Raw genomic sequence first — 72,089 nt, 5'->3', positions numbered from 1 at the left:
AAATTAAAAGGGATGGAAAGAAGCAAACTCCAAAATTAAAATTCAATAATAAAACAAATGACTCTAGCTATATTGCATTGATAAAATAACAACATAGAGAAAAGAATTGATTCCATTAACTTTTTAAAAGTATTTTTTATTGATTATGCTATTACAGTTTTCCCAATTTTCCCCCATTATCCCCCCTCCACCCTGCTCCCCTAACCCTCCAGCATTCCCCCCACCTTAGCTCATGTCCATGGGTTGTACATAGAAGTTCTTTGAGTCCTCTGTTTCCTATACCATTTTTATCTCTCCCTATCAATTTTATGCCTACTAATTATGCTTCTTTTTCCTGTACATTTTCTCCCCCTGTTCTTCCCTTCTCCCTCCCCACTGAACTCCCTGTGTGATGTCCATTTCTCTGATTCTGTTACTGTTCTGGCTGTTTGCTTAGTTTTTGTTTTTGTTGATTTTTCTTTTCTTTTAGGTTCATTTGTTAATAGTTATGAGTTTATTGTCATTTTATTGTTCACATTTTTTACATTCTTTTTTCTTAGATAAGTGCCTTTAATATTCCATATAGTAAGAGCTTGGTGATGATGAACTCCTTTAACTTGACCTTATCTGAGAAGCACTTTATCTGCCCTTCCATTCTAAATGAAAGCTTTGCTGGATAGAGTAATCTTGGATTAGGTCCTTGCCTTTCATGATTTGGAATACTTCTTTCCAGCCCCTTCTTGCCTGTAAGGTTTCTTTTGAGAAATCAGCTGACAGTCTGATGGGAACTCCTTTGTAGGTAACTGTCTCCTTTTCTCTTGCTGCTTTTAAGATTTTCTCTTTGTCTTTAATCTTGGGTAACTTAATGATGATGTGCCTTGGTGTGTTCCTCTTTGGGTCCAAATTCTTTGGCACTCTCTGAACTTCCTGGACTTCCTGGAAGTCGATTTCCTTCAGCAGACTGGGGAAGTTTTCCCTCATTATTTGTTCAAATAAGTTTTCAATTTCTTGCTGTTGCTCTTGTCCTCTAGCACCCCTATAATTCGGATACTGAAATGTTTCAGGTTGTCCCAGAGAGTCCTTAACCTCTCTTCATATTTTTGGATTCTTGATTCTTCATTCTGATCTGGTTGGATGTTTATTTCTTCCTTTTGTTCCAAATTGTTGCTTTGAATCCTGGTTTCCTTCTTGTCACTGTTGGTTCCCTGGATATTTTGCTTTATTTCATTTTGGGTATCTTTCATTTGTTCTTTCATTTTCCCACCACCCTCAATCAGTTCTGTGAGCATTTTGATTACCAGGGCTTTAAATTCTCCATCAGTTAGGTTGGCAATCCCTTCATCGCTTACTTTTGAGGTTTTGCTGTGTTCTTTCATTTGGGCCATATTTCTTTGTCTTGGCACAGCTGATAAATTGTAAGGGGGCAGGGCCTTAGGAATTCACCTGGGCAGGGCAACCCTCCTTGCTGCACTTCCTGTGGGGGAGAGGCCAGAGAGGGAACAGTGCAGCTCACCTGCTTGTGTCTAGTGCACTTTCCAACAGACTCTGTGTCAGACTGGAAGTATCTCTCACTGTGGCAACCCCAGCCACAGTCAGCTCTGAGTCTCTCTCAGTTTTCCCTTTAAGTCAGTCCCTCCTGTGCAGCTGCGGAGCTGAGCAGTCAGCCTGACCCCTCAGCCGCCTCCCTGGGGAGGGTTTTTCTGAGTCGCCCAGTGGGGTCCTCCTTACCAGTCTAGTTGTTCTAGTTGATTTTTTCTGTAATTCCTTGGTTGTTGGAGTTCCATGCAGTTTGATTTTCTGGTGCTTCTGGTTGTTTACTGATTTTAGATTGCTTGTTATCCTCCATTTGGTTGTGTGAGGAAGTGAAGGGTTTCTACCTACGTCTCCATCTTGGCTGGAATTCTGATTCCATTAACTTTTGATACCAGGACTCTGGCTGACCATGCCTTAGTGGGATCTATCTTAAGAACAAAAAGACTAATGGCATATAAAGTTTTATTATATTAATTGGTTATTAGTAATGTTAGCATTATAATTTTGAAATGATACATAAGTTTTGTAGGACAAAGCAAATAAGTGGATATAGAAATATAAGGGAAAAGACATAAAAGTAGAAAATAAAAGAAGTTTAGATAAACATTTTACATTGAATTTGAATATGTGAAGCCTTAAATATATCTATTTCCTGGCTTTACTCACTTGAAAGGACTCGCAGGTAATGACACGCAGGTGTGACGAGTGCCCTCGCTGCCCAGGTCTTGATGTGAACATCATTTTCCACCAAAAAGGGACAAGACTCCTTGGAGAATGGCTGAATCTAGGCTTGGGGAAGCAAAACTATGAAACAAACCAGAAAAACCTTATTTCCTTTCTAGACAGCAAGGAAAAACTAAAAAAAAAACCCCAGCACTTCTTATAGTAAGGATATAGGATCCACCTTAATTGGACTTTCTCTAGCCAAATTTGGGACCATTTGGATATCAAAAAGAATAAAGTAAGTGATTACAGCACATTACATAAAAGAGAAACTCATGAGGCCGTAGTAATAAGAGGGAGAAGGAGAAGGAAAGGAAGAAGAGAGGGGGTGGGGGAAAGAGAACTGGAGAGACAAGAAAGAGAGAATAGAATGAGAGAGAGGGAGAAAGATTAAGAGATGGAGAGGAGAGGGAGAGAGACAGAGACAGAGAGAAGAAAACGAGTGAAAGGAAAGCTCATCTTCACAGACGAATGCTAGCTAACAAATACAGAAGGAAGCATAGAATTAGACAATGCCTGTAACCCAGCATAGTGATGGAGACAGGTAGGGATCTTCAAACGGTTGCTAAAGTAGTTGGGGGAGAGGTTTGAGGGAACAGTTTATTCATATAATGTCCCATTACTACTCCACAGATTAGTAAGGATAAAGGAGGAGAAAACAGACCTTCACTCTGGGGAGATCTGGCCATCACCACCTTAGCCATCTCAAACTTACCATCACAAATACTGGGACAGTCTGAAACTATGTGGCTCCTTGTGCAATGCAATATAAAGAACACAACATTGCCTATGAAGTGTTCTTGCCAAAGGTGCTTAACCTGAATCAGATCAAGTTGTCAGACCTAGTTTTCAGTGTAAAGGAAATAATGGGGAGGTGATAAATTTCACCACGATGAAACAGCCTTATCCAGAACATGTAAAATGCTCTACAAAATAACTGGATGCCTCAAAAAATTAATGTAAAAATTTTAAAAAGAAAACACAGTAAGATGAACACTACTCAATACTTTAAAATTTTAAAGGCTAAAAAGCATAAAAAATATAAGAATTGGTACAATTGTAGACATATGAATATGAACTAGATATTAGATTATACGGAACTGTGGTCATTTTCTTAAATGTGATTATAATATTGTGGTTATGTATACAACATAAGAATGTCCTTATTCTAACATGCATAGTGAAGCATTCAGTGATAGAATGTAACAAATGTCTGCCACTTAAGTGATTTCACAACAATATATATATATATATTTATATACCTTCTGCATTTCCTCTGTAGATGGACAGACATAGATAGATAGATAGATAACAATGGAGTCAGAAAGATAAAGCAAATGTGGCTTACTGCCAACAACTGGTGAATCTGGATGTTAATTCAATTCTTTGATCTCTTCTATAGACTTGATCTTTTTTTTTTCCAAATACAAACTTAAGAGAAAAATGCCTGACTATAAAACTTAGGATCTGGAAGGGTCTTTGGATTTTTACCTTCTAAATATTTCATTTGTAAACTGTAAAATTAAAACCCAAAGAGATTAAGTAGCTTGCTTAGGTCACAGAGTTATTTATCAAGCAAGAGAGCTTGGCCTCTTATTTCTGTTAGTCTTTGCTGTCTCTTGTGAAAGTTAACCTCACTTTGTTGGCATGTAAACATTGGAATCTCTCTAGTAATCCATTGCCTTTTCCATACCAAAGCGACTGGGGGAGGCAGGGTACACACGAGGCCTTGATGTTGGTCCCTGTTTCTCTTCAGGGCTGTGGTTTCTCTTGCTCATTAGTCCTTTGCACCTGGACTACAGGATGCCTTGACACTCTCCATAACCCCTCACACTCGGTTCCCATCGCAGCAACCAGGGTTTTACCATTTCCTCCTTTTGTGATCTTGGTCCCACTTTCACTGACCTGGTCGAAGCAAGTTTTCTTGCTGTTCTAGGGCACTTTTTAAAAAGATTTTATTTATATATTTAATAAATAAATTAGAGAGAGAGGGGAAGGGAGGAGAAAGAGAAGGAGAGAAACATCAACACTTGGTTGCCTCTTGCACATCCCCAACTGGGGACCTGGCCTGCAACCCAGGCATGTGCCCTGACTGGGAATTGAACCAGTGACCCCTGGGTTTGCAGGCTAGCACTTAATCCACTGAGTGACACCAGCCAGGGTTCAGGCTGATTTTTTTTTAAAAAGCTTCTTTGCATTATTGAAACAAACCCTAACACAGCCGAGATAGCATACTCATACCTTGACCACGCTAACTGTAAACCTGAGTTTGAAACAAAAGTCTACACTCAAAGCCGTAACATCCCCTGGTCTCCAAAGGGATAGCTTGAAATACTCCAACCTATAAATTAAATCACCATGCTGAGTTTGCCCAAGAATATTTTACAAGTAGTGAAACAATAAGAAAGAAATACGTTGCCCAATCAGCCCTCTTCCCACAAAGGAAATGATGGCGGTGCCCAGTGGAAATCAAGCATAAACCACGGGGCTTAAGCCTGCTGGGTGGACACGTGAGAACAACTCAAAGATCTTTAAGGCAGGTTGAACTTTTCTCCTATTTCCCTCCCATTCCCGTGGCTTGCCTTTTTTTTTCCATTTTAACATTTTTTTTCCTTTTTCCTATTCTGATGTGCTTGCAATTTATTTTTTTCTTTGACTGGAACAAAAATGGTTTTCATTCTTAATGTGTGTTGGCAGTTTGGTATAAAGACTTCTAGACACTTAACCTCCCCCCACCCAAGTTGTTACTTACCATGAACCTCTTTTCAATGAGTATCTAATGAAGGTAGCTGTTCAATAAAAATGAATGTTGTATAGAAAGTTGAGAAATGTTATTGTCTACCTTGTAAAAAAAATATATCCGTGTGGAATGTACAAGTATAATGTATAGCCGAGCCGGAAGACTGTGACATCAGACGTAGAGTGGGCAGGAAAATCTGCAGTCATCAGGGAACTCTGGAGCATGTTCTAGATACTGCAAGACAATGCCCAGAGCTTCAGCGTGTTTGCTGAGTAAGGCCCTTGGAAAAACCATCCTGTGGGTTTACATTATTGGCACATTCCCTCCAGAGGAGAGATAATTTCTTCTCTGGAATTTTTTGGGCTGAGTTTCTCAGTTCTAGAATGTTGTATGGCTGCATATGGAGCTCTAAAATTAGCTTTAAAAGCAGGCACAACAAGCTGCTGGCCTGGATTTTATTTGGTCTGTGCAGTATCTTTAAAAATCAGAAATGTGCACATAAAAACCCTGATTTCCAACTTCTCTTGACATATTGGAGAATCTGGCAGCACTGGGCTTGCATCTCCTCTTGGTAACGGGCGGTTGTCTCCTGTGGCGGCTGTGAACTCGCAGTTGGCTGCAGTCCTGGACGTCCTTGTTATCAGGCATCAGGCAGCTTTCCTTAAATGGCTGGCTCTGGCAAGCATCTGAGTTTGAGACCCATGCTTCAATCCATTTATATAAAACAATTTCTTTTTGACAAATGTAGGCATTTACATCTATTAAGGTATTTTGCACCACATCATTTTATTTAATCCTCCCAACAACCCTTTGAAGTAAGTGTAATTATTTATAACCACTTTGAAGATATGATTCTGAACCTTGGCGACACTGTGTGACTTGCCCATGGTCACATAGTTAGTACGGAGCAGAGTCAGGATATAAGTCCAGCGCCTACACTGTCAGAGAACTGAGGAGAAGTGAATGTTGAGGTCACAATTATCTGCAGCTAATTTTCTTGCAGAGCAGAAAAGCAACATGGCAGCATCAAGAGGACCACGGGTTACAGGCCCAAGAATTAAGGTTGTAAATGTAGGCTTTTTCCTCCCTCCCACACTCCTGAGGATCTTACCACTTAGCATTAGTTGGGAACTTTGGGAAATCCCCTTTCCTCTCTTGACCTCAGTTTCGAAATCTATAAAATGAGGGTGGGGGTGGGTGGCGGGGTGGGAGCAATGAATGAGGAGACCTGTAAAAGTCTGGACCTTCAGTTTTCCTGTTTGGTACCTAATCTGAACAACTTGTTCCTTTTCTTTGGCTCCCTCTGCTGGACATGGAGTAAGAGAACACATTTGTGGCCCACTCTATTCCATAGTTAATTCAATCATTTGTGGAGGACTTGCTCTATACAAGGTCATGGTGGGCTCCTCGCTACAAGTCACTTTCTGATTGACACTGAGAAGAGCAACAGAAGTGAAGGTCTAAAGGAACTCAAGATTTTATTGTATACATGGAAATCACAGACTCAAAAATCACTATAGTAATGATCATGAAAAGCTAATGTTACGTACAATAGGCCAGGAAATAAAAGATCTAAAGTACTTTATCTATTTTCCTGTCCATCGTATCCTTGACATAACCATAACAAAGTTGGTGTTTATTACCCTGACTTTGCACTGGGAAGGAGGTTAGAATCCAATCTCCTCCTTTTCTAGATAAAGACATTGAGGCCCAGGGACATTAAGTGACCCACGGTCACAGCAGCTGACTGATGGCAGAGCAAAGACTAGACACGACTCCAGAAATCTTTTTATTCCTTCACCTAGTTTCTCCAGTTTAAAATCTGGCTGGGGAGATAGGACTCATACCAAGAAATAACTAACAGAAAGGAGGCTCGTAATTAGAGGCTAAGATTTCAAGAGTTGAAAGGGGCCTTAGAGGCTATCTAGCAAAGCTTCCTGCTGGGACAGAAACTTCTCTGCACGCCCCCAGATGAGCGGGCACTCAGCAGTTGTGTCGAAATCTGATCTACTCCGAACTTCGTTCCTGGAGATACATAGGATATAGCTAAGTCCTCTTCTCTACCTAGTCCTCCAAGATTTTGAAAACAACTCTTGTGAACCTATAAAGCATCACATCTGTACTAAAACCCCCAAGTTTATTTAAGTCTTTCACATTCTACAAGAATTTTAGAATATAATTCGTTACAATCCTGGTTGTCTTCCTCCAAAGGCCTCCAATGAGTGACACGCCTGGCACTCCTGTCCTGGTGTCGTCTGCCCCACACCGAAATTTGGCTCTTCCTTGACCTACGTAGACTAGGCAGAGGTGGCTGTGCCAGTTTTGGTCCAGAGCCTTAAAAAAGTCTAACAGATTCTATCTTTGTGCTCTCGGAAGCTAGCCACCATGTAGGGTCAGCTACCCTGCGGGAGAGGAAAGCCTTGGAGGGCGAGATGCCACGTGGAGAACCGAGGTGCTGGCTCTGTTGAGTGGAGCGGCCGTCTGGATGTCCCACCTGTGGCTGCCGCTGCAGCAGAGGTTCCCAGCAAAGCCAACGAACACCCAGCAGAGCCCAACCAACACACAGAATCATGAGAATAAAAAATTTTAAGCCACTAAACCTGGGTTGTTTATTATATAGCAATAGATAACTTGAAACAACCCACTCAAACATATATTCCCAGAACCAAAATCGACCAGTCTCTTGCTGAGGATGGAAGGAATAGTGCCTCTGTTTATATCCTGACACCATGAGCACTGTCCTGCTTTTAACTTATGTCTAGCAATCCTATCATTAAATTGAATGCGTAGCCAACTATAAATCCCTGGCATTTGTCATAGAATCACTGTTTGGTTACTTCTTTCCAGTGGTTTCCTAAATGGCATTATGAACCTAAATAAAGAATTGTTACATATTTTTTTCTTCATAATTTCATCTTGTCTGCTGTGACATCATTCCAGCTTGATGACATTTTTAGAAATATTTGAGTTCTGCCATAGAATATTATAATTATCCCTCATGTTCTCTGCAAGTGGGCAAACATGTCATACATCTTTCATTCACATCACTGAGAGAATTGCTGAGTAGGACCAGACAAAGTCAGCCTTTTAGCCGCAGGGCACTAAAGATCTCCTGAGTAGGTTCAGAGACATTGAGAACCATTTTTAGAAAATGGCCATTCTAGCTAAACAATCTATTCAAATCTGTCATCCAATATAATTATTATCCCTTGTGTCCCCTGCAATTTGACGAACATACCATACATATTTTATTCAAATCATTGATAAAATTGTTGAATTGGTACCAGGCAAATTCAGAATGCTAGGCAGGTTTGCTCTATTGATTGAATAATACTTTTAGAAAACGATCATTCCAGCTGCAGATCTGTTGAATCTGTTGTCCGCCACCTTACCTTACTTGTTTTGATTCCCAGTGACATTGCAGAGAATCTGCCTTGCTGATGTCAAGGAATATTTAGTCTCTAGCTTTTCTGGGTGAAATGCTCCAATAAAGTGGTTTAAATTTCATCTCACACAACCGGCTGCCCCGCACAGTCAGTGAACTCAGGGGGTCCAGTGAACGCCACTTCGCTTCCTGCACAGTCAGGGCTGGTCTGCTTCAGAACTGGATGAGCACAGGCTCGGCAGTCCAGCACACCTCTCTGAGCTTCAATTTCTTCTCCTGGAAAATCAGAATAGTAATGCTTTCTTCATGGGTTTGATGTGACAGCTCAGAGGCAATGCTATATGCAAAGCACCCAGCATGTAATAACTCAGCACATGTTGGGCTTCATTCTTGATATTGTCTTCTGCTATAACGATGAGCTGTTACTCAGTCTGTAGTTTCTATATTTGACCTCTTTCTTTTCACTTTTCTGAACATTTGAACAACACATGCCTCTTCCTAATCTTACGGCACTGTGTCAAAGACTATAGCAAAAATAAAGCAGCGCTGCTTTCTATCTGCCCTCTGTTAGCATTAACTATCTTCCCAAAGCTGTGGGCATATCCCTTTTTTTTGCTCTTCACGCTCAAAACATTGATTAAAATGTGTCCCCTACCCCATGCCCAACTTACAGCTTTTGTGACCCTGGCAAATTTCACATGGCTCAACCCTGGGGGACTCCAGCTGCCATCACACAGACCCCTGGGGTGACTATGTTCCTGCTGTATTTTGCATTGGTCTGTCATCACCGGGAGTGAGGTGGGTGAGATCTAGACATTATTTAGCTCTGTCAGAAGCTAAGGGGGTAGGAGACCATTCAACATTAAGAAGTCGTGGGAACAAGACTTGGAGAGGCGGGAGAGCACTAGGCAGGTGGCCGTCATGGAGAACTAGGCCACCGGGAAAAGAAATGGCACAAAAAAATTATAGTGGCAGGGACCTGGGTACCAAGTCGTAGAACCATGCACAAACCTAACATATTAAGATACCAGGAGTTCTTACATCCCTCTTCAAAAGAGGTGGTACCAGATCTTGGGGCCGAGTTGAGTCTGTTAAGTAGTAATAGGTGGTCCCAGCAATGGGGATACTGTGCTGTTTCAGCACAGAGCCAGGCAAGGTACTAGGATACAAGAGAATTTCCAAGGTTCCTGACCCTTGCTCTTCCCATCTGCTTCTTCCAGCTGGTCCTGAATTAAATCCTGGAGAACCTTTCTCTTACTGACTTCCGGGTTTTCTGAGAGATGATGACCTATTATAAGGCCAGTCAGAAACTACTCGATGCCTTTCTTCCTGTGGGATGACAATATTTGATGATAACTGAGTGGGATCAAGGTCACCGGTGACTCTGAGTACTCGAAATGTCAATTTAAGGCTAGAACAGATCCTACAAGAATGGAGAGAGGTGGTGTTAGGTTATATTTCATAACACAGTCATTTTTAATCTGCTTTAATGCCCTGAGGGAATGACACTGGTTATAATTTTCTGGCTGTCTGTAGCATCAAGATGGACTTAAATGTCACTTAAAAGCCATCTAAGACTTTTGCCATTTTTAATCTTTCAAAATTAAAAAATATATTTAAAAGATTTTGTTTTGAAGGAGATGGAGAACTAAACCTCACCACAATTCTGCCTCCTGGAGACAATCTGTTAAAATTTTGGAGTGCATCTGAGCTACCTTCTTCCTGCCCTCCTCTCCTCCCTTCCCCACTTCCTTTCCGCCCTCCCCCTTCTCTTTCTCTCTTGGACCTCAAGGTCGGAGAGTTATTTCTACTTCTCCATCACAGCACATTATCAACATTTGCATGTCCTTGCCTTTGCTTCTATTTTATTTTATTATTTTCCTTATTCATCCTGGGTTTTTACTCCCTGCCCCTGCTCCTACCACTGGTAGCTATTCTAAGATGCTATATTTTTGCATTTTCATGCATTATTGAAGAATATATTGTATTTATGTATTTTCAATTTACATAAATGGCACTTGGTCTGGGTCTTGTTCTGTTTCTCACTTTCCATTTTTAAATCGACACTGTTTCTATACTGTTTATAAGATCTATTTATAGTGTGGGATGCTTATCTCGCTCATTGCTACTAACTGCTGCATGGTGTTTGATGGTACGTATCCACCACATTTCAATGATCAGTTTCCCTAGCGATGGACATTTGGGTTGTTTTTAACATCCTGCTGTCAAAACAGCAATGAATGTCCCCATGCGTATGCCTCTAAGGCTCTGATGATCGGAAGCACACAGTCAGGAGTGAGGTTCTGAGTCAGAGGGATACACATATTTAGTGTCAGTCACTAAGTGCTTCCATATTGCTCTTAAAGTGGTCATAGTGTTCTTTTTTATTGAGAAATGATTCATGTACGGTAAAATTTGCTCTTTTAAAGGTATATAATTCAGTGATTTTTAGATCATTCACAGAGCTGTACATGTAATTCCAGAACAGTTTCAGCACCTCCAAAAGAAACCTGGGAACTATTAGTAGCCATCCCCCATTTCCTCTCCCCCTGCCCCGTCAGCCAGGGCCTGAAAGTCTGCTTTCTGTCTTTACAGATTTGTCTATTTTGGACATTTCACATAAACGGAATTATACTCCGTGTGGCCTTTTGTATCTGGTTTCTTGCACCTAGAAAATTGTTTTCAAGAAATATACCTCATTCCTTTTGGCTGCTGAATAATATTCCATTGTATGGAGATACCACACTCATTTATCCATTCATCAGATGATGGACATCTGGGCTGTTGTTTTGGTTATTGTGAATAAAGCTGCTATGAGCATTCATGTGCAGGTTTTTGCTTGGGCACGTGTTTTCAATTCTTTTGAACACACACCTAAGCATGAAATTGCTACCTCATACGGTAACTGTTTAATTACTAGGAGTTTTCCCAAGTAGCTGCACCATTTTATATTCCCAGCAGCAATATATAAAGGATCTAATTTCTGTATATCCTTATCAATGTTTGTTAATGTCTTTTTTAATTTTAGCCATCCAAGTAGGTGGAAAGTAGCATTTTGTTTTGGTTTTGATTTGCATCTCCTAAAGACTAATTATTTTGAGTATATTTCTATGTGCTTATGGTCATTTACACATCTTCTTTGGGGAAATGTCTATTTAAGGCCTTTGCTCATTTTAAAATGGGGTTATTCGTACTTTTATTGTTGAGTTGTGATAGTTCTTTTTATATTATGGATACAAACTCCTTATCAGATAAATAATTGCAAATATTTTCACCCATTCTGTAGACTCTTTTCACTTTCTTGACTGTGTCTTCCAAACACAAAATTTAGTTTTCAGGAAGTTCAATTTAGTTTTTCTTTTGTTGATTATGCTTTTGATTAAACCATTGTCTAATCCTAAAGTTCATAAAGACTTGTGCCTATGTTTTCTTTGAAGACTTTTATAGCTTTAGCTCTTACATTTAAATCTTTGATATATTATGAATTAATTTTTGTATATGTTTTAGGGTATGGATCCAAATTCAATCTTATGCAAGTGGATATCCAGTTGTTCCAGTGCAATTCATTGAAAGGCAATCGAATTATCTTGACCCCCTTGTTAAAAATCAGTCAACTGCACATATGAGGGCTCATTTCAGGGCTCTCAGTTCTATTCCACTGTTACATGTCTACCCTATGCACACTGTCTTCATTACTGCCACTTCTTACTGAGTTCTAAAACTGGGAGGTGAAAGTCCTCTAACCTTGTTCTTTTTCAAGATTGTTCCAGGAGTGTTTGGGAGGGTTATCATCTCTATTAGTTTGCTATGGCTTCTGCAACAAATTATCATCAGTCTGGTGGCTTCAAACAACAAAGTTTTTATTAACTTACAGTTCTGTGGGTCAGAAATTCCACACGGATTCACCAAAACCAAGGCACTGTGATCCACGAACTAAGCATGGCCCTATGCAGGTTCTTTGCACCTGAGTATATTAAGAGAATTGTCATTCACTACGTTGTTGTCTTTAGGGGCAGGAGGGGGAGGTAGAGATGGAAGAGGTCATAGGTGAGATAAATGGTGATGGAAAAAATAGAATAAAATTAAAAAATTTTAAATTCATGACCAGGCCACCAAAAGGCCACATGAATGCCAACCTCATTAGAGTTTTGCCTTTGGAAATAACATCATCGTCGTCAACAACAACAATAACAAATGATGGTGTTGATGATGATGATGATGATGAAGATAAAGAGAAAAGAAAAAATAAAGAGAAAAGGCAAAAAAAGAGATAATTGTCAAATCTAAGTGAGTCACATACTGGATTGTCAGCAAATGCACATCCCCAGAGAATTTTCATCAGTGTTTTTTTTAATGTTAGCAAAGCAGATATATATAGCTGAGTACGTAATGTGAGATAATGATAGAATGAGCTGACACTTATGAAGAGGGAAGTCAATTCCCGGCACCATATTCAATGTTCCATGGACATTTTCTTCATAGTTTCAACAACCAACAGAAAGCACGTGCCAGTACTGTTCCCATTTCATGGATGAGGAGACTGAGGATTAGAGGGTCTCAGCTATCCAGCAGTGAATCAGGGTTCAGTGTGGCTGTCTCCAGCCCTGACCTCTTGAGCACTAGCCACACAGCCTCCAGCCTGTGATCGCAGACTCCCCTCATGGTCTTGTTCAGTGGGTCAGGAACAGAACACCTATTCCTACCCTTGGCCCCGGCTAAGATTAGGCTGCCATATGGACAGTGTGAGGTCTGCCCTTTCCTTGTTCTATGAAGACCTTTTTTGCTCTGTCATCTACTAGATGAGAATCTTATTCTGAGAATATCACCAGAGATTGGCCTGCTGAGGGCCATTGAAACCCCCTTTCAGTAGAGGCGATTTCCTTTAGACAAAGGTTGAGACTTATTGTGCCACTTTTTATTTGCTTTTATTTCCAAAAGTCTGAAGTCCTTGGGTAAAGACGTGTAATAGGAAGTAGCAAACAAACACCAGTACTAAAGCTTATAGTAGCTTAGACATTTTCAGGTTGTCACTTACTTCAGTGAGCCATAGTGTCTCACACGGCAATGCATGGCTGTTAAAAATGTGGAGTTCTATTCACAGTGCATTTTAGCTTTTAAAATGTATTTTGTGTAGTATGCATTTTTGATATAACAATAGATACTAACAATCTTTTCCACAATTTCAAGTAAATTCAAGAATTCCTCCCCACCTAAACATAATTTCACTCCTGCCAGATGGCTACTTTTAGTTACAGTAGGCAAATGCATTTTCCTTTTTGTGTAAAAATGAAAATATTTTGCAAAAACCTTGTAGAGTACTCTGACACAAAAGTGCAGAACACAGGTAAACAAGTGCTACTAAACCCTGATGTCCCCCTGAGGGATCGGATTTCAGCATGAACCACCCGTCTGCCATGGTCACAGAGTCCACGCTGTTATCTGCCAGAGTGAAAGGGCAGTCTCACCGGAAACATACACTGTGACTGCATATAATGTGCATGACACCAAGAAATTATTGATCATTATTTTTGTGTGATATTAATATTTTTAAAGAATTCTTATCTTTTAGATACACATATTAAATTTCCCTGAATACAATGATATCACGTCTGGGATTTGCTTCACAAGATACTCCCAGGGAAGTAGTGAGACAGAGGTGGGGGTAGAGAGGAAACAGTACTGGCCATGCATTGGCGACTGTTGCGGCTGGGTGAAGAGAACATTATATTATTGAACTCCCATTCTACTCTTCTCTACTTCGTGGATTTATGGGCACAGTGGTGGGAAGTGTGTAGGTCTTAACTCAGGCGGTAGGGTGACTGACTTTTCCCAGCTTCAGCACGGACTTCAAACATCTCAGAAAATCCTTGAGTCCGGGGCAAACTAGGACCATTGTCCACTCCACTTAGGAATGTGATTTACCTTCTACCTCTGCCACTGTTCACTCTGGAACTTGGTGCAGATCATTCAGGCCTCTAAGCCTCAGTTTTCTCATGTCTAAATGGGGATAATAATCTACTTGCTGGGCTCCTCTGAGCATGTTATCAGATACTAGATGTGAAAGTGCTTTGTACACTGTGACACACTCCACAAGAATTATGTGTTAGTAATGTAGCACAGGGTCTCTGTTGTTTATGGTGTCCAGGGCCCAGGACCCCCTTGCTTTCTTCTCAGGAGGCCAGGAAATCCCCTTTCCTACTAGGTACTTCACAAGGAGGGAGGGGCCAAGATATGGAGGATCCCCAAGGCCTTGAGCCGGGCCTCTGGAATATTCCCCACAACCTCCAGGACTCCCAGAGCTCTTTTCTGTCTTCACTCCCACCTCCGGTTTCAGTCTTCCCTGGGCCTTATCGGCTGAGACCCTACAGGCACGGGGAGTTGAGGGCCTTGAAGAAACTGGCCACTGTATGGCTGGGCTCCAGACACCAGGGGGCGTGCTAGAGGGAAGAAGCAGGAGGGCCAACTTTTTCATTCTGCACAAAGCTTACAGCTCATTATATTTTCAGTAGCCCACAAAAATGTTTTAATCTTTTCTAAGATGATATGAAAAAATAATATAACAGAACTTATCACCAGTACAGTCATAAAATATAGTTTATAATTTGTGTGTGTGGGGGTGGGTGCTGGGGAAGGTCCCCCCCAAAACAAAAGTGCCTAAAGCCCCCAAAAGACATAATGTAGCCCTGGAAGGAGATAGAATCAAATTGTGCTGGATAGAGTCTACACATTGTTCCATGGATCCTGTGAGCTAATTCAGCTCATTTATTCATATTCAGTTTATAAGGGGGTTCTCCCTTCCTTAGTCCAGAGACAGCTTCCCTTGGGTAAGAGCTACTCCCTTTCCTTGGATAAGGCTTGGTGGATTGCTTGATCATCTGTCTGTTGATCGAGCAATCCCAGAACTTGGGATAGGTAGACAGATCTCTCTACCTATCTGTCTACCCACCTATCTATTTAGCTATTTATTAGTACAGACTAGAGAGTCAACACAGTAAGTCTGACCAGGACTATCATTTCTTCTCTCCATGTCCTGTGATTAATAAACGTGTTATTTCAGAGACTCTAAAGGCCCAGTTTGAGAATTGATATATGGCATCTCTTTGTGGGTGATGTTTGGTGTGTTGAGTAATTCTGTTTAAACTATCAAATTCATTTATTGGGAAGCCCAGAAAATTATGTCAGTTTGAACTCACATAGCTTTTGGTAGTTTCTACCCTTGAAACTTTAATAAAAAAATGTTCAACAGCTTGTTCCAAGTATTTTACCAATGGTTTTCAAGCTGTGAAATTGTGTTCTGAAGATCGCATTGCATCTCACCCAGCCCCCTCCCCTCTGCCACTGACACACACACACACACACACACACACACACACACACTTTCTTTGCGGAGACATCTCCGGGGCTGTGTTGGGTTTGGGCAGGGTGGGGTGTAAGATTATATCACGCAGAATGAAACTCCCATTCGCTTCCTCACCCATTCTCTATTTACAGCAGTTCTGGAGGTTTTCTTGTGGGTTACCACATGTTTTTATTGGAACAACAGGTTCTGTGGCTCAATAAAACATAAAACGATTCTTTAAAACTGGAAGTGGTAATTCTTTTTCCATGATGACATTTTTGAGCACTGACATACCTTTAAATAAGACAGGTGTGTGTGTGAAAGCCATAAAGGAAATAATAATTTATATCTTAAGGATCAGATTTTAAATGTGACTTTTTACCCCACTTACCCTGTTCAATAGCTGAATATTAACTGTGGCTCTTACTGGTTAGAAAAGTCCTTCAACCTTAGATATGCCCTGTGATCTCAACTGGTTGGAAAATCATACATTCTATTTTGGCATAAAAATAAGTGTTTCTATTAAGTTTTAGGATTGACAAGGAAGAGAAAGGGAGCATGTTACAATTTTAGCTCCCAAAGGATCCTTTTAACAAGTAGGTTAGTTGTTTCTATCTGACTTCTGAACAAATCACTCAACCTCACAGACATTCTCTTGGATAAGAACTCGACTCAGGTTAACCCACTTGTTGGGGCTGGGGGAGGGGAGGACTGGAGTGTGAGCACCTGGAATCAGAGGACTTTTTTCCATTTAAAAAAACCATCCTGAGGCTGATTTTTATAAATGTACATTTCCTCTTCATAATCCGAGTCATTAATCACCGAGTAGTGTATAATGAACACCTGTGTGGATCACCGATTTCACAATCCAACCTGAAAACTCAAATTTTGGGTTGTCTCATCCTCTAATAATTATAATCCACCCCTAGGGTCTGTTCCTGACTTGCATGGCATCTCTGTTTTTGGCAGAACTTGAATTAGGGAACAGGATTTCAACATTTTCTCTTACTCCTCTCTTTGTCTTTTCTCTATTCCAGGGTCTCTCAACCTCCATGCTATAGACATTTAGGGCTGAATAATTCTTTGTTGGGGGGAGGGCGATGCCTTGTGCATTGTAGGATGTTTAGCTGCCTTCCTGACCTCTACCCAGCAGATGCCAGTAACACCCCTTCCAAAGTCGTGACAGCCAAAAACGTCTCCGGACATGACAAAATGTCCCCTTACAGGAGTGGTAGGTGGGAGTGGGAAGGGAACAGTGGGAACCACCGCTCTCTAGTCTGTGAGGCTCCCAAGACTGAGAAACTTGCCAGGACGACCTGGCCACCACTAGATTTGGTTCTCAGAGAAACCTTAGAGCCATGTGATTCACCAAGCCAGTGTGCTTAACCATGGCTGCCCATTAGAATTCCCTGAGACATTAAAATGACCAGCTGGGCATTAGCATTTTCAAAAGCTCCTCAGAAGATCTAATTTGGAGATAGGCTAGACAAATATATGAACTAAGTGTACTTAGCAGTCTTAATATTTATAAAAACTCAATCAAAAAATCCAATTTTATTTCAAATAGGAAATATCCAAGTAGTTTTGGAGCAAGAAAAAAATTCCACATGTCAGCGGATTACAGAACACAGGCCACAGGGGGTATTTTACTTCTGCTTTTTGTGATTCTGCTATCATCACAGAGTAACTGAAAAACTGGGTCCCTCTGGGAATTCTGGGCTTTTTAACAGTTTGACTAAAGATGCAACACTTGATATAGAGCAGTTTCTCTGGTGTTTGTAACTCAGAGACGCTTTTGACCAAAGAACATCAATTAGAGGATTTATAAGGGAAGAACCTAACCCAGGGGAAATTTCCTGAATGTAGTGTTTGGGACTGGCAGGGAGGGGAAATCGAGACTGAATAATAATGGTGGACCAGGAAAGGAGGTCTTCTGATAAATGTTTTTCAGCAGATGAAATACACGATCAAATCGTTACCTCTTTCCTTTGTTAATGCTTCAGAACAGCAGGAATAAAACCAGACAATCAAGGTCTTTTATCTCAGGATGGAGAATTTCGTCCAGAAGGTGTACACATCCTGGCAGCTGTCAATACTGCTCCTTCTGGCTGGCCATAAGGGCTGGCTGAGATTCTCAGCCAGGGACTGATCTTCTGAACCGTGTAGGATACAGGAGAAGGTGCTCCACTTTCCACCTGACCTAGGCGGTTCCACTTAGCTTCCCTGACATTTTGAATTCTTATCCAAAAGACGTGTACAAAGCTCAGACAGTCCCTATGAGGATTCAATTAGATAATACATGTGAAAATGCTTTGTTTACTGTGAAGGCCAAGAGGCATGTTATTTCCAGGGACCTTCTATTCTGAAGGTTGCACTAGACTGGGAGCCAATGGCTTTCTGTTTTTGGCTTCTAGGGCACGTACAGAAGAATGGATGAGTGCAGTCATTGACTTCACTTGTCAAATGTCTGTCCTCAAGTGGGCAATTAGGGAAAGACATTTGAGCTAAAAATACAGAGTGATGTATTTTTCATGACTGAGGGTTATGATTGTATTTTAGGTTATTACATACTAAAGATCAGGAAATTAATTGGTGCCCTCTAAAAATGCAAAGAGCAAGGGATTATTCTGATAAATGGTTTCCATTTAAAAATTCCATTTGGTTTCCCAAATTTATCTTGTCTCCTGAGGTTTCTGAATGCCACAATGTCCTTCTCCTATGCTTTCCAGCTGCATTCTACTGCTTCTTACATCTCCAGGTTTGGAGAATATCAGTATTTATACAATAATAGTAGCACAGCAAAACTAGGGAGTTAACCCTTTAGTTCCCCAGTTCATGGATATGTGAGCTGAAACCACTGTTCTATCTTTCAATTTAGTTTTGGCTGATATTCAGAATGTAACCTTTGTGGATTTGAAAATGAAGCATTTGGTGATACTGTTTTATACAGATAATGCAGCTGAGACTATCCAAATAAGTCCATGGTCAAAGTTCCAAGTTATTAGTGCTCACCCAATAACAAAACTTCGCATGAAAGAATGAAATAAACAGGGTGGAGAGAAGAGTGTTTCAGGAGTCAGTTCGTGTTATTCTGGGGAGGAGGGCTGGTAGAGAAGAGGTCAGTGTTCTCAAAACTTCATTCAGATGCTTTTCCAATTAGGTGTCCCGAATGGCTAGCAGAGAACATTGGGCAGATCCGCCCCAGTCTTAGGAAAACATAGACACTTGGATGTCATCTTTCCTGAAGAGAACGTCAGCTCAGCCAACTGTGAACCTAGAACTGAGCACGCTGCTACATTATCACACTAAGTTCATGTTTCTCTGGTATGTCTTCAGATTGTTCTGCCTCCAAGTCTGGGTCAGGGTCTGGATGGTGGATTTCAATGATAAAAACATAGATGAGGCCTCCAATGACGGCACCAACCAAAGGGCCCACTACAGGAACCCACCAGAAGTTATTTCCAACTCTGAAATCAAACAAGGAATTAGTAACACGTCACTTGGGCTTTCTCCTGCTATTACTGCTTGTGATTCGCCAACCAGCGCACCTTTCTCACGCTACAGGTCCCTTTGCATGCAACAGTCAGGGCACTCACTCACTGCAGCCTGGCAGCCTGGGTTTTCCAATACACCTATTTCAGATGGTGCACTCCATTGTTTTATGAGTGCTTAATGAGAGACTTTGTCCCATTTATTTTCCCTTTCAGGAAATATCATCCCTGAATATGGTCATCATAGAGGGCATGTAGCAAAAGTGCAGGGTAGTTATTCAGGAGTCTACTTTCTGTCATCCTGAAATAACGAGTTCTGAGGATTATGACTGGGAAGATGGAGGGAGATGCCTGGGCATCACAGGTGTATGAGGGCAGCCATATTTTTTGAGGACACAGCTTAAAGTTATTTTCTGATGAGGCTATTGTGCTGTGATTCCCTGTCCCCTCCAGACATCTTCAACATCAGTACGTCATATTAAAGGTATGGTTCTATGAGAAAGCTGTTTTTGTGAATTGTCATCCTGTCTTTGGGAGATAGGAAGTCCATTTACATAACTCAGTAGAAAGGACCATGAATGCTCATAAGCAAGCACAACTATGTAATATACTGCATTAGATACAAACATTTGAGATAAGACTTTTTAAAAGTGGGGCAATGATGAACAAAAAATAATTCAGGACAATGTGGAGGAGGGCAGGGGAAGCAGGAGGAACACGCTGATACACGTGGGGGGTTTCATAGTGTTCTGGTAAAGGGAAGGATTCAGGGCTGTTCTTAATAACATGGTATCATTGTACTTAATAGCTACACATAGGGTCTTTTGCTTTGCATCAGATTTTGATGATAAAGGATAATAAAGGAAATAAGCACAAACAAGAGGCCAGTCCTAGGATTCATGAGACTGAGTTCTAATCTCAGGATTGTCTAGGAGGTCTTTGGGCAAGTCACCCCCTCTCTGAGATTCATGCTTCCATTGGCACAGTGGTCTCTTCCATTGGATCATCCAAGCACTCTTAGATTATAAACCTCAGACCATCAATGCTGGCTCATGGGAACAGCACTGAGATTCAGCATAGCCACCACAAGGTGTCACTCTTACTGCATGGGAGAGAGGACAGGGCACTGCTGTTCCCACAGCACCCTTTACGGTGTCCCCAAATCCAGATGGAACTTTCTGTGAGAGGTATAGGGGTTTTAAAGAACTAAGAGGTCTTTCATTCCCTTACTTTCATCACTATTTCATAGGGGATCTCTCACTGTCACTTGACAGATTATTGTGGGGGAATAGGAACAGAAAGGCGCTCCCCACGTGAGGAGTGGCCCTTCTGTTCCCATTCCCCCACAGGACCTGGTTGTCTCTGTGTATGTTCTTAGCATGTTTCGACGAACATCTGCACTGAGATGGATACTGCTGGCTGGTATCCTCCACAGATTATGTCCAAGATATCTCCCAAGCCACATGTTCTCCTTTCCCTGGATGGACTCTCCTCCTATCAGAGCTGAACGGCTTGTGTCAGGGTCACAGGTCATAAGTGGAGGGGCTCAGATGGGGCTCCCTGACTGGTTACATCTTACATGTACACAGGGTCATTTGTATGCTATGATTTTGCCGGAAAAATGTCTGTGCTAATTGCTTAAAGTGCCATCATGGGATTCATTCATTCCTTCAGATAAAGTTTTGAAAAATTAAAATTGCCCCGAAACCCTTCATCCATTAAGTTGTTAATATCTTCATGTGAATTCATGGAGAGAACCCGAATAGGAAACATCCTAATGTTTACGGGAAAAGCAAAACTCAGCCAGGGTCTGTTGACACTGGCTCTTGTTGGGCCTTCTGGTGACTCACTTCCCGGTCAGCCTCACTGCTTGCCATACAGGGGCCCATGAGGGTCTGAGAAGAAGCATCCTGGGCTTTAGCCGAGGGTGAGGGTCCAAGCTTGGACATCTGCTGAGGTGCTTGCCTTTGCTGTGGAACCTTGAAAGGACTGGACATTGTAGGGACACATTGGAGTGCTGCTGTCTCTCAAAGGTTTTCTTGAGAATTTCTTGGTTGAGGATTACCAGCAAGCTTCACTTTTTCTTAACTGGTTTCTGCTCCTTCTACTCTCTTCTTTTAAATTCATTTTTATATTATTATGTCAGATTAATTTTGCTAAATTAAAGTTCTAAGCATGTCAAACTTCTGCCCTAAATCTTTGTCGTTTCCTGCAATGTATAGAATGGGGAGAAGCAAAACCCCCACATTTTCATTCTGGGAGTTTAGGACCTCTATGGTCTGTCAATACTTGCCATTACTGACCTCCATGCACCCTTTCCGGCTAGACTGGATCACTTGTTATTTTAATATTCAGCGTTTGTATACAGGATCCTCTCCAGCTGAAATATCCTTGGAAATACCCCATTTAAAATGTCTAGGTACCACAAAATGCTCATGTGTAACCCCCACAATTTCTAAATTTGGAGCTGCAAACCTTCTCAACTCCTGGAGGCAATTAGTCAAATCTCTTTCGTGGCACTTGTCAGCTTCAACCTCGTGGAGGAGCCTATGCTAGCCCCTCTGAAATAGAACATAACAACAGCACAAAGGGCAGCGATTGGTTCTTAACCATCTTTAAAAGCACAGGGCCTTGAATAAGAGATCTGGTAGCTGCATGGATGAATAAGTGAATGCATGAAGGGAAAAGACCCTGATGCTAAAAAGGCACATGGAATTCAGAGTTTGGCATTTAGTGATTCAGTGTTCTTCCACAGATATGGTCTCCTACCACATACTTAGTAAAGCTGAGAGAGAACAGGCAAGATCTCTGCCTATTCTAGAACCACCATCACTTGTAGAGCTTTGGTGAATTACCAAGCAGGGCTCAAAGGGAGGCTAGATCACCTTGGGGCATCTTAGTTCTAGGGCCCTGTGTGAAGCTAGCAGAAGTGACTTGGTGGTGGGGGTAGTGGTCTCCTGAATCAATATCAGGAACATGGGATTAAAAGAAACTCATGGGCTAATTATGGACTCTGGGAATAAGGAGATCTTTAGGACTTACATTCTGAATCTCTACTGGAAGCACACAAAGGATCGTTTTCAGCTGAAGACATTTTATTCAACCTTCTTGTGTCCTAGTGGTGATTATTCTGGAACAGAGCTCCTTAAGTGGCACTCCTGATATTTTTGGCCAAGTAATGCTTTGTTGTGGGGGTCTGTCCTGGGTATTGTAGGGTGCTTAGCAGTTTCCCAATATGCTAACCTCTACCCACTAGATGCCAGTAACAACTGCTGCCCCCAGCCTTCCCAGCTGTGATAACCAGCAATGTCTCCAGACACTGCCAAATGTCCCTGGGGGCAAAATGCCTCTGGTCCAAAAATCACTGTTTTAGAAAATTCATTGTATTTCTTGTTTCTTAAAGATAGGAATGTTGCTTGATTCTCCTCATAACCCTCATCTCCTCGGACATGTATGGAACACAGCGTATATTCATTTCTTTGTCAGTAACTTCTATTGAACTCTGTGTGCCAGGCCCTATTTTCATGGATACAGCCATGAAAACGCTGTCAAGGTCTCTGTCTTCATGATGCTGATACTCTAGCAGGTCTCAACACTATCTGTGGTGGTGATGTGAATGGTGAATGGTGTCAGTTATTCTAATGGCTTGATCCTCATACTTGTGAAGGCCAGACAAACTCTCACTTAAATAAGGTCATCATGTGGGTATGACTATTTGTGCAGGCCAGCATTTAGGGACACTCAAATCCTTTGTTCTCATAGCAAACATTAAATGAAAATTTGTTGTCAAGTGTTTTTCCTACTTCTCTTTCTCCATGTTACAGCCCTCTTTTCTGAGGAACCAAAGGAAGTTCCTTTCTTGTAGAGAGATGTGGTGAATGGGTGGGATGAGTCACTGTGACTTTAAGTGGGGAGAGTAGGAAGGAATTAATGGGCAAAGTTTGTCCTGGCAGCTTGGCACTAACTGTTGGCATAGTTCCTCAGCACATTCTGAGGTTGAAAGCACAAGGTCTTGCCATTTCCTGTGCACAGGCTGTCTTTTATCTCTGACAGGAATTTTTTACTCATACCTAAAGACCCAAGTCAGCTCTTTCTTCATTGGTGCCCTTCTGAACTTCCCCAGGCAGAGCTAGTCATTCCTTGGAACTTTGTCTAAGGGGTTGCCAGACCACTCATTACATTGCTCATGGCTACTGACTTAGCTAATTTCAAATTTCCTTGCCTAGCTCAATGACCACAGCATAGATAGTGTTCAGTGAAGATCTGCTGAATGAATGAATGAATCAATCAATCAATCAAAAAAACATAGCTAGCATGGGTCACTAGAAAGAGCCCTGAAGTAGTATTAAACATGTAAATTCTAGTCCAATTTTGTCAGAAAGTGAATCTGTAGACAAGTTATACAATCGAAATATTCACCTTTAACCATATATCAATTATTTATAGGGCAGGACTGTCTCTTTGGAATTCTTTCTCTCTGTCTCTCTGTCTCTCTGTCTCTCTCTGTCTCTCACACACACAGAGCCCCATGTTACCACAAATCACCAGTAAAACATTCCATATTCATGATCAGAGTATGCACTTGATCTCTACCTCTGCAATCATACTCTCTGGGATCCCAATTCAAAGCACAGCCTTCCCTGATAAAGTACAGCCTGAATCTTTCTCTCCCCTCTGCCCCTACCCATTGCTACTTACGTGAAGACCTCAAAGCCCCATCCAGCCAAAGCAGTGAACAATCTGGGACTCAGGTCTCGAGCTGGATTCATGGCACAGCCACTGTTCAGCCCCAAAGAGGAAGAAAGGACAATAATCAGGAGGCCAATGACAATGGGTTCTAAGCCTTTAGGGGCTCCCAAGTTTCTGGAGTCAAAGATGGCAAAGACAACCATGAGGAGAAACATGGTGGCCAGTACCTGTGGAAGGAGAAAAAGCACCAAGGATTTAGCTTATAGTCTGTCCACTCTCCCACCTCAAAATTCACTCCTTCCTGTTAAAAACAAACCTAGTAATAACTAACATACACTGGGTGAGCACACTGTACCAGACACTCACTTTATCATAGCACTCTTAGGTGTGGGTGCTAATATTTTTGTGTACAAATCAGTTCCCTGCCCAAGGCCACACACTTAGTGGCAGTCATGTGTGGACCCAGAGGGTGAGGTTCTAGAGAATGTTATCTTCACTACACTCTCCTGCTAAACTATTGCCCAGCTAAACAGAAAGACAAACTGCAGGCTGGAAAATGAACAAAGAGGCTCCTTCAAGTTGGCAAGACCAATGATGTGAGCTATCAAGAGGTAGATGGGTAAAGGAAATGAACAGAAAATTCATAAAAGAAAAGCAGAATTAAGAAACAAGTTAGCAGGGAAACTGATTTATAATGAAAAGAAATGCAAACAATACCAAAAGTTAGAAAAATGACAGCAGTTCTCTCAGGCTTTCCCAGCAGAGCTAAACATGCACCACACTTCTGAAAAGAAACTCAGCAGGAATTTAGCAATATGTATTTTAAAAATTATTCAGTTTGACTTCATTGGGTATTTGACAACCATGCCATGAAAATAATCTAAAATACAGAATAATCGTAGAATAGATGTGTTCATTAACCATTACAGTTGACCCTTAAATAACATGGGTTTTCAACTGCAATTTTTTTCCAATAAATACTGTTTCCTCAATAACACTTTCTCTAGTTTACTTTATTGTAAGAACATATAATACATACAACATACAAAATATGTGTTAACCAACTATTTATGTTCCTGGTAAAGCTTCCAGCCAAAAGTAGACTGTAGTAGCTAAGTTTTGAGAGGGTCAAAATTTATATTCTGGGTTTTGATTGCATGGGGGTGGGCACCCCTCACTCTGATGTTGTTCAAAGGTCAACTGTACTTATAGTATTGAAAAACTGGAAGCCATCTAAGTACACATCGACAGGGAAATTAGTGCCCATTTTATAGTCTACTATATAGTCACTAAAACGAATAGCCCTAGAGCCACTTCCGGGCAAGATAGAGGCATGGGTAGACATGCTTCACCTTCTCACACAATCATAAGAAGGATCACAACTAAATGCAAAAAAAAAAAAATGCCCAGAACTGCCAGAAAGTTAAACTGTATAGAAGTCCACAACCAAGGATTTACAGAAGCCATATTCATCTAGATGGGTAGGAGGGGTGGAGATGGAAAGGACACGGTGTGGCAGTGGTGAGGCTGTGATGGCTGGGCCCATGAGATGGGCAGTCCCACATTCACGTGTGACAAATAAAAACCCAGAAGGACACTTGGGGAGCAAACAATCCCAGCCTCATGGCACACCATGCAGCCCAGGGTTCCAGCACTGGGAAAATGAAGTCCCATAACTTCTGGCTGTAAAAACCAATGGGGGTTGGGGTGACAGAAGAAACTGCCAATTTTTCAGGACAGTCTGTTTAAAGTGGCTGCACAGTTCTAGAATATACACAAACCCTCCCACTCTGGGAAACACCACTGGGGCAGCAACTGGAGGGGTGCCAGTCACATATGGGAAGAGGGTGAAGTGACTGGCAATGGGGTGAGTGCCAAGCAAGCTTCCACTAACCAGACAGTGGCATTGTCCTCTCTCCGACCCCTCCCCCACATACAGAGCCACAAAGCAGTGAAACAGGTACCCAGCGCTGGTGAATACCTAAGATTCTGCCCCATACAACTTAACAGGTGTGCTAAGATAGGGAGTCAAAGCAGCTCTACCTAATACACAGAAACAAACACAGGGAGGCTGCCAAATTGAGAAGACAAAGAAATATGACTTAAATGAAAGAATAGAACAAAACTTCAGAAAAAGAATGAAATAAAACAGATAGCTAACCTATCAGATGCAGAGTTCAAAACACTGATGATAAGGATGCTCAGAGAACTCACTGAGTATGGCAAAAGCATAAGGGAAGAAATGAAGGCTACACTAAGTGAAATAAAGAAAAATTCACAGAGAACTAACAGTGAAGTTAGTGAAGTTCACTTCACTAACAGTGAAGTGAAGGGAAGGAAGCCAGGTTTCAAATAAAAAATTTGGAACATAAGGAAGAAATAAACAGTCAATCAGAACAGAATGAAGAAACAAACATTAAAAAAAAAAGAGGAGAGAATAAGAAGACTCCGGGACATCAACAAAAGAGCCAACATCTAAATCATAGGGATGTCAGAAGGAGAAGAGGAAGAGCAAGAAATTGAAAACTCATTTGAAAAATAATGAAAGAAAACTTCTCTAATTTGGTGAAGGAAATAGACATACAAGTCCAGGAAGCATAGAAAGTCCCAAACAAGTTGGGCCCAAAGAGGACCACACCAAGACATGTCATAATTAAAATGCCAAAGGTTAAAGATAAGAGAGAATCTTAAAAGTAGCAAGATGAAAAAGCAGAGAGTTACCTACAAAGGAGTTCTCATAAGATTATCAGCTGATTTCCCAAAAGAAACTTTGCAGACTGGAATAGTCAAAGTGATGAAAAACAAGGACCTACATCCAAGATTACTCTATCCAGCAAAGCTATCATTTAGAATTGAAAGGCTGATAAAGTGCTTCCCAAATAAGAGCAAGCTAAAGGGGTTCATCATCACCAAGCCATTATTATATGAAATGTTAAAGGGACTTTTCTAAGATCAGGCCCTGGCCAGGTAGTTCAGTTCGTTAGAGCATCATACTGACATGCCAAGGTGTGGGTTTGATCCCTGGTCAGGGCACATACAAGAATTAACCAATGAATGCAAAAATAAGTGGAACCACATGTCAATGTTTCTCTCTCTCTTCCTTCCTCTCTCTCTAAAAATCAATCAATAAATAAACATTAAAAAAGATCAAAACTATGAACATTAAAACGACAACAAACTCACAACTATCAACAACTGAATCTAAAATATGAAAACAAAAACAAACTAAGCAAACAACGAGAACAGGAACAGAATCATAGATGTGGAGATCATTTGGTGGGTTATCAGTGGGGAGGGGGAAGGGGGAGAATAGGGGAAAGGTATAGGGACTAAGAAGCATAATTGGTAGGTACAAAGCAGACAGGGAGAGGTTAAGAATAGTATAGGAAATGAAGAAGCCAAAGAACTTATATGCATGACCCACGGACACAAACTAAGAGAGGGGATTGTTGGAGGGAAGGGGGGGTACCTGGCAGAAGGGGGCAAAAAGGGAAAAATGGGGACAACTGTAATAGCATAATCAATAAAATATACTTAAAATAAAAATAAAAATAAAAAACTATAATGCTAAATGAAAGAAGTCTGTTACAAAAGATCACATATTGTATGATTCCCTTTACACGAAATGTCCAGAATATGCAAATCTACAGACACAGAAAATAGATTAGTGGTTGCCTAGTGCTATGGGGTGGAATAAAGTCAAGGGTTACAGCTAACTGGTAACAGGTTTCTTTTTGCAGTTACAAAAATATTCTAAAATATATTATAGTGATAGTTGCACAATTCTGTAAATTACTAAAAGCCATTAATAGTACACTTTAAATGGGTCAACTGTAATGATATGTGAATTTGTATCTCAATAAACTGTTAAAAAAATAGCCCTGACTGGTGTGACTCAGCTGGCTGGGCATCATTTAGCAAAGCGAAAGGTCACTGGTTTGATTCCCACTCAGGGCACATGCCTGGGTTGCAGGTTCTATCCTGGGCCAGGCGCGTATGAGAGGCAACCAATCAATGTTTCCCACACCAATGTTTCTCTCCCTCCCTTTCTCCCCCCTTCTCCTCTCTCAATAAATAAATAAATAAAATCTTAAAAAAAAACAATAAATATAAAAGCTAAGGGGTAACATTTAAAAATGCTTCTGATATTAAATTAAAAAGTCGTATGTGCATTATATTTTACAAACATGCATAAAAGAAAACTTCTAAGAGAATATACAAGAAAAATGATAACAGATATTCTGAAGTGGAGGCTTTTAGCTTGTTTTTCCTCACTTTGTTTTCTAAAGTTTCCAAACTATTGTTTTACTTTAACAGCTAATACTTGGACAACTATTTGCTGAACACTTATTCTGGGCCAGGTGCTTAACATGCTTTATCTTGTTAGAACTTCAGAATAACCTATGAGATAAGTCCTATTATTATTCTCAGTTTACACATGAGAAAATTTGGGTAGAATGAGGTTAAAAGACTTGCCCTAGTGCCAGAGCTTATAAGCAAAAGAATCAGGATGACAACCAGGCAACTGATTTTAGAGTTTAAGCTTTTCATTGTTTCACCTGCTTTCTGAATGAATAATATTACAAGAATTTGCATTAAAAAAGACATGTTCTCCCAGGAGCTCTCTTCTCTGGAAAACCTATCCCACTCTCCCAGGCAGAGTAGAAACTTCCGCCTGTGGGCTCTGGTTGCATTCTGACTTGACTTCTATCCTCGCTATCGTCACCCTACAAGGAGTGATCCATCTGTTGCTTGTCAGAGTCTTGGCCCTGTACCCCTTGAATAAGGAACAGCATGGGGCTGTACCTGCTTCAGTAGGCACCAGTAATTATTTATAAGGTAACAGAATGATTGTTAATTAAATTATAGAATATGCTTGAACAATATTTGGAGCAAAACAATTGAGTCATCTTGAGATAAAGTGACCTAAAAATGTCCTGGGGCCAGCTTACTCTCGGGGTGGGGGGGGGGAGGTTTTGCATTGTTTCTTTTGTTCTTATGTGACCATTTTGTTCTTCAACAAGATTCTAAATTCCTTGGGCAGATGCTGCTGACAATGCATTTTCTTCATATCATTCATTCTAGCCTCATTAGTAACCGTATAAGGGCTAATATTAGCCCCATTTTACAAATGAACAACCTGAGACCAAAAAAGTTCAGTCATTTTCTGACATTGCATAGGGAGTTGGCAGAACAATTATTTTAATCTGGGCACTTAGGCTCCAAGTCCTGGATCTTTACAACTTACATTTCCTTTCAAGTCACAGCCCTGTGTCCTTTAAGCTCCAGGCACAGGGCTGATCACATAGTGAGTGTGCAGTAAGCATTTGTTGCCTGCTTGGTTTACTGGTCACAGTGTAAAGGAACAGGGTGGAAGCCATGAGAACTTAGATTTTAACAGATTTTTCACCCACTGAATGGAGGAAGGCGTAGTCAGCAAACTGAAAACTCCATTTTATCCACATGTGCACTTTCACTTGTGTAAGTCCTATACACAAGAAAAAGACTTAGAATTGCTGGAGATTTCCTTCTTCCTTTCCTCCTTCCCTTCCTTCCCTGTCCTGACCAAGCTGGCAAGCAGCCTTCCTAGGATACAGTAAGGGAGGAAGAGTCTGTCAAGCTAACAATGTTGGTCCTGCCACAAACTGACCAGAATAATTGTGCTATTGGCTACACCACAGGTTCTTGGATGCAGCTTGTTCAAATGTTAATGAGGCAGAGAAACTTTGATTATTTCTAGCTGCCTTGAGAATTTGAATAAACCTATTCACATGAAGAGACAGAGAGGGTCTGTGATAACCTAAGGCTCAACTTCCTCACTTCACAATCTTTGAATTGAGATTGAAGTATCTTTTCCTGTGTCTCCACATTTAGATCACACACACAAAAGAGACATAATAGTGAAACAAACTCTACTTGTAGTTACAGAGGTTGAAATGTCCAGTCATCCACTATTTTCTGGACCTCAACTGGTATGAACAGTATATATATTAATGAGGGAGCAGAAAACTCTTTGCCGACAAAGCTTGGGTGATGCCTAGTGACCTGTGACTTTGGAAACACAGCCTTTCTTTTCTGATAAGCCTATAGTTCTCCCATGCAATCTCCTTATTAAATCCCATCTTTTCACCAAAGTCAGCTCTCTGTTGACTGTACACTTACTTGGTCTGCAAATGCATTCACCAGAGACAGATAAGGAGCTGGGTATGTTGCAAAAATGTGTGCTGTTGCATTTTCTCCCACGATGAGTAGTTTCCCACCAGCAAAGGACATAAGTCCATCTGTGGAAGACAGAGCTCTGCACGTTATGTTCTCTGGGAAGGGGTGAGGGAGACCTATGCCTGGTCTTGTGTTAACCAATGGTAGTAAACACTCAGGTTTACTTTGGAAGATCCATATTGTTTGCCTTCTTCACTTTATAGTATGGTGGGTTCAGATATGACCAGAGAAGTCACAGGATGGCAGGTCAAGGATAGAAAGCACTGGCTGCCCTCAATGGTTCACTCTAAACTTGAGTCAAATCCTTAATCAGTGGACTCTGGAAATAATCTTTTGGAGAGTTGTTGGAATTTTTGAGCTAGACCAAAAGCCAATGTAGAATTTGTACCTACTCTAGGCAGAGTTCATAATTCTATTAGCAGTTCACAACTTGAGGGTGTCATGTATAGTGAAGTTGCCTTTGGAGGAAGGGAGACAGCAGTCCCCACAGAGCCTGTGCCGGTCCCAGGTCTCTCCTACCACAGTACAATCCCCTCATTTTTCCAGAGAGGAAACTGGGACCGGTAGGACCAGGTGACTTATTTAAGTCACACAGCTCCTTACTTTGTGCAAGTTCACAGTATAGCACTGGTTGGGCCTAAATATATGCTTCCTTTAATTTCTGCTCTACCTCTTAAGTTGTGACCATTTTCATTAAGAGGCTTCATGAATTTCCTCTAATAATAATGTTGGCCCAATTATTTAGAACTTAGAACTCTTAGAATTGCTTGTCTATTGTAGACTGTTTCCTATTCTTGCCTTATTGCACCTATTTCAAGTAATTCTGCTGTTCAAATTATGCCCAGCTCTCCCTAACCTCTGGACTCGGGGCTCTTACTCACCATAGTAAATACCAAAGAGGACTGCGGCACCTACAAACCCTCCCAGGAACTGGGCTCCCACGTAAAACGGCAATTTGAACCATTTCATCCGTCCAAAGAGACACATTGCAAAAGACACAGCTGGGTTGATGTGGCCACCTGCAAGGAAAATAAGATCATTTGGAATGTTAGAGAGCAGATCAGGGAGAGTTACTATGATGAAAATCCTGGGCAGAACTTAGTCTTCTAGGAAGAGATCTGTATGTGAGAACATAGAGTCTTGTGTGTCTGTGTGTCTGTGTTGAATGTGTGTGTGTGGGGGGGGGGGGGAGAAAGAGAGAAAGAAATTGAGTGGGGAGGAAGGGAGGACTAATAATCTACATGGCATTATTAGATATTGTTTAGGATGTTTAGCTTTGTGATACATTGAATAGAAAGAAATTTGTACTCAAGTGTATAATTTTTGCTATCTATCTATCTATCTATCATCTATTGATCTGTCATCTAGCCATCATCTCTGTACTGAGTTTTCTCTATCTATAAAGCAATAACCTCTAAGAGATTGATCTGAACTGTTATGTTCAATATACTTTAAGAAAAGTCAATATACAATATACTTATAAGGTTTAAATCTGTATCTAGTCATTTATCAGTTCATGTTTGGAGGATATAAAACAATCTTAGAATGAGAAAGAGATGTCTCTTTAGAGAAATGTCCCATGGCTACTGGGCTGTGCCTGCCACTGAGATAAGGGACTCAGTTTACTTTGAGGTGATCACACTGTCTGAGTGGATTCTCTGTAGTTCTTCTGCATAAACAATGTATTTCTCTCACACACAGATGTAGCAGCACTTCTGTTATCCCAACCTAAACCAAGGCTAGACAAATCAGCCTCCCAATTCTCCTCTAGTCACAAGATCAGAGAGTTTGTTCTGGAAAGTCACTAACAGTCCCAGCTGGCTTTGCTAGTAACAACAACATTCACTGAACACTTGCCAGATGCTATCACAGGGGCCTTACATGCCCTTGATCTTTATAAGAACCCACTGAGATGGGTACCACTCCAGTTAACTGGTGAGGAAACTGAGGCACAGAACTAAAGTAACTTTCTTAAGGATACATGTTAGTAAATGGTAGAACTAGAATTCAAATCCAGGCTTATCTGAACTCTAGAGCTTTGGTCCGATGTTATATCACTTCCAGACCTTTTTCATCAAGTTTATAAAGGCTTATCTGCCTTAGCAGGCAGAAAAAAATAAAGAGAACATGAGTACATGGATTCACTTTCCTTCAGACAAAAAGTTGTACATTTGATGAGTACAGATGACATTTTGTGTGCAGGGGGAACTAGAGTCACTGTCAATATGACCACATTAAAGTGGGGACCTTCAGGCTGTGGATACAGTTGTAAAAAAGAGTGACGATAATGATGATGATTATGATGATATTTCGACATTTGATCCTCCACAGCACCTGTAGGTGAGCTTATTTCTGGAAGCCCTCCTTGTGAAGGGAAGGAAGCTATGCTTATCCTGAATCTCTAAGCCGAGGTGGGTTTGCAGTGGGGAGAGTTTTTTCTGTCTGCTGGCTAAACCACAAGGGTCCTTTCTACATCTGCCCCTGACACTTGGGGGTTAATATGAGCAAGAAAACACCAATGCACCAAAGCAGAGATGATTTCCTGAAGCCTTACAAACATGTCACCTGTTTTGTTTTACTTTTACATCCAAGAGAGTTACAATTCTGGAGACTAGCAGGAATATAGCAGGCTAGGAAAGCTGGAAATGGGTTAGGAGCAGGAAGCACACAGGGTGGCAGAAAGTTCCTGAAACCAATCCTGTTCCCCTTCTCCCAGGGCTGCATTGGGGAGTAGTTGCCACCCAGCCAGCCCAGGGGAACCCAATGCGAAAGGACCAGGATACATCAGAAATCACCTCCAAACAAAAACACCTCCCCTCAGATGAGTTCATTAGTGGAGGAGTTATTTGTTTAGAGAGCTCCTCTTCCAAAATGAAACTTCCTATAGGTAGGGTTTTGCTTTTAAGTCCCTAATAAGCACCCTGAGACAGGAACTATTATTCACCTTGGACTTCCCATGCTGCAAGGCAGTTAGTATGTGTCGAAGTTCAAGAAATAGAGACCTTTGTTCAGATAGCTCAGACCACAAATATCTACAGAGAGGGGACATTGGAAGCCAGAGAGGGTAGGGCATGTCTGGGAGGGTGCTTTGCAAAGCAATGAGGACAGTTCCTCCTCACAGAGATGAGTGGTCACTCTGGCTGACCCAGCAGGACCAGGCAGAGCAGTGTACTGGAAAGAACATGAGTGCTAGAGTCAGAGAGTGCTGCACTCAAAGTCTGGCCCTGCCAAGGTTGTTGTGATGATCAGATTATTTGCCTAAAGAGCCCCGAGGGGCAGCCAGAGCCCACGGAGGCCTGAGATAAAAGTCTTCAGTGAGCAGGCTGAACTCTTTCAAGGTTCTGTTCTAGACCAGTGCCCTCCTCTCCACCACCCACAGGCAATTCCATGACAGAGATAACCTCAATATTTTGTCATTAAGCAAAGCTGTTCTGATTTTTCAATGAATTTATGTTACTTATCTCCACCACCCACAGACAATTCTATGACAGAGATAACCTCAATATTTTGTCATTAAGCAAAGGTATTCTGATTTTTCAATGAATTTATGTTACATATAAAATGCTACATCCAAACAACCACCATTGCCTAGGTACAGGTAGGCAGTGGGACACTCAGTGTTGGATGATGCATGAGGATGTCATGAGTTCTGATTGGCTGGGTTGGGTTCCCAGACCACCCGCACAGCCACAAGAGAAGCAGGGTGCAGTAACTTCTTTGCAGTAAGGTAATGTTTTCTATTTCAAAACCAGAGGCCAGCTCACCTTACCAGTCTGCAACCACAAAATGAGATTTCATTTATGTTTATGCCCAATATACGTTGGTTATGTTAGAATCCTCAAAGAGGGCCTCACTAGTGCTCCTAAGCCATTAAGTTAGCTGTAGCTACCATGAGAAAGTCACCTCCTGCGCACAATCATCTCTTATTCCTGCTGCTTCTAGAGCCAACACTGAATCTGCATGGATGTCATTGGTGGGCCAGGGTATTGTCTGTGCAGGTTCCCAAAGCCACCAGTTTTCAGGGAGCCTGAACAGTGCTGAGTGCCAAACAGAGAAGAGTAGATAAGCTCCATTTCCTGCCTTCCAACATCAGTCAGGTTCAGAAACTGCTCTACTAGTATTTTGGGATCTCACAATCCCTCATGAACAAATTGCCCAGCTTTCAGTTCTCACCCAGAAACAACTCTATTAAAAACAGTCCCATCAGTTCTGGCCTTCACTCCTCTAAACCTAGGGGCTTAACCTGGGTCCCGGGGCCTGATGGAAAGTCTTCATACCAGCCTTCACTCCCTCTCCCCCTTCCTGCGGGCCCCTGCCCTTATCCTCCTACAGTGACTGCCCAAATTGCCTAGTATATCTATGAATGCCAACAGTCATGGACAGTGGTGGTGGTAAAGGGTGTTAGTTATGGAACTAACTAATGGTAGGGTATAAAACAAAGTGATCTTAAGTAAATATTTGACAATGTTTAATTCAGGGTGCCGTGTAAGCAAAATATTTCAAAACCTCATGTCTACGCACACATATACAAGCAAACAAACAAGCTGAGAATATGCTCACATGTGTTAACACAGAGGAAACCACACTGCGAGAATGGAATGGGAGTGTGTAGGCATGGCAGCAAGCATCCTGCATGCTTGTTTTAATTTGGGAGTGTGTCCTGTGTGTGGTACAGAGGCCTGCACTGTAATTAAGCCTCGACACATGCACATTCAGGGTGGTCCCCTGGTTAATCTTGTGCCTTAGGTAGGCAGTACAGTGCTGGGATCACAGCAGAGGCTCAGCAGGAGTTTGAACAGAAACACTGCTCATGCCAAACAAATTACATCCACAGGAACCTGTAGCCTGGACCGCCACAGGATCTGAGTCTGACTATGATGCGGAAAGGGGGCCAGCCAGCAGTGACTGTTCTGGGTGACCAGCCTGAGGAGGCTCCCAGGGTGTCCAAGCCATCATTCTTCAGTGCTGCAGTGACAGCACCTGTCACTAGGCCAGCTGGCTTAATGGCAGGCCCTGCCTGTAATGCCCTTCCCAGAGAAGACTATGGACTAATAACAGGACATGAGCTTTAATGTCATATAGACCTGGGTCAAATCTTTGGTCTGCCTCTTCACTGGCTGTGGGGCTTCTGGCCATTTACTTCCTCCCTCATAGCTCCAGTTTTCTCTGTAGAAGGGAGACACTAATACCTGCCGCAGAGTCCTGCTGGAGAGGAGAGAAGACAAAGTCCATACAGCAGCCAGCACAGTGCCCAGCATGCACCGTTCCTTTTTGTGCCTTATCACCAGCAGTCTTGTCTTAGAGTTCTCAGCACCCAGACCAGGCTGCTGAAAGATTCCAAGACCCTTTGGGAGCCGGGTCATTTTCACAGTCCCTTTCTAAGTTCCCAGGTTGCATTAAGTATCATTTCATCTTGCTTCTCAGAAACTTAATTAAGAATGGCTTATAATCAGCCCACTATTTGGGGCAGAATTAGACCAAGAACTGGTTCAGACCTGCACTTCCATGAATGTGCTAGTCAGTGACCCAGACTCCAAGTGCTATAGACAAAGGTCCAGGGACTTTGCCTCTGTGGAGTGGCAATCTTCACTGGGCTATTCACAAGGCATCTAGGGAATAGTTTCCAAGTGTGGCATAGAGCAAGTAAAAGACTGCATTGACAGATGAACAAAATGACTCAGTGGCCAGATACAGGAATTAGTTCTGAGTTCTAACACCCATCTCTGTCTCTTGCTAAATGTTGCTGTTGCACATGTCACTTGCCATTTGCTGGACATTTAATTTTATCATCTCTAAAAGTAGAATCAAATACATACTCTTGCAGGACTCCTGAGATCTAAATAAATGAAGGTATATAAAGCACCCAGCATTGTGCTAGCGCATCGAAATGGTTGAGATAATAGTAACTATTATTATTTCTATTACATACATACCAGAGACACCTCCAGTCACATAAATGGCCATTGAGACTGCCATTGCAAATCCAACATTAATAGTGACGATTCCTCCAAAATGTCCTCGACTGAGGGTAGCTTGGGCAACACAGCCACATCCAAGGACCTGGAATGAGAGGAAACTCAACAAGTGGAAATGACAAAGTAATAAGAAGTACTTTTTATGCAAATTCATGCATTGGCTGCCACAGGCTTCACACAAATCAAATATGCACAGATCATCAGGGGTCAGAGCTGACTCAACAGCACGTAGCACATAATACGCACCAATCACAAAAGTGATGGTCCTGGGGCTGCAAGTGGTAGACAGATGAGTTTCATTGGGAGTGTGCAGTGTAAAATTTTGCCTACATTTATCAATCAGGTAATTTCACACAGTGATCCAAGTGTCTGGTTTTTTATTTTAAATTAAACTTTATATTTTTAAATAATTATAGATTCACATGTGGTTGTAAGAAATTAAACAAAAATATCCCATATACCTTTTATCCATGGATTCTTGTTAATCAATCAGATCTAGTAACCTACAGGAAAAGAATTTCCCAGAGCAAAATAGCAGCTGGCTGCTCCCTTTAAACAGAGCTTGTGCTCTCCCAACTGGCTCACTTCACTTCGCTCATTTAGGTCTCTTTCATGGTCTCCTACTTGAGAGGCTGCCAGTAGAAGTCAGATCAGCTTCACAATCATGTACATCCAGGATGGATGTGGAAAGGCCATTTATACCATATAGAAGGCTATTATTAGAAAGAGTCTGATGTGCTTGAAAACAAATGAAAACCATGGGGCGATTGAGTTGGCAATGAAGCCTTCCTCATCCCCATGTCTTTTATTGTTGATGGAACTGTAGTTTCCTAGAGAGCAGAGGCTGCCAAATTCACTGTTTCTTCTATTTGCTATGGCTCTGAGTGCAATGCTATAAGCACTCAGGAGACAGCTGTGCAATAAAGATGAAGTATGATAGTCTTCATCAGTCTTCAGGTGGTAGGGGATACTTTGGAGAATGGAATAAGTGTTTAGAAAGGTTTGAAATAAATATGTTATGGTACATCCACTCAGAAGTATTCTGTATACTGTACAGAATACTACACAGTATTCTGTACAGTATAATAAAATAGAATGAGGAAGATCTGTGTGCACCAAGATATATTATTAAATTTAAAACAAGATGTAGAACAGTATTAAAATACACTGCCAATTGTATTAAGAATACATTATATAGCCCTGATTGGTGTGGCTAAGTAGATTGAGTGCCAGCCTGTGAACCAAAGAGTCATGGATTCGATTCCCAATCAGGGCACATGCCTGGGTTGTGGGCCAGGTCCCCAGTGCGGGGCGCTTGAGAGGCAACTGCGCATTGATGTTTCTCTCCCTTTCTGTCTCCCTTCCCCTTTCTAAAAATAAATAAATAAAAATTAAAAAAAACAGATTGTGATTGGAAATGTGATTGGACCCTGTGGGAGGAAAGTAGATGGCTGAGACAAGGGTCAGACAAAAACTTTTCGTTTTGTATCCTTTTTCTTTTTACCATGTGTCTTAGTCCATTTGTGCTGCTCTAATAAGATTCCACAGACTGGGCAGCTTATAAACAACGGAAATCTATTCCTCACAGTTTTGGAGGCTGGGAGTCCAAGATAAGGGGCCAGTATGATCAGGTGAAGTCCTCCTCTGGGTTGCGGACTTCTGCTGTTTTCACATGGTGGACAGGGCAAGCTAGCTGTCTGGGATGCCTTCGTGTGAGGCAGCAATCTTATTCACGAGGGCTCTGCCTTCATGGCCTAGTTATTTCCCAAAGGCTTCACCTCCTAATAGCATTACCTGGGGCATTAGGTTTTCAACAAACAAAGTTGGGATGGGGAGGGGAAACACAAGCATTTAGGCCAAAGCACCATGTATTTTCTAACATTAAAAAAAATGTCCATGTGCTCATTGAATAACCAATTAAAACCATTTAATCATGGCCTATGAAAGAAATATTTGATTAGAAACTATTTTACTTATACATATATAATATACACACAATGGAACCATAAAAAGAATGAAATCTTGCCATTGCAACAATATTGATGAAACTTGAGAATATTATGGTAAGTCAGACAAAGACAAATACTGTATGATCTCACTTATGTGTGCAATCTAAAGTCAAAAAGCCAACCTCATAAATACAGAGAACAGATCGGTGGTTGCCAGAGGCAGAGGGTAAGGCATGGGGGATGGGTGAAAATGATCAAAAGCTACAATTTTCCAGTTATAAAATAAGTCCTGGGGGTGCAGTGGACAGCATGGCAATTCTAGTCAATACTGTTTTGCATATCTGAATACCACTAAGAGAGTAGATCTTAAAAGTTTTCATCACAAAGAAAAAGATCTATAACTATATATATGATAGTTATAGTTATTAACTTGACTTATTGTGGCAATTATTTTGCAGTATATACAAACATCAAATCATTATATTCTACAACTGAAACTAATATAATGTATGTCAGTTATAACAAAAAAGATAAAAGAAACATTTGGTGAGGGAGGGTTATTGAGAAGGATGGGACAATGATATACAACTTTAGTAGGAAAACAACAGGACGACAAATGACCCTCAGCCATCCTTACACTGTGGTTTAAAGAGCCAGTATAGTCCTGGAGGAATAAGTTCTGGTCTGTAGGATCATTGGATCATTGTTCTTCTATGTCAAATGGCCAAACCTTTTCTAGAATACAGAGTCCTGTTTCGGGTTCCGAATTAAAGAAGAGCAACCAACTTGAGGGAGGACTCAGCATCAAGTAATGAATATTATTTAAGGGAATATAAGGAAAAGTTTCAGAAACAAATATATTTAAGGAAAAAGAGATTCAGAGTGTGAAGGCTTCTTATCAGGAAGATAATAACCAGCTATTTTGTCTCTCCACAGAAAAATGAACTTTGAAACTGAAATATGAGAGGTTGCACATAAACAGTTTTCTGATAGTAATCAATTAATTCTAAAGAGCTTTCCCAGGGATCATGGGTGAGGTCCTTCAGAAAAATGTAATTTAAAAACAAAGCATGTTTAATACATTTGGAACGATTTTGGTTTACTCCTCCCTGAAGGCAGAGAAATTAGATGATCTTTTAACATCCTCTGCAGCCCCCAGTTCTAAGATATATTGACCTGTGCTAGTTCTAACAGCTAGACAGTAAGAGAGAAGTAGAGGAACTTTATCCCATACTTGGATGCAGACCATTAACTTTGAATGCCCAATAGAAGTTGCAGCAGAAAATGTTCCCTTAAAAAAATCCCTAGATTCCAGGTATAACAGGAGGGAGAGAAAAAAATTAATGGGAAAGGAAGAAAGCCATTTGAAAGGAAGAAAGCCATTTGAAAGAAAGAATTCCCACAAAAGACTGATTGATGGGCAAGGTGCCCCGTCATTCCCAAACACCCAGGCCAGACATTCTGGAATCATTTGCTACTCTTTCCCCTCTCTCCCTTGGCCACCCATAGGCAATCATTCCCAAATCTTCCAAACTTTCTTTAGTTTATTTCCAGTGTCCCCACTTCTAGTATCTCCCCACACAGTGCCAGATGAAGCATGACTCATATACTCCCCCCTCCCTTTGCTCAGAAAGTGTCAGCACAAACCCCTCAGTCCTGTACTCAGGGGTTTTCCAGTGCCTTGACTCATGACCCCCAGCCTGGTATTCTTCAACATAAATCTGTATCACCCAGGCTGGCATCCTACTCACTTTGAGCTCACATCGAGAGTGATGTTCTAACCTTATGAGTATCCATACTATAGTTTTCTCTGTAAGTCTGCCCCCAGTCTTTGTCATAGGCTGGAGGTGCTGGACTGCCTATAATGCCACCAGCCCTGCAGACAACACTGGCACCAAAGAATAACAGTGAGTCAATACAGGTGACTCAGCTTTTATTAATGCAGGTTCAATCCAAATCTATAACAACCCAATAATAATAATAATCACTCAGAAACAATCAGTAATAACATCACACAAGAGAATGGGGGGAGGGTAATGAACCCAAGTTCTAAGAGTCCAGGTCAGGGAGGCAGCTGGTCAGTGTCTTGCAAGGCAGAATCTACCACCGCTTCAGAGTTAGCTAGAGTAGGGTCAGTTGGAACAGCCGGGCTCCTTTTAGCTGTCCCAACTGTCTGTTCAAAGGTCTTGACTTTCATCCTTGTTACGACGAAATGTTGCATCAGCCTTTGATTAACACAGGTAGTTTTGTGCCACCTCGATAAGGACATGTTGATTATGTTGCTCTACTGTGCATGCTCTGAGAGGGTGATCTTAACCTTCAGAAAGGCCCGTGTTGCCAGCACCTTGTACTGCGCATGCCTGAAGGGTTGCATCATCCTTCTGAGCTGTTGTCTTACTGTGCATGCTATAAACATGGCTTCTTAGTTGACAGGACTGATGCCATCTTAGTTCAGCCCTGCTCTCCACAGCTCATGACACCCATCTCCACCTCTGCACACCTGCTCATGCTATGTCTTGCAGCAGAATCTTTTTGTGCTGCACCTTCCCCAACCAAACCCGTTCTATTCCCTTCACTGAGCTAAAATCCTACATTTCTGTGGGAATTCCTCTGACAACTTAAGGCCTCATGGGTTCTTCTGCTTCTTCTGCCATATTTTTACAATGTCATTTCATTATATGCATATTCCACTTTGCCCAGTGGCACCCCACCAAGACTATAATGTCCATCCAGGCAACTTGAGCTTCCTAATGTTCCAGCTCAAACAATATTTGATGAAAGATATCAAAATATCTAAACACAAGCAGGGAAAAAACCCTATGTATATGCTTTTTCAAAAGAAAAAGTTAGTTTGGGGGTAGAATGTGAAAAGTGGGAGGTGTAATTTCTAAGAAATATCAGTTGGGACTCTGGGAAGTTCCCAACTGAGCCATGACCTCTATGACAAGATAATTACTGGACACAATGTAAAACCTAATGTAATGAAGTGATTATCATGAATCAAAATGCTGAGGATGGAAGAGAAAATAATAAGCCCTCAGATTTTCTTTCATTTGACTTTTCGCAAATACCTTGCACATCTACTATAGTACTTCCTTTAAGGTATAGACCAAGGTGTTTCTAGCACAGTACACAGCAAATAACAGACTCCATAAGTATTTTTTTCAGTAAATACTGAGTCCTTTCAGAAAAGAAGTAGTCAATGAAGGTTGGAAATTCCTTAGAAAAATGTTTGCAAATGCATGCAACTTGGGGTCAGGCATCTCCAGCTTCCTTGTAATCACTGCAAGGGGTCTGTGATTCTTTGTGCACATCATTGTCCAAAAAAGGGAAAAAAATAGAATGTCTTGTGTCTACCTTCTGTGGTTCAGTATTTTCAGAATTAAGAATGGTTCCTATTCCATAGAGTTCTTGAAAATGTTTGAAGTCGAAAGGAGCTCCTTGGAAAATGTCGTTGTGGATTTTAATAAAGGCTATATGAAATGTTTGCTATCTTTACTCATCTGTTTAAGGTGTGTGACTGAAAGAATACAAACTCCAGCTACCATCTGTTTTGCATGTTCTTTGTGTCAGGCTCCATGCTGAGTGCCTTACCTGTATTACTTCATCATCATCTTCCCATTATTTACTTATAATCACCCTGGGAGAGAAGTAGTGTTATCTTTATTTTGTGGATGAGGGAATTAAGGCTGAGAAAAGCTAAGCAATTTGCATAATATTACATAATACAAATAAAGGAAACAGAACCAGAATTTGATCCCATATCTGTCGTAGAGGCAGGCCCGTGTTCTTACTTGACACACGGGATGAAGCAAACAATGCCCCCAAGAATTCGTGGAAGGAGTGAGGGACAACACTGGGCTTCCACAGGATGCAGAACCAGTTTCCTATCTGCATATTGAAAGTGAAGGGCTGTCCAGGAATGTTGAAGGACTTAAAGATTCCAGGTAGCAGCCATATGTTAGCAATCTACCCAGTACCAAAGGCCTCCCTGTAAACCAGATACAGTCTGAGAAGAAATGACTGAAGCTGAAGCCCACTTGGGAGCCACTTTATAGGTCCTGGTCATTGTGCAGGACAAGTGGCTTTTCGGGTGATGTCCAAAGGTTGTTATTCTGGTTTTAAAAAATACCCAACAACTTGTGGTTTTTCCCCAAAGCTTCTCATGACTTAGAGAAAAGTTCATTTTAGCCCCATTTCCCTTTTTTATTTCTCAGAGATCAATGAGACACATTTTTTCTTTTTGCAAAACCTATTTACTGATTTCTATTTCCTTCTTTTCTAGCTCCCCTTGCATAGAAAACATCCACTTGTTGATCAAGGCCTCACCAGGGGAAAACCAAACCTGAAGGCAGAGTTAAACCCTTCCTTGCCATGTCCTCCTTCACAGTGTCTCCCAACCTCATTGGCATCAGCAGAAGGCATACTCACCTCCCTAATGCTGACTATACCTGCCTAGTAGGGATGTGTGGGCTGAGATGATAGTAAGGTGGGCCTTTTCCACACTGATGAACCACACCCATGAGCCAAACAGATTTTTTGTGGCACTGGATAGCATTTGGGGAACTTATTAAGCAATCTCAACACCAAGACCAAAGAGGTCAAGCAATTTCCCCACCCACGCCGGCCCCTTCAGTAACTTACTGAACCAGAGCCAAAGAAGTAACCCTGGTGACCCTTCTAAGACGTCCAATACCTCCAAAGTTTACTCAGCTAGTATTTATTTATAATTGCTCTTTTAAAAACTTTTCTAGGAAGTTAATGTTCTCTTTTAATTCAGTAGTGACAGTTTTGGGCACATTTGCAGCAACGATATGTAGCTGGAGAACATGAGTCATTTATGACTGTTTGCTTTATACATTGCTGCAGGTCTTCTTGGAAATAGGCAAGGGATATATTTTAAGTCAAAAATGTCCTTCAGGAGATTATGTGTCATTAAATGATGCAAATACTCATGAAATAAAATTCAGCATTAAAAAAGCCTGCCTGGAGTTGCTGAGCCGATCCATGCCCTGCTAATCCTTGTCCTGGCACTTCATCTGACACGCCAGCTAGCAAGCCATCCCTGGTGTCCTCTCAGTCCTCAGCTCCTCCTCCTTCTTGCTCAGTTTTTCAGGAGTGAGAGAGGATAAGGTGGAAGAAGCTCCAAACCTCTCTGCTCCTGCCCATGGCCAGTGCCACTACCGCCAGGAGCCTCACCATCTCCTCCCATCCCTGCCTTTTCTGCAAGAAGCAATGCACATTTTGATAGCTGGCTTGGATGCTGCTGACAAGATGACCATCCTATGTAAATTGAAGTTAGGAGAGATACTCAGTACCATTCCTACCACTGATTTTAATGTGGAAACAGTAGAATATAAGAACATTTGTTTCACAGTATGGGATGTTGATGGTCAACGTAAAATAAGGCCTCTCTGGATGCATTACTTTCAGAATACCCAGGGTCTTATTTTTGTGGTAGACAGCAATGACCATGAAAGAACTGAGGAAGGAGCTGAAGAGCTGGGGCAGTGGAAAAGAAGTTTCAGGAAGATGAGTTGTGAGATGCAGCATTGCTCCTTCTTGCAAACAACCAGGATTTGCCAAATACTATGGCCATCAGTGAAATGACAGATAAATAAGGTCTTCAGTCTCTTCCCAACGTAACATGGTATGTTCAAGCCTCTTGTGTTACACTAGGAACTGGTCTGTATGAAGGACTCGAGTGGCTTCAAATGCACTTCCAAACGTTAAATGAAACTGGAGATGTTTGATAGAATTGGTCTAGGCTTGTTGCAACAAAATTAGTTTGCATCTTGGTTATTAAACAGTATCTGGGACTGGTTTGGGCAGAATATAACAGTGTTTAAACTTATTGTGTTGTCAATTTTTGTTTACCAAGTATAATGTTGCACTTTAGCAATATGCTTGGTTTTAAGGAAATTCTCCTTAATTTGGGAGAAAAAAATGTCCTTTTAAAATTTTACTTCCCTTAAGCCTAAATACCAGGACTTAGCTATTGTAACACCTTTAAATAACCCCGTTGTGAATGTTTTTTGAGCCCAGAACAAATCATGCTTTAAAGTTATCCCATTGCTACTTTACTAATGCCCCATTCCAAGGGCAATCTGCTGATTTAAAAAATATATAGTATTATATTTATATTTATTTTCCTCTCTTGCCAAAAAGATTTTCTAATATTACTCACGATGGCCAGGGAAATGCATCAAAATACGACTGAGACCTCTTGCAGCGTGGAACTTATTTTTCCCCCATTATTGACTCCTGGCTTCCATCAGCCAAGCTTACCTTGGTGTGGTTTGGATTCAACAACTATAATAATTAGTTCTGTGCTGGTAGCAGAGTTCATGTTGAAATGATTTTTAATACCCAGCAGATTGTGTCTCTTTTTATATATTGTATCTTTTTTATGTTGCATGTTGCTTTGGTTATCAGCCTGATACTTTGCCCATTATATGATTGTTCTGCTGATGTTTTACTGGTGAACATATCTTCATAAAGATTTTTTTTTGAAAACTCATCAAATTTAAATGAATAAATTTTCTTCACAATCCATTTGGAATTATTCCTGATAGTAAATTATATAAATTTTAAAAAAGCATGTCTGTGGCAATACTTGTATTTTAAATTAACTGATTTGTTTTATGTGTGTGTCAGATCTACACACACATATCTGTTAGAAATATTCTCGCTTAGTCCCCATGATAACCTAAGAGGGAAGAAAAATCTGATGTTTCCATCTAAAGAAACCTGGAAACAAAGAAATTAATTTGCTTGAAATCATATAACTAGGGAAGAAATCTTTCTGAACCCAAATTTAATGTTTGTGTCCAAGTTTTGGGTTCCTTCTCTCACACTAAACTGCCCTCACCTCTACCTGAGCCACATGGTTTGTCCAGATTTGTGCTTTAGAAGTCTGTCTTTCAAATAATCATATTCTAGAAAACTAAGATCCCCACCCACATCTACAAGTACCTCTAATTGGGAGTTGGCACTCCCTCAGCCATTCCTTCCTTTCTCTCCTCCACGTGTATGTACATTTGAAAATTCTAAGTGCTATACATGGTGTCCGCAGTGCTTGCAAAGATGCAAGAAACCAAAAATGAGTCCTCTGAGAACTTACAGACCAATAGAAGAGGTAAGATAGCCGAGAACTGGGAAGAGTCAGAAGAAAAGTACAGATGAAGTGTGGTGCTGGCTGTCACTTAATGTTATAAGCTTGTGGTCAATGAATGGCTGAAGCATTTAGGCCTAGGGAAAGTGTGCATTGAGGTACAGTTTCGTAATTCAGCTCTACTGAGTACGTGGTGGTTTTCTGACATTTAAGGCTCCCTGAATTCTTGAATAATTTGATTAATACTTCAAATTATTGAATCACCTGACATAATACTGTTGAATCCGAGCTATATAACATATGCATATAAGCGCACAACAAACTGGCCTAATGAGGAACTTAATTAAGATTTTATGAGATTAAGACCTCTCTTCTGATATTGCCTGAAATGAAAATGTTTTTCATACTATTGCCCTGACAAATTTGGTCAGGTGGTAGAATGGGGAAAAAAAAGTCCACTATCTTGTATATAGGAATTAGATTTCAAATAGTCAGGTCTGTTATAAACAAATGCTATTGAACAGAAGGCTTAGACCCTCACAATCTGTCCAGTTGCCCATTTTTTGTGAAAATGTTTTGTCTTTGTAGAATGTGGTTAAGCACACTTTAGAGCAGAGGCACAAGCTGGTGGTCCAAGGCTGAAGATAACCTGTGAGTAGGTCTGACTCCTGGGTGTGCTTTATTTGGCCCCCATGGTGATTTTGTTTTTAAATTTTAGTAATTGTTGACAGTGTTTAAAAATAAAAAAATACACACAGATCTCAATGTCTAGACATTCTTGAAAAACTGGAAGATCTGATGAAGACCTATACCACTCCTGCTCAGCTGCAGTGGAGAGGGTCTGGGTGGCAGGTGCCCCAATGACAGGGCACACCCTGTCTGTTCCCTCTCTAGCTCCACCATGTCCACTTCACTCATATATGGGACCTGCCTGGTTGCAAAAACATTTGGAGCTATTTACTGCATTCTTTTTTTAAAAGATTTTATTTATCTACTTTTTAGAGAGAGAGGAAGGGAAAGAGAAAAAGAAGGAAAGAAATATCAATATCTGAGAGATACATCAATTGGTTGCCTCTCACACTCTCCAGACTGGGGACCTGTCCCACAGACCAGGCATGTGCCCTGACTGGGAATCGAACCAGTGAAATTTTGGTTTCTAGGTCAACATTCCATCCACTGAGCGACACAGGCCAGGGCCTACTACTGCATTCTTAAATCCTGGAGGGAGAAAGCTATTTCGCTTTTGGTGCCAGTGTCTTCCTGGCCTCTGATGTTATAGTGATAACATACCTGGGCTGAGATGCAGCACACTTCCCAGGTCCTGGAGGAAGGGTCTGGACTACCTTCAAATGAAGGGCCCACTACAGGGAAAACTTTAAGTTGGTGATGCTAGGGAGTCCAAAAGACAGTCCCCATTCTTGAGAAGGGAGTCACTTTGTAAGTGGTTCCCCTCCCCCATGAACACTTTGCTTTTTCCAACTGGAGAGAAAGGAGAACAAATGCTAATCTTTCGGTCCAGCACTCTGCAAACCTTGGCTTTCCTGCCCTTGCTGTAGTCATGTGTTACCACAAGTCCCACATCCTACTCCTCCTGTCTATATATACTATTTTGTTCATGTGACTATACACATTGAAACGTGCAATGATCATAGTGACAACAGCAATACCAACTAATGTTTACTGAGTGACTTTAGTGAGCTACACACTTTCCCTACAACAACTCCATGAATCAGGTCCTCTCATTTGTCTCCATCTTACAAATAAGGAAACAAAGCTTGGAAAGGTTGAGAGGTCAAGAGACTTTCTCATGTTCACACAGGTAGTAAGTGATAAGGTCCAGGTGTGACTGCACATAATGTTCACCCCTGGATGGGTGATGGGCACATACTTATGTATGGTTTGAGCCAGGCACTCTCACATACATTACTTGCTCCATTCCTTCCAATACTTAGTCTTCGTTTAAAAAGTAGAAGACTGGACGACTTGACAAATTTCATATTGCTAGTAAGTGGTCTTGTCCAATTCTGGAGACAGGTTCTCTGATTTCTAGCCCTGTGTTCCTCCTGGGACAATGGCTGCTGTCTTGGTAGGTCTACCTGTTCCCTTTTTTAGGACAGGATGCATGTGTATGCACGACTTTCCAGTCAGTTAGTTTTCCAATAAATAAATAAATGCATACATAATAAATACAACTTTCTTAATCATAACAAAAATAGTCATAAAGGACCAGGACTGAAACCTGGACATTCTGGTTAAAGATAAAGTATTTGGTGGCATGCAGCCTGAGAGACTATCAGGATGACATCAATCAACCCTTAAGTACTAAATGTACTTGAAAAGAGATATTAGGGCAGGCTCATCAAAAGGGAGGAATCTCAAATCTGTGATTTGAGAAGCAGGTGAATGGGCAAATGGCCAACTTCAGAGCTCTCTGCATAGAAAAAGTACCAAGAACAAACTTGAGCCTCAGAAATGAAAGGTGATTAAACTCCATTATTTCTACTAGGCTGAAAAACACAATGCTCTTCTTTTCTGACCTACACCACACCCCTCAGCTCATCCCAAATAATGCTCGCTTTGACAAGAACTTGATCATGATCCCAAGGCCAGAATAAAAGCCTAATAAAGTAGTTCTTTATTAAGGTGTGCATGTTCATGTTTGGATAATCACGGGTCTGAGTGTGCTGTGTGTGGATAAATGTTAGTCAGGTCAGTTTTCTGTCCTTTCAGAGTGGCCCAGTGATATCAGTTGTACCAGGATTCACTCCCAATCTGGAAGATTCCTGAGGATGGAGGAGTTCTGGGAGCTGATTTGTTTTACAGTCACCCTAGGCCTTTTCATTCCCGAGGTGTATTTCACAGATCATCAATTCCATGAGATGCTCCTCAGTAAAAGGGATTTGTGGTCAAGTAAATCTGGGGACATCTGTATATTGTATTCCTCTGTTAGAGATTTCCAGTGAACATTTAAAGCCTCTGATAATTTCCTCGGTTGAGAAATCTGCTTAACTTGGTTTAACCCAGTGTTTCCCAAGCGTATCTGGGAAAGAGCATTTTTAGCACACTTAATTTCTTATCTGCATTCATGGAACCAGAGTTTTTCAGAACCTATTTTGAGCAACTCTCTGAAATACTTGGAAGGGACAAATCCTGCTGAGTAAGCTCTTTTGTGGGGAACAGGGGAGTGAAGAAAGTGTACACGAACATGTAAACTTCTTCAATTACAAAGGGTATACAATAAAATATAAGAAATTTATCTGTTTGTCATCCCAGATGTTATATTTTATTCCCTTCAGGGAGTTAACATCAATACTTTCTGGTATATTCTGTAAAACATGTGTGTGTGCATGCAAATAAAAATATTTTATAAATACCATTCTCTACCTACTTTTTCCACTTGATAGCTTAGAGAGTCATTCCATGTCATCATATAAAGATTGTCTTTAAAAGCTATATAGGGGTTCATTACAGGATGTACCACCACAATCATATATTTGCAAAGTGCCCCCTTTGATATTTTCAGCACTCACCTGGCACCATACATAGTTATTACAATATATTGACTATATTCCCTATGCTGTACTTTAAATCTCTGTGACTATTTTGTAACTACCAATTTTTACTCCTTAATCCCTTCACCCTTTTCACCCATTCCCAAGTCCCTACCTCTCAGGCAACCATCCATTTGTTCTCATATCAGCGAGTCTGTTTTTACTTTGTTTGTTCCTTTATGTTGTTCTTAAGATTCCACATAAGTGAAATCATATGATGTTTGTGACTTATTTCACTGAGCATAATACCACCTAGGTTCATCCATGCTGCTGCAAATAGTAAGATTCTACTTTTTTTTTGTGGCCAAGTAATATCCCATCATATGTATGTACCACAGATCATTATTTTACCCACTTATCTATTATAATGCTGCAATGAACATAACGGTGCAGGCAGATATGCTTTTGAATTAGTGTTTTTGGTTTCTTCAAATATATACCCAGAAGTGGAATCACTATCCCAACTTCTTTAATCACTCACCTAGTGATTAGAGGCATGGGATTTGGGGGAGAGCTCCTCCTAAGGAAGTCTAAACTTTCACATAGAGACTAGAGCATGTGGGCTGATTCTAGTCTTAGGGGGACTAAGCTCTTGGTTCCTGTTGGTATTTACTGGCCATCCCAGGTCTGTGACTTAGCATGACCAGCCAGTCTATCAAGATGGAGAAAGGGAGGGGAGAGGACACATTTTGCTGGCATATTTTCTCCTAAAACATTTGCTTTGCTTTTAGGTAGCAACCCGAGCTCAGGCATGAATAAGGTGCCGACTAGGTGATAGGAGTACCCTTCTCTGCTGGGCTGCTTTAACATTTTGATCAGTTCTACTGATTATCTCACTTTCATGAGGCTTGTCCTCCCCACATGTCCTTCGCTTTATGCTGTGTCTTCATCACAAGGCTGTGAGTAAAAACGAGCCGTCTTCTGCTGTCATCACTGTGTTCTCCTTTCTTGTCACGTAATGAGAACATGTTGCAATGGACTTCAAACATCAGCCAAAATCACTGCTGGGAAGTAGAAAAGTATTGCTTCCCCCTTGAAAGTCAAAGAAACTAGCAAGTTTTCTGGGTCAAAATTAAAACCTTGGGATCAAAAGCAGAGTTTTGTTCGGCAGAATCGAGTTGGCTGTAGGAGTCTGTGGCACTTAGGTCAGTGACCCAGAACAGACTTTCATCTCTAGTCTTTTGGAACTCTGAAATTTCCCAGGTTGGTCTGGCCCTCTATGTTCAAGCATATATGCAAATGTAATAGGAGTTCTAAAAGGAGAAAATAGAATGAGGGAGAGGCCATGTGATAAGTCTGAGACTTTTCCAGAACTGGTGAAAATTATAATATCTAAATTGAAGATGAACCATGAATCCTGAGACTACAAATAAAATAAGTTAATTCTTGGTCATATTATAGGGAAATTTCAGAATAAAAAATAGAGAACCTCTTCACTGTAACCAGAGCAATGCAAACATTTAAAGACAAAATTAAATCAAAACAGACTTGTCACCAGCAATAATAGACATTGGGATGACACCTTCAAAATGTCAAACAAAATCAATCACCAACCTAAAAATCTATCACTGATACTTAGAGTTAAATAAAGACATATTCAGGCAAATAAGGACTGAGAAAGTTTATCTCTCGCACACCCTTCTTGAAAAATTTCCTAGAGAAAAATTTTTACTGCACAAAGAAGATTGCACCTAAAAGAAAGTAATGTATGATGCAGTAATGATTAGAAAATAAATTGATATATGATAGTAAATTTATTTAAGTATTAACTATTAAAAATACCAAAACAGTAATAATGAGAATAGAATTTAAATATTAGACAATGACATGAGTAGTTGATTACAATTAGGAATAAAAATTTTTAATGTTGTTCAGAAGGAGATATTCACTTTATACTTTGTTAGCTCAAGAATATATCTTTTTAAAAAGTATATAGGCTTCTGGCCAAGATGGAGGTGTAGGTAGACACACTGCTTCCTCGCACAACCAAAAGGACAACAACAATTTAAAGACAAAAAATAAGTAGAACTGACAAAAGAAAAACTGAACTATATGGAAGTCCGACAACCAAGGAATTAAGGAAGAAAATTCATCGAGACCAGTAGAAGGGGCAGAGATGGGCGGCTGTGTAGAGAGGGTTTGCAGCAAGGTGGCAGCTGGCGGACCCGGCAAGGCTGTGGCTGGAATGCGTGGTCCCACATTCATGTGCAGATAAACAGGGAGGAACAACTGGGGAGCAGGACAGGCCACACAACCCAGGGCTCCAGCGAGGAGAAATAAAGCCTCAAAACACTGATTGAAAATACCTGTGGGGGTTGAGGCAGTGGGAGAAACTCCCAGTCTCACAGGAGAGTTCGTTGGAGAGACCCACAGGGTCCTAGAACATACACAAACCCACCCACCCAGGAATCAGCACCAGAAGGGCCCACTTTGCTTGTGGGTAGTGGGGGAAGTGACTGAAATCCAGCAGAGAGTGGAGCAAGCGCCATTGCTCCCTCTTGGACCCCTTCACTGCATACAGTGTCACAACACAGCAGCATGGGTTACCCCTCCCTGGTGAACACCTAAGGCTCAGCCCCTTACTACATAACAGGTGTGTCGAGACAAAAAAAAAATGGCCCAAATGAAAGAACAGATCAAAGCTCCAGAAAAAAATACAACTAAGTGATGAAGAGATAACCAACCTATCAGACCCATAGTTCAAAACAGTGGTAATCAGGATGTTCAAAGAATTGGCTGAATTTGGTCCCAAATTAGATGAAAAAATGAAGACTATGCTAAGTGAAATAAAGGAAAATGTATAGGAAACCAATAGTGATGGGAAGGAAAGTGGGACTCAAATCAATGAAGTGGACCAGAAGGAAGAAAGAAATATCCAACCAGGAAAGAATGAAGAAACAAGAATTCAAAAAAAAAAAAATGAGGAGAGGCTCAAGAACCTCCAGGACACCTTTAAACATTCCAACATCTGAATCACAGGGATACCAGAAGGAGAAGAGGAAGAGCAACAAGTGGAAAAATTATTTGAACAAATAATGAAAGAGAATTTTCCCCACCTGGTAAAGGAAATAGACTTCCAGGAAATCCAGGAAGCTCAAAGAGTCCCAAAGAAGTTGGGCCCAAGGAGGAACACACCAAGGCACATCATAATTACATTACCCAAGATTAAAAATAAGGAGAGAATCTTAGAAGCAGCAAGAGAAAAGGAGACAGTTACCTACAAAGGAGTTCCCATCAGAATGTCAGCTGATTTCTCAAAAGAGACCTTACAGGCAAGAAGGAGCTGGAAAGAAGTATTTGAAGTCATGAAAGGCAAGTACCTACATCCCAGATTTTGCTCCAGAAGCTTTAACTGCAATAATAAGACAGAAAAAAAATTTAATATTTAAGGACTAGAAAGAAAATTAAAGTTCTCATCTTCTCAGAAAAAAAATACATCTGTATTAACATAGTCCAACAGAACAGCTTGCAAATGAGGGGAAAGTTCTGTATCTTTGCTGTCTGATGTGGCAGCAATAGTCATATATGGCTCTCAATCACTTGAAATGGGACTGGTAAGACCGAGGAACTAATTCCTAAAAGTTTATTGTTTAATTTAAGTAACCACTAATGGTCAGTGGCTATCATATTTGACAGTTCTGATCTATATAGAATATTAAAGATAATCTATAAACTTTAATTAATGAGAGTTACCAAGTTTGCTATGTACAAGATCAACATATAAAAATCAATAGTTTCCAAACCCTATAATAACCAATTAGAAAATATAATTGTATTTTCTAGCATTCACAGTAGTAATAATAGCCAGTAGGTACCTAGAAATATATCAAACAAAATGTACATAACTAATACCAAGTAAATTACAAAAATTTAGAAAGAAATGTAAAAAGCAGACTTATGAACGAAGAGCTATTTCACGTTCATGGGTGAGAAGATGCAATATTTGAAAGATATCAGTTCTATCTAGAATAATATATAAATTCAATGAAATTCCAGTCAATATCTCTAGAGTGTATTTATGGAACTTGATAAATTAATCCTAAGACTCATGTGGAAGAATAAAGTGCTAAAGGTAGCAAAGATGATACTGAAAAAATAATAAGGAAGAAAAATACCAGATAAAAATTATTTAGAAAGTGATTATAATAAAAATATATGGCATCAGTGCAGGTTGGAACAGAGAGATCAATGGAACAAAATAAAATCCAGACATACAGCCACATCTATAAGTGGACTGGTACATAACAGAGGCCACCACAGTCTGTAGAGATAGGACAGACTAGTCAAAAGTGGTACTGGAACAACAGGCTATCCTTCCAGGAAAAGGCACACCTGCTGTACATCATATACCAAAATAAATCCAGCGATTTAAAGACCTAAATATAAGAAGCAAAACATTGACCCATAAAAAGAAAATAAAAAATATAATTAATATGTGGATTTTAAATAGATAAAAATACCTATCCTATACGAATCCTATAACCAAAAGAAATTTTTTTTTCAAATGTGTAGAGGATATAAACAGGCAATTTATAAATAAGAATCTAAAGTTTCAGTAAACATGAGAAGATAACCAACTGTACTAGGAATTCACTAAAATTACTAGTGAAATTCCATTTCTTATGTCAAAAGGACAGAAATATGAAATTTGGAAAATATCATGGTCAGCAAGTAAGCAGAAAACTCACATGTTGCTGCTGGTAGTACAAATTGAAAACCACGTTGGGGAGCAATTTTACAAAACCCACCCAGCTGAAGAATCCAGCCCTAGGGCCACCAAACCCTGTTCTAAGAACATACTCGAGAGAAACTCTGGAACATGGTACAGAGATACATACAAGATGTTCATTGCAGCAGTTTTGGTAATTGTGACAAATTGCAGCCAACATAACAGCTCACGAGGGGGCTGGATATATAAACTTATCCATTGCACAATGGCTAAAATGAACAAACTTATTTCTACACGTCTCCAAATAGCTGAATCTAAAAAAGGGTCTTGGGGTGGGGGGGAATTTCAAATTGTAGAAGGTGTACAAGCTATGAAACCATGTATACCATGTATATAAATTTTCAAAACACTCAAAAGGTAACATTGTTACAGGTGACACTGGTAAAAGTTCGAAGGCACACAAGGACAAAAGGTGCCTTCAGCACAGTGAAGAGATCAGAGATTTGACCCCAATCCCACTGCAGACTTGCCTGTGGGCAAATTGCTAATCTACAGATCCTGGATTTTCTCTGCTGTAAAATGGGAACAATCCCTTTATGTCATGAGATTTTTCAAGGAATGGGTGTCTTGGTGGAAGAGTATGCTCAGTCAATGTTAATGAACCCCTTCACTGTCCTTCGTCATCATCACTGTTTGAAGGGAGAGAACCATGCCTCTTTAATGTCTTCAAGGACTCTTCATACCCCACTGAAGGTACAGGACAAGAACCCCCATGTTTAGCTCTTGCACACGTTCAGATTTTAGAAATTTGAACTTTCTTGCTGTGACAGAACACCCAAGTATAGAAGTGCGTATCCATGAAAGGCTGTGTACACGATGTAAATCATAAGAAAATAATTAGAAATAGGTGGGATTGACTGTGGAGGCCCTTTCTGATGTCCTGCTGTGGTAGAAAGAGCACTTGATAGAATTTTGTGAGTATGTGGGTCCCTGTTTCTCCATCTGAGAGACACCGGGGCTGGACAAAGGAGACCACTTCACTCCAAGGCCAGTTACTTCACCTCTTCAAGCCCTCATTTCTCTATCCGTTTATGGGTAATAAAGCCTTCCTAAGGCAGCTATTATAAGGATAAACAAATGCATGCACTGAAGCTAACAAATGGAGGTACTTACTACATGGTCCTTATTTTTGCAGCTCAGGGCTTCTAATCCTCTTCTCTGTGATAAGGGAGATGCATTGCAGACCTCCTCCCTGACATTAGCAAAAGTCAAAAGACCTACCTATCTTAGTGCCTAAAAAAAGTCAAATTCGAGTTAGTTCTCTGGCTTATAATGTAATTATTATTGTTTTTAGTTGTTTACTGAGAATTTTTCATGGGCTGTCTCTTCCCTTAATGCCACAGTGGCTCTGCAGTAGGCAGGTCCATAGGCCGAACAGAGTAGGGATGGCAGGCCAGGTGCAGAGGGGCACCAGCAGGAGAGCCCCGGGTGCCTAGCAATGGACAAACTACAAGCCCTGCACAACCACTCCCTGAAGTATTAACCCCGGGTGCCAACAGGTATGAATGAGTTTGAGTGGCCTTCCCTAAGAGCAGGGTTTTGTTTTGTTTTGTTGTTTTGGTGGGGGGGAATGACTTCAGACTCCCAGGGTCTGGGGAAAAACCCGCTTCACAAACATGAAGGGCTAAGGAGTGATGGCTGTCCTCTGCCATCTTTTTAAGGCCCCCTTTTCCCCTGCCTTGTCAAAACACAAAGCTTTTTGCTGGAGAAATCAAGGCAGAATGAGCATTCTCTAACAAAGCTGAAATGTTTGGAAATATTGGAAATATTTAGGCAGAAGCATATAGATTTATGGGTCAAGAAATGATTGTGTTTGTGCAGCAACTTCTTGTCTACACATCCCCAGGGCCTCAACAAAATTTGAGTTTATAACCGCAGTCACAGGTTTCATTACGGTTTGCTTCAGGCAGGAGATACAAAGGTTAAATTTTCAATATACCTTATTTTGCCATGTATAATGTGCACTTTTTTGCCCAAATCTTTCAGGGAAAAATAAGGATGTGCATGATACATGGGTAGCATTAATTCTGTATCTGTATAAATGTTTTTAATTCTTTTATGTATGCTTATGGGTTAAAAGTGTAAATCTAGAAAACAGTAACAATATCCATATGCAAAATAATACCTTGGAATATGATAATTGGTTTTGTTTCTAAATACAATTAAGTAAAAAAAAACTGAAATAAAAAATTAAAGTGAAATATTTTTTTCTTTGAAAGTGTATACCAAAAACATGGGTGTGCACTATACACAGGTGTGCATCATACATGGGAAAATACAGTACATTAGTGAGATATTGTTTCTTTAGCTCCTGCCTTGACTACTAGGGGAAGACACAGAGCTAGTTATATGACTAGTTTTAAAGAGAAAAACCACAGGCCCAAAATGGCATCATGATACCCAAATTAGATGTTTTTAAATCCTCACCTGAGGATACAGAGGGACAGAGAGACAGAGGGTGGGGGTGGGGAGAGGGACAGAAGTTGTGGGGAGAGAGAGAGAAGGGGAGAGAGAGAAACATCGACATGAGGGGGAAACATCACTCTGTTGCCTTGAGTACACGCTCCAACTTGGGATTGAGTCCTCAACTTAGGTGTGTGCCTTGACCAGAAACTGAACCTGCAAATTTTGGAGTATGGGACAACACTCCAACCAACTGAGCCATCTGGACAGGGCCAAAACTAGATTTAATGCCTGATTTAACTGCAGTTTCAACCTCTCCCAAAACCATAATTTTAATCAACCAGTCTGGAATTTTCTGGCCAAACACCAGTAAGGTAATTTGTCCTGTGGACTCTCTCTGATCCCTCCAACACACAGGAAGAGGAAATCTGCAAGTTAAAAACCCTTCCCTTCATCTTGGTTGGTGTGGTTCAGTGGATTGTGTGCCAGCCTGCAGACTGAAAGGTTGCTGGTTCAATTCCCAGTTGGGGCACATGCCTGGGTTGAGAGCCAGGTCCAAAATGGGCAGCATGCAAGAGGCAGCCATCTCCCTCTTTTCCACTCTCTCTAAAAATAAAGAAAATATTTGGGGAAAAAACCCTTCCCTTCTTTTCCCCCAAAGAACAGGTGTCCTGGCTCCAAAGTAGTCATTTTCTTTCTATGAAACCTTCCTAACAATCCTCTGCATTATCCTTAAGGAAAGGGCCTCACCCGAAATAATCCACTGTAATTTCTTAGTGCCACCTCATTCTGCCTATAAAATCTTCCTTTTTGTACAATTTCTCTGACCGCCCTTTAGTTGCTAGATGGGATGCTGCCTAATTTATGAATCATTTACTAAAGCCCATTAGATTTTCACAGTGGTGATATTGAATTTTGTTTGTTTTAAACAGAAGAATAACGAGTGGCTGAAAGTCCTCACTCAGCCCAGAGGGGATGGGATTATGAAACAGGTTCTTGTCAAGAAATAGAGTTTTAACTTTTTGGTTGCAAAATGAATGTTTCCTTCACTTCCTCCTCTGTGTTTTCTGCAGAACACTCAGAGCTGTGACTAAATTTGCTTCAGTTTCTCCAGACCACAGTTTGCTGTGGAGCTAAAGTCAGTTAGTGGTGACAACCACTCTCCTCCAGTAATGTGCCCCGAGGGTTCCTGTCTCCTCGAGGGTGATTTTCCAGGAAGCAAAGACTGGAATCAAAAGAATCCTGGGGTTTCATGTATCTTTTCCTTCAAAACCTTCCCTACCTAATCATGTGAGGTCAGCCCAGGAGTGCAAGGAATTGCCCATACGGCTTTGAAATACTTGAATAAATGAGATAAAAAGAAGCTGCCAGACACCAGAAAATATGACTCACTCTCATTTTACACTAATTCAATGTTTTGTGTTCACATTTGTTTCTCAATTTTTCCCTAGTTTCCTAAATTACTATACATTCACCCAAAGCAAGTAACTTTTTAAAAATTAAGGTATGACTGACATATAACATTATGCTAGTTTCAGGTGTACAAAATCATAATTTGATATTTGCATATATGGTCACATGATCATCACACTAAATTAACATCCATGACCAGACATAGTTAAGTTTTTTTCTTATGATGAGAAGTTCTAAGATCTCCTTTCTTAGCAACTGTCACATATACAATGTAGTATTATTAGCTGTAGTCACCATGATGTGCATTACCAAAGAGCTTTCAATGTACCAAGTTCGTGGGCAATTCTCTCCAACCTTAAGAAAAATGGAATTATTTACACCCAGGGTAGGGAATCCTTGAGCAGAGGTTTTTTTAAAGAAAGTTAAAATCAGTGGTAGCTACACATGAGAATAAACAATGATTTATTTTTCTGTTCACAAATGGTCTGGCTCTAGCTGAAAAGTCAGGCTCCAGAGAGCACAGAAACACGCAACAGGATAAAAACCTAGAGCCTGTGCCGCTTAAGTACACTTTCTAGTTTTTTATTGTTAGCCATGCAGATCTCTAGATAAAATCCTCAAGAGATTTAGAACCAGTCTTTCCTTTATATACATAGAAGGTTCTTGTAATTGTCTAATTAAAGATCTCTAGAGATTAGCTTTAGTGAGAGAGAAAAAGTGATGTGAAGCCAAAACCGGACTGTGGTACAGCACACTATTTCTACCCAGTGCAATGTTCAATATCCAGTGATCCATCAACACACTCTTTGCCAAACACTTGAAATAATGAGCTATTTCTTGCCAATAGATTTATTGACCGTCAATACTTATTTCAAGCGATTGAGTCACTTCAATGTTTGTGAAATGACTCAAGGTATAAATTAATTAATCAAAGAAAAAATTTCTAGTGTCTGACATTAACGACAAAGCCATCTTCAAGTCCAGGCAAATCTCTAAAATGAAGAAAGTACTTCACTCTGGCTCTTCAACTCCCGCCAGCTGTTGTGGACAAACAAAATGAGTAAATGGAAGCCTAATATTGAGGCAACTAAGTAGAAAAAACAACCTGGAAGTAATTTGCTGCTTCCTGGAAGAGGTGAATCCGATGAGACACTTAAAGAAAAGAAACCAAAACAAAACTCTCTCCAGCACAAGCTAGGTTGATAGGAGGTATTACTGGTTGGAAACAGAAAATCAGCAAGTACTTACGACCATTATTAATGTGCCCAAGAATTCAGAGAGTGTTTCTTTAGCTACACTGCTCTTCAGGACCAGTTTTTGCTTGAAGCTTTTCCTCTTTTGTCTCTTCTCAGGCTGCATCGTGTGGCTTCTCCAAGGACCACTCTTGCTGCCAATACCTGCTTCTTCTGGTCTCTACTTCACTCACACAGGAAAAAGGAAGTTTGACAACAGCTCATAAATTCCTTGAGATCTCTGATGAGATTATTTGACTCCACACTGTCCCAGTGACAGCCTGTGACTTAATCCTCCTCTGGTGAAATTGTCACTCCCTGTTCGCTGCTATTTATTTGAATCAGCAAGTTAAAACTTTTGAAATTTCAAAAGAAACTTTTTATACTTTTTCTGCCTAATGGATTAATCATTACCTTTATTCTGAAGGTACTTTGTCTTGGATGGATTGTTTTTTTTTTTCTTCAAGAGAGATGAAAAAAGAGACGTGCTGGTTGTGTTGCCAAACCACAGCAATGGGCTCCCGTCCAGAGGAGATTTCTGTTACACAATGGCAGGCTTCTGATTTTTTTCAGCTATTCGGAAGTGGGTGGTTGGGGTGCAGTTTGGAATTGTCAGACCAGGTGTATATACATCTGTGTAAATGTTCTTTTGTGAAAGAGATTGTCATGCAAATTGGAGAATGTGAAGAGTACATTGATGTGTCTTTCTGTAAGATAAATCACTCTTGTTTTCTTTTAATATCATTTCAATGATTGAGTGATGCACCCTTAAGAGTGATAGGAACCACTGTGTCGGTTCTAGAGATGGAGAGACTAACATGCAGACAGACCACTGCAAGCCTGTAGCATAAAATGCGGTCTCTTCCCGTCACTGAAACTGGACATCATTTTCTGAGGAAGTTTGGGATCCAAGAATCAGAAAGATGGAAAAGGCAACTTGTTGAGTTCCTTCTGAAGAAATATTCCAGTTTGAAAACCAATTTTCTCCCTTTTACATACCATAAAATATTTAGGTAAATTACATGAAAAATAAAAAAATAGCAGCCTAAAAATTCATACTGCTTAAAGATCACTGAGCTAGAAAGAGATCGGTCTGAATGTATGCCACCCCAGTTAAACAAGAAAGTGGGTAAATACACCTAAATCGGGCTTTTAGATTTTCAATTTGATGAATTATATTCTTTCAGGGAACACTGTTGAGAATTAGCTTCTTGTCATGTCAAATATTCAAGCCTCGTTTTTTTCAAAACTAGTTTGTCTGAAGAAATAGAATCCAGCAGTTGTTTCTAAATACAAAGGCAGTCCCATGCTTCCTTCCAACCCTCCCACAGAGAAACTGGCTTTGTTTTATGCCCTCCCCTACCTTTGCAGGAGGCCAACAGACATTTCCAGCTGAGGAGGCAGGCTGGAAGGGAAGGAGGAGAGGTCTGGAAAAAGCTGTTGAAAGTTCAAGGGCAAAAGGAGACACCTAGTGTATAGGTAAAAGATAGAGTTTAGGACTAAAAAAATTATGTCTTGGTTGAGGACACACCCTTTATTGTACAGCCGGGACAAGAATAAAGCATTTTGGCTGTAATTGCTGGTTAAGTTATCATTGGCTATCATTACTTAGAAGAGTTCATTATGACCGCTCTACTCCCAAGCCCCAGAGGATCAACCAGAGAAACAAAACTTCATTGCTGTGACTATAGCTAATACCAGACAGAGGTTTATTTTGGTTTCTTTGTTGGCTCATCTAAGAAGTATTTATGGCATACCCATTAAGTGTCACACCCTATGCTTAGCAAAAACATGGGGCTTTTGCCCTTCATGAAGAGTCTACTGAGGGAGACAGGCATAAGTGAAATAATCGCACACACAGAAACATGAGCTCACGGCTAAGATGTATGTCATAGGGTTGGGGGACATGAGTGAACATAACAGGGAGATTTCACTTTGTCAGAGAGATCTCTCATGGCTCCTCCAAAGAAATCATATCTGAGCTGAGATCAGAAGGAAGCTTAGGGGTAAATGACAAATACTGGAGAAGGAAGAACATGTAGCTAGGCCTGGAGGGTTAGAGATGGAAATAGTATGATGCCTATCTAAGAATGAAACAATCTCGTTGCAGCTGGCTCGCAGAACAAGCACAGGAGTGGAGCAAAATGAGCCTGAGGCGTGGGCAGGGCTCAGACCTTACAGAGCCTTGTAAATACTGTTTAGGGCTAAAATCAATAAGTCTTTGAGGTGGTTTAAGCAGGAAGGTAATGCCAACAGACTTGAGTTTTGAAAAGATCGCCCAGGCTGGCAAGGTGGAGAGGGGATTGGAGGGGACCTCATGTGTTCATAGGTAGGTCCATTGTGGATTACTACAGAAACCGAGGACTGATGGTAGCTTTGACAAAGGAGAGAAATAGAACAATTCAAGAGTTCTTTGTATCTCAAATTGGAAGTCTTAACGGTTTGGATAGAGAAGATGAGGGAAAAGGATCCATCAAAGTTGATGGCTTGCTGGGAAGAGGTGGTAAGCAACTGGAGAGCAAACTCTGGAAGAGGACCAGTACTGGGGTGGAAAATCATGTATTCTGCTTGCGCAGGGCAAGCCTCATGGGCTCTCTGATGCTCCTGAGAGAAGATGTCAGGTAGCAAATGACATGGGTCTTGATTCAGAGGGCAGGTCTGTGCATGCATAGAGGTGATAATTAAAATCATGAATAAAGATGAGGTTATATAGGGAAAGAGTTTGAAGAGAGCAGAGGCTGGACATTTCGTGTTCAGGTAGAAGAGAATAAAATCTTTATTATTTTTTATTCTATCTTCAAACAGTGGTCACACTTTTCACCTCTATCACCATGAACAACTCATCATCAAACATAACCTACAGTCCCTAGCCAGCCACCAAACAAAATATTCAAAAGCACCCAGAGAAGGCAGATAATAACATCTCCCCTATACATGGGAAAAGACTTTCAAAGTCACTCTCATGCCAAAGTTCCTACTGGTAATATGGGACTGCTTAATTTCTTTCATGTGTTTATCCAGAAAAACCTTGAGTATTTGTCATGTGTTAATGGGGGACTCACAAGTTGGAAAATTTTAGTTTAGGTAATAGCTAAGAAGCTTAGTAATCAATGCATTATAAAAAACTATTGTTCCAGGAACTGAAGGTATGACCCACCTTGACTCCAGGAGACCATAAACAGTTCTACCTTTGTGCCTCAGGAGGACTGCAAACAATCAAGATGGTATCTGAGCCATTGGTGAGATGACCACCACCCAGGACACGGATGAAAGAAAGCTGCAGCTTTTAACTGATTAACTTTTCCCCTGTAAGGGGTTAATTCCAAACCCCTTACTTACACTTTTCTTCTTCTTATAAAAAGGGTCAATTTAAAATGGAATTGAAGACAGTCTGTTAGGGTACAAACCCTCTGTCTTCACAGATTGCTGACCACCTGAATAAAGCACCCATAAAGATTCAATACCTGTCTCTGTTTATTGGGTCTGGTAGGTGACAAGCAGCATGAATGCTGGCTTTTCTGGTTTCAATGTCAGGCATGATATTAAAGAGTGGATATTCAAATATGAGGAAGAAATATCTCTACTGTTAAAAGAATTATATTGTCCACATGATAAAGACCTCCAAATGATTATATCAAATAGTAAAATAGAATTATATGCAAAGTACTGAACCAAAATTCCAGCCATTGGGGAACCTTTGGTCAAGATGGCAGCATAGGCAGACATGGCTTGCCTCTTTGCACAACCACATCAAAATTACAACTAAAATATAGAACAATCATCACTCAGGAAAGTCAGAAATTGAGTTGAATGGAAGTCTGACAACTACAGAATTAGAAAAACTGAAACTGGAAAAAACACTGGAGTTCGGGCTGCCTGTCACTACCAAACCCAATAAGCAGAGACAGGGATTGAATCTTTATGGGTGCTTTATTCAGATGGCCAGTGATCTGAGAGGATGGTGGGTTAATATGCTAATAGACCATCTTGTCTTTTCTTTCCAGGTCAAGGTTTTTATAGCAGGGAATAAACAGGGTATGGTGAAGGGTTTTGAAATTAATGGAAAAGTTAATTGGATTAAAAAAAAACAGCTTCAGCGTTCTTGTCCTGGTGGTGGTCTTTAGCTGTGTCCTGGGCAGTGGTCATCTCACCCTGGAGTACAGTGGCCTGATTTTGATAGTGGCCTATTTTGAGTTGCTTTCAGTCCTCCTGAGGAACAAAGGTGGAACAGCTTATGGTCTCCTGGGGTCAGGGTGGGTCATACTTTCAGTTCCTGGAACAAAAGGTTTTATATGTATTGATTATTAAGCTTATTAGCTATTACTTAAACTAGAATTTTCCAGCTCTTGAGTCCCCTATCAAAACCACATCCATCCAGACTGGTAGAAGGGGTGCAGGTGTGGAACAGGCTGGTTCAACACCTATGTAGATAAAAATTCGGGAGGGACATATTGAGAGTGAGGAGTCCCAGAGCCACATCAGGCCCACCATCCCAGGATTCAAGTGCCAGGAAAATAAGTCACAAAAACTTCTGGCTGCAAAATCCAGCAGTGATCAAGTCAGTGGGAGAAACTGCTGGATCCCCAAGCATTCCTTTTAAAATTCCCACACACCATACCCAGATTCACTCCCTCTGAGCTTCAGCTCTGGGGTAGCAGCTTGAAAGGCACCAGTGGCACACTGGGAGAAACCAAAGTATCTGGCATCAAGGTGAGCAGAGGCCATTGCCCCTTTGCTAAACCCTTCCCCCACAGAGCTGGTAAGCTGGTGCCATATCTGAGACTCAATCAACCTAGCTAACACTATTTGACCCACTTTGGAGATTCCCAGAGGCTCTGCCCCATCCAATTTACAGGCCTACCCAAGCCGCTTTTCCCTATAAATGACTGATATTGGCTCCTAAATCATATCAAACAAGAAACAGCTGGCTTCTGTGAGCCCCAGCGGTGGTCAGATTAGAGTCACAGCTTGGCTTCAACTGGGAAACTCCAGAAAAAGAACTACATGAAATGGACATAGCAATATCAGATAGAGTTTAAAACAGTGGTTATAAGGATGATCAAGGAGCTTAATGAGGACCTTAACAGCATAAAAAAATTCAATCAGAAATGAAGGATACACTAATTGAAATGATCAATTTACAGGAAAACAACAGTAGAGTGGATGAAGCTGAGAATCTAATAGATGATTTGGAACATAAGGAAGCAAAAAACAACCAATAAGAACAACAAGAAGAAAAAATGAATACCAAAAAAATGAGGATAGTATAATCAGCCTCTGGGACAACTTCAAGAAATCCAACATTTGGATCATAGGGATGCCAGAAGGAGAAAAGAAAGCACAGCCCTGGCTGGTGTGGCCCAGTGGATTGAGTGCCAGCCTGCAAACCAAAGGGTCGCTGGTTCAAGTCCCAACCTAGGGCACATGCCTGGGTTGCAGGCCAGGTCCCCAGTAGGGGGGCGCATAAGAGACAACCACACATCGATGTTACTCTCCCTCTTTTTCTCCCTCCCTTCCCCTCTCTAAAAATAAATAAATAAAATCTTTAAAAGAAGAGAAAAAGAGCAAAGAATTGGAAATCTATCTGAAAAAATAGTGAAAGAAAGCCTCCCTAATTCGGTGAAGAACATAGACATGCATGTCCCAGAGTCTCCAACAAGATGGATGCAAAGAGGCTCACTCCAAGACACATCATAATTAAAATGCTAAAGGTTAAAGGTAAAGAGAGACTCTTAAAAGCAGCAAGAGAAAAGAAGTTAGTTACCAGATGGTTGCCAGATGGGAGGGGGGAGAGAGATTATGGGTGAAGAGGTGGGGGCATTAAGAAAAACAAATAGGTAGTTACAGGATAGCCATGGGGATGTAAAGTACAGTGTAGGAAATAGAGTAGCCAAAGAACTTATATGCATGGCCCATGGACATGAACAATGGTGTGGGGATTGCCTGAGGGAGTAGGAGGCACTGGGCAGAGGGAGGCAAAGAGGGGAAAATCAGGACAACTGTAGCATAATCAATAAAATATTTTAAAAATTCCAGCTATCATCATATAGACATTTGAGAGGTCACTGTCCATTGCCCAAATATTGACTCATCCTGCCACCAACAGTTTAAGATTGTGCTCCTGTAGGTGCAGTGCCAAGCTGAATCTCCAGGTCTAGCTTAGCCAGCATCTCGGTTCCCCCTGACTCTGTCCCTGGCCCTAATATTCTCTTTTTTGCTATCTGGTTTGGTCTTGAGTAACCACCTTTGCCTCCACTTATGAGATCCAACAAGCCTGGTGTTCATAAGGGTAACCATCTCACCCTCTGACCGCATTCTCCAACCTCTTCCACTCGGGTCATCTTTATCTACACTCTGCTTCAGATGCTCCTCCCCTTTATGGCCACTGTTGGGGCTGTGTCACCATCTCCTCTTTCAAAATCTTTTATCCCAGAACACATTTCACTGACCAAAACTTCTAGTTCTTGCATTTCACTCTCTCTGACTTTCCATGTACTTTACATCCTCCTTATAAATTCCAGTCCAACTCCTCTCTCTCCACTCCCTTCTTACCTTGTTATTATCCAGTTAATGATTCATTTACCCGAATATCAAGTCCCATCAACCCATCCACTTAAGTTCCACACCCACATTGCTAAGGCCCAACCAACTCTGGGTATACCCAGCCATTTATCTTTTTCAAATATTCTCTTCCCAGGTTGTGAAATAATGCTGGAGAATATCATATAAATGTGTTAATTGACCTTATTTCAAATGGCATCAGCAATGGTCCCACAACCTTAGTTAAACTTCAGAGACTGTGGTTTGGTAGATTTGGGATGAAGCTCAGGAATCTCACAAGCATAATTCAGATACCACACCCTATTTTGTTCTATGTAGCAGCAATATAGCTCTTCTACATTGCTCAGCTCCCAGTCCCAGGCCTCCTACTCAGCTAATGATCTTTTCTTTTAGTCCATTGGGAAAACACATGGTTTCATTGACTATAGTGCTGTTTATGTCCCTGCTCCAAAAGATGCCCTAACTTTATTACTTATGTTGTCCTTTTGTCCTTCCTTCTTTCTAAAGTTAGCCCTGATACTGGTGTACTGTCCCAGCCCCTCTGGGAACTTGGCTGAATAATTTTCCCCTCACTCTCCTTAATCTCTCCCAGCATTGGCTTCTTTCCCAGGGCCTAAAAACAAGCTCAAGTCTTACCTATCCTTAAAAATATTTCTTCAAAGGTACTTTACATGGAATTTCAGTATCTCAGACCTATAGACTGGGTGGCTTAAACAATGAACATTTTTTCTCACAGTCCTGGAGGCTGGAAATCTGAGATTAGGGTGCCAGTGCGGTTGGGTTTGGGTGACGACCCTCTTCCTGGCTGGCAGACAGCCACTTTCTCACTGTATCCTCACATGGCTAGAGACAGCTCTGGTTTCTTTAACCCCTTTTAAGGGCACCACTCCTAATATGAGGACTCCACCCCCCATAACCTCATTCAAAACCAATCTCCTCCCAATGATCCCACCTCCAAATACTACGATATTGTGGATTAGGGCATGAACATAGGAGTTTTGCGGAGACACAAACATTCAGTTCATGGTAACCATTTTATCTCTCTCCTCCACTTTCTTTCTTTTACAGTTTGGGAAGAAATAACCACTTTCCCTTGAGCAAAAAATCATATTAAATAGAGAAAAATAAAAACAATTCAGAAGTATTTAAATTAAAACAAAATCTCATAGTCCCAACCCAGAGATAACCACAATTAACAGGTTGGAATACATCCCTCTAGAATTTTTTTCAGTAGATCTATATAAATATTTCTTTTTATTTCCAAAAGTGAGATTATAATATATATGCTAAAGTAAATGTTCCACTTAAAATATTCCATGCATCTTTCTGTGCCAATGTGGAACTCATGTTTTTAATGATGGTGTAATGTTCCAATGGACAAGTGTGCCATAACTTAAATAAGTTTCTTTTGATAGACAGTTGGTTATTTCTAATTTTTCCCCATTAAATGAACATCTTTATATGTATATTTGATTATCTCTTAGCATGACTGTCTAAAAGTTGAATTACTTATCAAAGATTACGCATATAAAATGTTTTCAAAGTATCTATTTCTCCCATTCTTTTCAATATTGGTTAATGTAAATCCTTTCAAACTTTTCCCAATCTAACAGTTAAGAAAATATTGTTTTGGTGTGCATTTCTTTGATAATGATGAGGCTGAGCATCTTTCATGTGTTAGCTATTCTTTTACACCTTTTACACATTTTTTTACTTCTGTCTTCTACCCACTTTTCATCTATGATGTTCAATATTTTATTTATTAATTTTTGTCATTCTTTACAATATAAGAATGTAAAAATGTAAATATTTTATCTGTTATAGGCAGTAAATGATTTTCCAGTAAATCATTTATCTTCCACTTAAAATGGTGGTGTTTGAATGTCATATAAAACTTTAGAAAATTTAGGTGCTTAAGTTCATAAACATTTCCTGTAAGGTTTCCAATTTAATATTCATGCTAAGAAAGAGCTGCTCTATCCCAACATTACAAAAATGTTAAATTTTGTCCTATATTTTATCCATTATTTTCATGATTTTACTTTTTACACTTGTTTATAATTTTTCTAGAATACATTATGATGGATAGTGTAGAAATCTAATATTTTTCTCTAAATCATTTGACAAACTTTACGACACAATTTGATTTGAAATTTCATCTTTTCTGTATAAAAAATTCCCAGAAATAAAATTGTGATTTTAATTAGCCTTGCTATACTATTTGATGTCTTTCTGGTAGATCCTTTTCATTATTATTTTCAAATATTTATTATCTAGGTGAACTATAGAATCATTTTTTAAGTTCCATCTCCTCCAAACTATAATTTATGAAAACTATTAACTTCATGGATAAAGTTACAATATTGAATTTTCCTGTTCAGAAATATAATTCCTATCTCTCCACCTTTTCAAGTCTGTTTTAAGTTCTCAGGTGAAGTTACATAGTTTTTTTTTCCATTGGGTCTTGCAAACTGTTAAGTTTATTTCCAGGCATTTGATATTTAGTCATATTTATTTTTGGAATTAGAATGAGATCTTTTTAATTCTATTTTCTAACTAGTCATCACAAGCAAATCTCTGTTTCTGTGTATATGTCTTGTATCTACCCATCCTAATGAGCTTTCTTATAGTTTCAAATAGGTTTGTAGTTAATATTGTACTGAACATTGTTAGTGCCTATTTGGTATCTATTAAACCCTCTTTCTAATAGCACCAGATTTTCATTTGGATACCGACCTTTTTTCCTGGGCAACTATAGGTGTTGGGTGGAGCACAGATTATATCCTGATTTAATAATAAACACTGATTAGTATAAGCTTTTTGTGATTCTGATCTTGAAACCATGTCTGGTTCAAAAATAATAATATTACTTAATCTCAGCTGATGATGTTTGAGAAGAAGCTTTCTGGGGCTTTGGAAAAGAATCTCTCACTTCTTTGAAGGTTAAAAGAATCCGGTTGTCTATCATCCCCCAGACAGTACAAGGAAGCTTATGGCCCCAACTTTTACAGACATGCATCCCATAATATTGTGGGGAACTAGCCTAGCAATTAAGCTGATACAGAGAATAACTTGGCATGAAGACAGGATATACCTTAGTCCTTGACGACACCACTAAGTTATTGGATCAATCAACCCGATGCCCACTCCATTTTTGGGCTTACAGTTATGTAAACCAATATTATTTCTTATTTTCAAGGCCAGTTTGAATGGGATTTCTGTTAATATTGATATTGAAAAGCCCAACTCATTTGGTTACTTAGACTTTTGAGGTAGAATAATATGAACTATAAATAATCGTTATTTATTCTCTTTCTTTTAAATTCTTCTATTTCTTTTCTTGCTTTATTGTATGCATGGAAATCATTACAAAAATATTGACTCATAATAATAAAAGTGGGCATCTTTATATTGTTCTTGAATTTAAGAACAATGCCTTTAGTGGTCTATTCATTAAGTTTTCATGTTCCCCACTTATGCTAAGACTTTGTTTTTCTTTATTTTAGACATTTTTTTAAACTGAGACATGTTACGTTAAAAACAAGAATGACCCTTGCTGGTGTGGCTCAGTGGATTGAGCATTGTCCTGTGAACAGAAAGGTCACCAGTTCGATTCCCCACCAGGGCACATGCCTGGGTTGCAGGCCAGGTCCCCACTTGGGGGCCTGTGGGAGAGAGTCGATTGATGTATCTGTCACACAGTGATGTATCTCTCCTTCTCTTTCTCCCTCCCTTCCCTTTCTCTAAAAGTAAATAAATAAAATCTTTTTAAAAAACCAGGAATAGATGTTAGATATTTAACAAAGATACTGCATTTCAAAAAATTTCTGTTACTCATTATGTTATTAATAAGTTAAACTTTATTTTAATTTTCAAATATTTAGTCTTTTATTTTTTGGCTTGAATATTTACAAGTAAAATTATAAGTAGGTGATTTGTGTTTTATTTCTTAGACTTTGATATTAGACTAATAGTAGTCATGAGTAAATAAAATGGGAAGATTTACATATTTCTTTATCTTATGAAACAATTTAAATAACCCAAGAATAATCTGTTTCTTAAAAATCAATAGGCTCCATTTACATACAACTATGAGCCAACCTCCTCCTTTGGGTAATAGATCTTTGAAAACATTTTCATATTTACTATAGTTATTGTTGTTTATAGGTCTTAAGAGAATTTTCATCAGTTATGCTTTCTTTAAATTTTGCAAATTTAATGTAGATTTTCAAACACATTAATATAGATGTGACATATAATTTAAAGTATCCTTTTTCACATCAAACATTATTTACTAATATTCCCTCTCTTTTCTCCTTTGTCTCAGTTGCCAGAAGTGTACCACTTTATCATTATTTTTGAAGAAACATGCCTTGATTTTATAAATTATAATTTTGTTGTATTTAAAATCAATGCATCTCTTATTTTTCTTAATATATTTCTCCTGATTTATTTGAATTTCTTTCATTGTTTTTATTTCCTTAAGCTTACCGACTCATTAATTTACTTTTATTCTTTCTTGTAGAGGTAATTAAGGTTGTGAAATTTCCTCTGAGAACTGCTCTAGTTGTTTGTATCAGCATATTTTGATAAATTGTGCTTCATCATTCCTTCTCAGAAAATCTGTCGTTTCTGTGGATTTCTTTTAGTTATTTGTCATTGTGATTTTTTAAAACATAGTATCCAAGAAAGTTTTATTATTACTATCTGCTTTAGTGTACAGTTTTCAGAGACTGTCTCATATATGCTACATATAAAGATTTCAAATTTTTCAATGTATGGAAAATATATTTGTGGCCTGATATATAATCAAGGTTTTTAATGTTCTGCAAACTTTTAAAGGATATCTTTGCATTACATAGTTATATATTCATGTAGTGAAGATGAATACTTATTTAAATTTGTGTTACTTTATTGTACCTTGTATATTGATTTTCTATTGTTGAATAAAAAATTACCACACACTTAGCAACTTAAAACAACACAAATTTATTATCTCTCAGATTCTATGGGCCAAGAATCTGGCATGGCACAAATGATTCCTCTGCTCACAATTTCACTGGCTGAACAATCAAAGTGCTGGCCAGCTAATGTCCTTATTTGGAGGCTCAGCTGGAGAAAATGCATTTCTACTCACCTCAGCTTGTTGAGACTGTTTCTATTATACTGCTAATATGTTCTCAGAACCTCAGGTCCTTGCCATGTAACCCTGTCCTTTGGCCCTCTCAGAATTCCAAATCTCTTTGTTTAGAAATGGCCCAGTCCATTTTAATGGCTCCCTTAATTATATAAAGCCCACCTATGAAAAACTCCTGTTTAATTCAAAGTCAGCTAAGGACCTAAATTTTACCTTCAAAATCTCTTCAGCCCTGTAACATAATATAGTCACAGTAGTGACATCCTGTAGGGGAGCTCTGCCCGCAGGGCTCCCCCCCCGCCCTCCCCAGCCACTACAGATGAGAAGAAGTCTACCAAGACATGATCTGCTTGGGGAGGAAAGGTGGCCGATCTCTCAAAGGAGAAGGGCCAAGAGCCTTTTCCTCAATGGGCTTTTTTGGGGTTTGTTTGCACAAGAATACAGGTAAAGCTCATTAATCATTGTCAGGCAGTAAGGATCAAACAATAGATAACAAAGAACTCTGAGGGCCTATTTTGAGTCAGGGTCAGATAACTAAAGAACTATAAAACTTTGAGGAACAAACTCACTTCTTGCTTGGACCCTTATCATTTAATTGAGAGTGATGGGGTCTGCCCTGCCTGGTCTCAGGAAGCTGCAACCCCCCGCAACTTAGGCTGAGTGGGAGACCTCCGAACCAGGAGACACTAAGGAGACAAAACTTATTTCCCTGGCATGAATGCTGCCTGCTCTGTGCCTGGCCTCCAATGCTTGATCAGTTAGCCAATGACAGGTAAGATATCCCAAGGAGGGAATCATCTAAGACAGGCATGATCACGTAGAGGCCTCAGGGAAGGATTTGGGGGGCTGTGGAAATGAAGGGGTGATCAACATCGACCCCTGCCACCTCAGTGTTGTCAAAGCCTGAGTCCTTGTTCTTAGCTGTGAGAAATCCAAGTCTCCTGGCTGCCTTTGTCTCCTCTGCCTGACTCAGGCCTGCAGAAATAACAGGGGCGGTGCAGTCCAGACCAGAGTCGGTGGACCCCTGGGGTAATCAGAGTTGGTGGGCCCCTGGGACATAGACTATGCAAGATCCTGTGAGATCTGCTTGCTGGAGGATGCAATTGAATTAGAATATGAAGGCACAGGCAGGAGATGAGACTACCCTTTTAAGTCCTGTAGTCTTTTAACTGATAAAACACAAACTCTCAGCCCAGAATCCCAGTGGGAGTTCTGTCAGTCCCTTTGAGAACTACCTGTTCCTTTTGATCTTCCCTGCCAGACTGTAATCCACAAACTGTATCTGTATTCTTAATAAAAGCCTGCTTGGGCAGGAAACGGGCACTCTCCACTAGAGAAAGTGGCCATTTCATCCCTATTTCTCCACAGGACCCGGTTGTCCCTGTGTATGTTTTTCTCGTGTTTTGACAAGCCATCCTCAGCGTTCCGCGGTCACGGCAGGCCGGTGGCCACGACATGAGAGCATTCTAAACAAAGCAGGTTTCACAGGATTTTACATATTCTTTCTTAGGCCTGATTGCTTGGGGAACCCACCTTTTCCAGCACAGAGCTACACCACCCTCTGTCATTGTTTTAGGCTTACGTCAGGCAGGGGAAGTAAAGCAGCCAAGAGATCAGGAGACTTCTGGCAGACAGGATGAGGACTCAGGCTTTGTCAAAGCTGAGAGGCAAAGGTCGATCACCCCCTGTTTCTGTAGCCCCCCAAGTCCTTCCTTGGGGGCCTCCCATGTGATCGTGCCTGTCTTAGATCGTTCCCCTCTTTGGGGAATCTTACCTGTCATTGGCTACAGACCAAGCATTGGGGTCCAGTTATGGATGAGGTAAAAGGAGAAGGAGTGACACTCCTGCCAGGGAGATAAGATTTGTCTCCTTAGTGGCTTACAGTCCAAGGTTGCTCACTCAGCCTTAGTCATGGGGGGTTACAGCT

The 72,089-nt window shown here is 40.5% G+C and overlaps 1 protein-coding gene and 2 pseudogenes across 1 annotated transcript; 2 read left to right on the top strand and 1 right to left on the bottom strand.

Moving 5' to 3' along the window:
* The window catches only part of LOC118501434, a 1,724-nt pseudogene extending 1,574 nt beyond the window's left edge, over positions 1–150 (top strand).
* A 15,721-nt stretch (positions 151–15,871) lies between these two features.
* AQP9 (aquaporin 9) lies at positions 15,872–58,829 on the bottom strand. Its single transcript, XM_028507094.2, has 6 exons — positions 58,481–58,829; positions 36,032–36,158; positions 30,980–31,117; positions 30,042–30,160; positions 23,889–24,106; positions 15,872–19,166 (listed from the first exon to the last, which is right to left on the bottom strand). The coding sequence occupies exons 1-6, from the start codon at positions 58,589–58,591 to the stop codon at positions 18,992–18,994; spliced, it is 888 nt and encodes a 295-aa protein (XP_028362895.1). The 5' UTR covers positions 58,592–58,829; the 3' UTR covers positions 15,872–18,991.
* LOC114491506 lies at positions 43,130–43,775 on the top strand (annotated as a pseudogene).
* Positions 58,830–72,089: the final 13,260 nt, after the last annotated feature.

The sequence above is a fragment of the Phyllostomus discolor genome, chromosome 1, assembly GCF_004126475.2.
Source record: "Phyllostomus discolor isolate MPI-MPIP mPhyDis1 chromosome 1, mPhyDis1.pri.v3, whole genome shotgun sequence".
Lineage (NCBI taxonomy): Eukaryota > Metazoa > Chordata > Mammalia > Chiroptera > Phyllostomidae > Phyllostomus > Phyllostomus discolor.
Note: the sequence above shows the minus strand (reverse complement) of the source record. Positions and strands in the feature narration are given on the sequence as shown.

Coding starts and splice junctions, on each gene's coding strand:
- AQP9 (XM_028507094.2), bottom strand. CDS start 58,591: ATGCAGCCTGAGAAGAGACAAAAGAGGAAAAGCTTCAAGCAAAAACTG. Junction 31,118..36,031: donor TGTGACTGGAGGTGTCTCTG/GTATGTATGTAA, acceptor TTTTCCTTGCAG/GTGGCCACATCAACCCAGCT. Junction 30,161..30,979: donor CCTCTTTGGTATTTACTATG/GTGAGTAAGAGC, acceptor TGTCTTCCACAG/ATGGACTTATGTCCTTTGCT.